Here is a 72089-nt window from a genome sequence, read left to right as displayed (position 1 = left end):
AACATTAATTGCACGTCAAATCACGCGTGTGAGGTATGTTCCTTCAAGTTTGGCAACGCAGCTGTCCCAGCTGAGCTCACCAAACTGGAGGGACTTAATGATACGCATAATGATCCATCTCAAAAAGACACTATTAAAACAGCACTCCGGCTAGAATGCCCTCGGCATGAATCATCGCGGGCAAGTAACATCTTCCCGGCTCTACTTTAGTAACCCGATAAGAAGGTTGCTTGCGTATGTGTCCGGAAATAAGGGTATCGGACAAAGGCCAGCCGAGACACTACATAAAGCTTATCTTACCTAGACAAGTGCGCAGACTACCGGCACCACTTAGCCGGGTACAAAAACATTAAGAAGCCGGGGACCATGTCATCACATAAAAAGGACTGCTGAACCATAGACGTCGGATACCCGACAACCCTTATAAGGTTACCCATAAACCGGATACAATCTTGCCCAGTCATAACACTACCGTGAAGAAACACTTAGGAGTAAACATTAGGCAAAACCTTCTTGACTGAACAAGGTGTTCATTCGTCATGACCAGGACGGATCCACCACACTCCCGGAACCACCACGTCTTCCCGGTTTAGATATCCTGGCCCGGCACAAGGATACCATCCCGGACCAAACACGTTGTCCCGGAACAGGCACTTTTTCCCGAAATAAGTGCAATGTCCCAGAACTAGTACTTGATCCCAGAACAAACATACAAACGAGCTGCACGCCACGTCAGCCCACAAATCTAGGAAAGTTTGTTGGGATCTGATCGTTATTCCCATGAAAAGGACAGGTGCCACGTCAATCCTTGAGATCAGCAAAGTTTGTTACAACCATGAAAGGGACATGTACCACGTCACCATTCCCTCATAACACCTATAAATACATGATCAATGATCATTCATGAGCCCACTAGATGCATTTAACGTTACTCTGCCCAAATTAATTACAGTAACATCTCTCCAGTCGACAACACAATTCTGATAAAGTTTCCGGTCGATATCAGAATTGATCCCTACTCTAAGATATTAACTTGTTCAATTCCGATCGAACAAGGTTAAACCCATCAATTGTTTTACGCCCTTGAAATTCAGATTTTAAATCAGGGTTCGCACAATTATTGGAGTTAAAACATTCGATTCACTCTTTTTTCCAAATCAAGTGCTCAAACCCGAAATCTATTCACGCCAAATGATATTGGTTTGATCATCTACATTATGTGGAGCATCACGATGCACTTCCTCATCGGAAGGTACATCACCTTCCACATTGGGTCATTCTCCTCTTCTCGTTAAAGTAGACATAATTCTTCAATGAACTACAAAACAAAAATTCTCTATCATGAACCACAATTCATGCTAATCCGTACAATAGCATATAACACAAAGTCTTGAAAACTATGCCCCTACCTCCGCCTATCTCGGTTCCTTGGAAAATTCTGTAAGGTTTATCGTGATGCAATTACTTTGGCAAGGCGTAGTTACATCATCATAATCCTTGCTTTCATTTCAAAGACAACACCTGAGACCAAAATACCTACACATAACAAATATGGTCAAAATTACGTCAACTACTGCAAATAACCTTTAACTAATCCTTTATACAAAAGGTTTAAGCCAAGATAATCCTAGAGCGGATTATCTAAGTCCCTTAAACCACTGCTCTGATACCAACTTGAAACGCCCTGGACTCAATTTTTTTTATACTGCAGGGCGCACCACTATCTGCGCGGCGCGCACCAAGATTGAACAACTACTGCTCCCGAATTCATCTTTAGTATGCGACGTCCCAACTTCTACGTGGCGTGCACTAAAGCTGTTCGGCCCAGTAGCTACATTTTTACAACATTTGACCCTATTCAACACTTTAACCAATTTCAATAAGTTAAATTTTGACCTGCACCAAAGACCCATACATTTATATCACCAAAATACACGACTTTAGTCTGAAACCCATCCAAGTGCATTTATACACTTAGAATTAGTTTTCAACACTCCAAACAAAGTTTACATGTTAAGCGAAAGACCATACATATCCAAAACAGCATGTTATATGACATACACATATTTGCATAAGATACATCTGCCAAAGAGTTAAAGTGACGTTTTTCCTAAAAAGTTGTCATCAACTCCGCGTGGTCGGGATAGGAACATCTACTTACCAAAAGTGCTTCGTCTAGCCAGCAACTCTACTCTTTCTCTTTCCTTTTGTACTAACTCCACAAGATCCTAGAAAATGGTAAACACTACACAAGTAAGCTTACGCTTAGTGAGCACGATTTAAGTAAACAAGCAACAACTACCACAATTAATACATACAACAAATATAAATCTACCGCATAACTAATTTATCCATAGTCAAACTAAAAGTGTGGCATTTGAACTAGACAAATAACCACCTCCACACTACCACATTTCCTTGACTAATCATATTAGTCTCGGCCAAATCTACCGCAATGGGGACTTATCCCCGAAGTCATATGTCATTTGTTGCATGAATGAAACCTATGGCATACGACCCATTTACCTATAAAGTACTCACTTCTGAAAAATTCTTCCAAGCTTGAATACCCAGAACACAATTATAATTCTAGCAACCTACAAGCACATAGCAATTATTTTTAACACAAAACTCTACTAATCTATCATATATATATATATATATATATATATATATATATATATATATATATATATATATATATATATATATATATATATATATATATATATATATATATATATATATATATATATATATATATATATATATATATAAGTATGGTATATTAAATATGGTTAACTCAATTAAATTTACCCATGTAATTTAATATACGGGTAATAAAAGTTTAAAAAAATATAGACCATATTAAATAAAAAAGTCATAAATAAATTTAAAATAATTAATGATCAATAAATATATAAACCTTTCATCTTTTAAGTAACGTAAGTTTTGTTTCCTATAAATATGTCCTATCCATTCCATTTTTTCATATCAATCATACAAAAGAGCACACGATATTACTATTGTTGTATTCTCGATTTTGTTTTAAGATGGGAAGAAGAAGAAATGATATATATCTGAATATATATATATATATATATATATATATATATATATATATATATATATATATACATACACACACACATACACACACACACACACACACACACACACATATATATATATATATATATATATATATATATATATATTGTAAACATAATATATGTTTGTTTTTGTAGGTATCGAAGAAACACCAATTTCAAAATATTGTAAACTGCGGACAAGGCAAGAAGAAACTTGGTAGACTCTATGTTGGATCGATTCGTCCAAAGATCCCTTTTTAATGTTACTATTATGATATTATGATTATTAAATTGTATATATGTATAACTTATATAATTAATAATTAAGATTATGATTACTATTATGATTATAATTATGAATATTATGAATATGATTACGATTATTATTTTTATTATTTTTACATTTTAGTTATAGTTCATATAACTATATGATTATTATAGGTGTAATGTTTTTTATATATGTAAATATATAATTAATGTTTATTTAATTAATTATGATAAGGAAAATGAAAAGATTATTATGAATGAATGTTTATAACTAAAGTCAAATTAAGGAAAATAAAAAGATAACAGTTATTGAAAAGTTTATAAGGTTTAATACTCTTGGTGCTGCTACATATCGTTATTATAATAGTTAATAAATAATTATTAATTTTAAATCAACTGTTATTCAATGTTATGAACCTTCAATTTTATTCTATTCATGAGTTTTATATTGTGTGGTGTAGTAATACGTAACGGTTCATGTTTATATTTAGAAGTTTTATTATGTACTCCAATCATTATGTATCTACTTATTGTCACATATGAATTCATAAAGAGAGACCTTCAAAAATTTAATGGTAAATTGTAAAGGTAATATATGTTTTAATATTATGAATCGTACTACACTATGCAAGTCTTATAATGTATTTTGGAATAATTTGTTAACTCATTTAACCATCTTTAGTAAACTTTTTTTTATATATAGTTTTATGGTTAGTACATATGACTCGAATGTGCAGATTTTCATAGTGGAAAACAAAATACATGCACAAAATTCTTCTTGACCACTTGCATAATGGGACCAACATCATCTTTCACTTCAAGGTGAATATGTTTTCGACCAACTCCTGTCATGACTCTAACCATTCGTAACATGAATTTCAAAATAGTGAAATATGAGACAAGTCGTGCAACGCACGGGCATTGCATCCTAGTATATCTAAATATTGACTCCTAGATTATTAAATGTGAATTATTAAATATGTATATGCATTTATGAATAATTCATACTCCGTATAACTCTAGATATTTTACTTATAGAAAATTAAAAGACAAGCTATTTATTAATAAAGTTCTAAATAATAAATGTGAATTATTGAATAAGTATACATTTATGAACACGACTCTTGATTTTTCACTTACATGAAATAAAAAGTCGGGATCTTTATTATTGAATTAATGCGTATAAAGTTTATACATACATAAATATAATTTGCTTCATAATAATTCACCATTTCCACTTCATAAATCATTTATCTCTTCGCTTAGTTATTCAGCTCCTCGTGTAAATATCATCCCTTTTTTGTATTTCTATATATCTATATCTATCTATGTATCTATCTTCTATATATCTATATAAAATTAAGTACTAGGTCATTAAGTATGGTGTAATAAATAGATTTTCACATTTTCTTGAATTTATTATTGTTAAAAAGAAGTTTTAAAAGTTACAACAAAATATATACTTAATAATAGTAGAAAAGTAAATTGAATTTCTATACACTTAATAAATAGAAAACTCAAGAATCTTCTATTAATAAAGTATTAGATAAAAACTATTACACTTAATAAATAGAAAACTCAAGAATCTTCTATTATAATTACTATCTTTTCATTTGCTTACATTGATTAAAATACATTTATTACAACAAATTATAATAATTAATTATAAAGTAATAAGACATTGGATAGTCGCAAACGTTTTTTTAAACCAAGTATATATACATATTATTCACACATCATATTGTTTTTAACAAACATCATATGTAAAATGTAAGTTCTTCAAATTTTTTTCTTTTGATATACATATTATTATCGTGTTTAGATTTGTATTCATCATTATCATCATCACATGCAAAACGTAAGCTCTTTAGGTCTCATACTTTCACTCAATTTTATTTGTTCATTTCGATTTTCATATTATTAATGTCTTTTCGTACCTTAAGAATTTAAATTTTATTTGTTCATTGTTGTTTTTTCACTTTCGATTTACATATTATTATTGTGTTTTAGATTTGTATTCATCATCATCGACATCATATACAACATGTAAGCTCTTCAATCCTCATAAGTGGCCGAAATTTATTTTTAAATAAATCAATTGTAAGCTTCAAATTAACTATTTAGCAATAATTTTTGTATAAGAAATATTATTATCATACAAAATTTCGGTCAAGATGTGCAACGTACGAGCTCTGCTTTTTATTATTATATCTAAAAATTGAGTTCATGTGCAGCAAATATAATGTAATAAATTTGTTTTATTATATAGGTTTTATTACTATTTTCTATTACAATATATCTATCTATAATATATTAATATTAATCTTCTATATTCTACATAATATGGTGTAATATGTATATATTAATATTATGATAAGTTAATAGTTATAAAATTCTACTTTAATGCATCATTTATTTAAAAGTAAGAGTATAAAACTATTAGAAGCTTTTCATTACTCACGTATAAATGTACAATCAATGGTAACATTTTACATAGTTTTTATAAATATGAGTCATATAATTCTCTTTGAATGATTCTTTTGATTTTAGATTAAAAAATTAAACACCATAATAACCATGAAATGTACACTTTAGAATCTCAAATCTAAAGCAAACACTTTAACCATAATCGGTTGCAAAAGATCCACAAATATGTTTGATTTTGTTGAAGACAACTACTATTTGCTAATATATTAGTGAATTATGTAGCTAATTCATTATGTTTCCTTTTTTTCCTTTTTCTATTCCATATCTCTTACGCTTTTTGTTTATTTTGTAGGTATGATGAGCTATTTAATAAATCGAACAGTTATGAAATATCCACTAACATTTTTGATATTGTTGAAGACAACTACCATACGCTTTTTGTTTATTTTGTAGGTATGATGAGCTCCTTAATAAGTTGAACGGTTACGAAAGATCCGCAAACATGTTTAATATTGTTGAAGACAGCTAACATTTACTAATGTAAGTGATTTTTATTGTTAACACATTATGTTTTCAATTTTTTTAATTTCTTTTCTCTTACGCTTTTTGTTCATATTGTACGTATATTGAACTATTTAATAAATCGAATATTTTTTTGAACAGCGATTGGGATCACCCGAAGGGGACTAAACCACCCGTTGCTATCATCTCCCCTTTCGACTATGTCGATGCAGTGATAATAACCCCGCCTCCATTGCTGCCCAGGAGGAAACCTTGAAATCAATCCAAGGGCACGGCCAAGTAACCCCCTCCCCCCAAACGATATGGGAAAGGTGCTATGGGTGGATACTTCATGGCATGGATGAAATTGTGTTTTTAATATGTAGCCAACGGGGGTCGAACTCCTGACCTCCCCTAAAGGAGGCAGGCCACCAACCGCTGGACCACATCACAACTTCTAATAAATCGAATATTTAATTATCTTACTCTTTTAGCTTTAGATTTTTGGCATGATGCTGTTGAAAATCTTCGGAATTGTTTCTTCTTTCTATTGTAAAAGATCTTTTTGACATGCATATGAATATTGATATCTTTATGTAACATTCAATTATTTTTCTTTTAAATCATCTTAAAGTTTGTAGTTTCCTTTATATGAAAGATTTTGAATTCATTCTTTAATTCAGTCATGTGTAGATTTATCTTTAGTTTGGTTTTAATTTTATATTGTAATTATATATTAATATATTATATTTGTTATCGAATATGTTTATTTATTGTACCGTACTTTGTTAAATATATGAGTATGGTAAAAAAGATAGGATGGGATAATAATGGTACATGATGTTATATATGAAAAGATAGAATGTGATAACAACAATGGTACAAAATAAACTATTGATACAGATGATGGTAAAAGACGATATAAATTTTTGACATCAATTGATAATTGCTTACAAAGTAGATGAGAAACATGTAAAATAATGTATACTAATAACATAAGAACCTACTTAAATGCAAACACATTATATATGAGAAAGACCAACATCAAATTAAACATGAATTTTAAAATATTAAAATAAGGTTACTACTAAATTATTCTTATAACCTACCAATTAATTTATTATTCCCACTTTTCGATACTTATTATACCAATAGATCAAATTTCATTCTCTTTATTTTCAGGAGGAGTCGATATTCCTACGTTTTTGTAACAGTCATGAACAAAATAAATAGGATTACTTATGTCGAAGTATGAATTTAGTGATCTTTTTTATTACAAAAAGTTGTTGTTTATCTCTTAGCATTAATATGAAATGTAAAGAACTATGTGTTACATATGCTCCTTCTATAATATTTTATATGCAACCTATACTTTCGTTGTTTAAAGCGCATATAAAACAAATAGCTATCACGACTCTTACAAATCTTTCAACAACCTATGCCAACTACAAGCACCATATGCGAACCATGAAAATATCCCGTGCAACGCATGGGCATTGCACCTAGTTCTATTGTAATAAAGAAGTGTACATAAGCACACTTCTCTATCTAAATATCCTATGACCCATAATCAATACTCAAAGTGACACCCTTCAAGTTTGAGTTACAAATACATAATAATATACTAAAACCCTTTTCTACTCTAATCGACTTAGTCTCAACCCATATACTGAAACCCTTTTTTACTCTAATCCTCTTAGTCTTAACCCAACTAAAAATCAAAACTCAAGCTTCATTTCTTCAAGAATCCCAATTCGGTAAAAATTCATCTTTTACCTTTGGAAAACATCATCCTCTACACTTAACATCATGGCTTTTAAAAAACATGACATCTCACTTCAAAGTTAGAGTTCGAAACTACCATTTTAGTTTTTCAAGTAACAAAGCAATATAACATACATACATACATACATACATACACCCAAAACACCGCCCACTAAACCAAAAAGAATCAAAATTCAAAGAAACTAACATAAAACCCTAATTTAAACTACATAGTAAAGTTAGGGTTTTATACCACTTCAACAATAAAGATGATAATGATGAAAAGATGGTGGAACAATCCTTAATCACCAAGATGTGCTTCAATTTCGAGTTGAATAATCAAAACAGCTTCAGATTTGTAAACCCTAGCTTTAAATCAAAAGCTCGTTCTTTTCTTTTTGTTGTTAGAGAGAGGTAGAGGAGAAGAGGAGTGAAATCTCGGGAATCCTCTCTTGTCCAGATATTTCTCGCAAGTTTGACGATAACCCCCCTCAAAATGAAATATTTATAGAGAAAAACCCCTTGATATTACTCAAAATGGTCATGTTTTTACTAGTGATATCACCCATATTTTACCCTTAATATCAGTAAAATGATCTATAAACATGAAAAATCATACAAATTGTAATATTTGAGGGGTCAAAAGGCAAAATTGCCAAAATAAGGCTAAAATAAGGGTTTTAATAAGGTTTTAGCACTTTTTCTATCCAAGATGTATACTTTACCTACTTAGCCTTAAAATAGGTATACCTAGACTCATAAACATCCATGGAAAACTCTTGGAGTCTGAAATCAACAAGCTTAAACTGAAGAACAAGGCAAGGTTAAAATTATGGTTCCCAAAAACCCTAATTTCAGATTCATTGTTTATTTGAGTTGTAAGTATGTGGGGGTTCTTCAAGTCTTTAAGTCACCCTAAGGCTTGCTATTTATAGGTGGGATACTTGTAATTTCAGAATGCTTGCGGTCGATTTTGTGGTTGCCCGTCATGCAACCGCACGACTGCTTCTCTGAAAATATATATGTTGTATAGCCAATGAAGAGAGTTTGAATCTGAGTATTTTGACCTCTTTACTTATTTTTGAACTTGAAAAAGATGTGTAGTAACCTAGACATGTATTATATGTTAAAGTGTTTGAATTGTTTTAGACTTACTCCAAGATAGTGACTTGACATAACAAATTGGGCAAGTTTTTCTTTCTTTGTATTGCAATAGGTTACAAATTGAGCTAGGTGTAGATTTGGATCATATCTAATTCAAGAATTCAAACTTTATCATTTGATTATCAAGGGTTAGTCAACATGTCATTAAGTAAGCAAGCATCTTTTGCTTAATCAGCCATAAAGCACAATTAAGTAAAGGTTAATATATTTGTCTTGTGTTTAGCCATAAACACTATCCATCATCTATATCTTAAGCATGCAAGTGTTCTTAACATTTTATTATCAAAGAAAAAAAGCATATTCTCCTTTATTTTATTTCTTGACTTCCAACAAGGAGAAGTGTTGAATTAAAACACCTTTTAAGATCTTAATTCAAGCTTGCATAAATACAGTGATTAGTCATAAACATGTTTAGAAGTAGGAAGCATCTTCCTTTAGATTTAGGCACACATGTTAGTGAAGTGTAGTTCAACTAGAGGCAAGTTAAGATCCTTGATTTAAAGAAACATGTTCAATCAAGTAAGCTTATATAAAGTAAAATCATATCTTATTATGTGTAAATGTAATCTCATGTAATTTGCTTTTAAGTTAACATGTTCTTTGCAAGTGTTCTCAAAAATATAAATTTGATCCATAAAATATTCATGTAGTATTTTTTGATCGAGATTAATATAAGTACAAAAATCATATTCTCAATGTGTTAAACATATAATGCCATATGGTTTTATCATTGACTATCGTGTCTTTATTCAAGTACTTCTACTTGTGATAACTTGATTTCAATAAATCATTTAAGCACATGAGTCAAGACGATTTAAGTCGCTTCATATATATGAGGCGTAAAATAAAAGTTGTTTTATATAGTAGAATAAAAAAGACAATGTTAATCATAACTATTTAAGCACATGCATTAGGAGGGAGCATTCCCTAGTTGATACTTGTAACCATTATAAGATATTTAGGTTCTAATTATATTTATTGAAATCCCACTAATTGTGTTCATAGGGTTTATCTTAATCCCACTAATTGTGATATTTAAGTTAAAAATATAAAAGTAGTGGAACCTTGTTAATTATCAATTAAAAACTCATATAATAATCATTAGATGAAATTTCAACATTTAGAAGAATCAAACCATAGGTGATCATTAAATTTAGAAAGTGTATTTTGATAAGAGAAAATTGTGGTTGGTTCACAGCCCAACTTTGGTATTAACAGTGCACAATTGAAACCTTGTGATTTCAAATATGTGCATGCAGGTCATGTGCGACCGATTTTGCGTTCCATTCTTTGATTCGACCTCAGTCATGTTGTTTTTATAAAATGGCACTTTGATACTTTTGATTTACGTGTTATTTGTTTCGGTCGTTTGCTAGAGAGAAATGGAGGTTTATAAACTTGTGTTATTTACCGTAGTTACACATATATAGATTTAATTCCACCATCAAATCACAGGCATTTAACATTTGAATATTGAGGTGACAAATTATATACCAACATAATTTATTAAGATATATAATTAAATATATATTATTTTGTCATATAATTTTCATTAAAAAGTTCACATATTAAACTAAATATATAAATTAACTTATATAATTTTTAGTGTATCTAAAAACTTTGTACTAGTAATATGAATCATCCAAAACTATATTTGATAAAAGGAGAAGACAAGAAAATAAAAAATAAAAAGGCTAGATTTTTGTAAAAAATAATGGATGATAACATCACAATGACGTCATTATTTTATTGCCCGTTAGCTAATAATATATATGGTAATATAAAAAAAATTAAGTATATGATAGACTTTATCATAAATAGTTATAGTTAACACCGTCTTTTTTATTCTACGCCTCATATATATTAAACGATTTTAAAATATTTTTAAATGGGTGACTTTGGATGACCCTTTTAAAGAGCTTACGAGAGCTTATAAAAATTTAGGTTAAAATTTTAATAAGTTTCAAATCATAAATTTTGCTTGGTTGCTATAGAAGGTAGAGCTTATGAATATAATAAGCTTTAAAAAAAAAAAGCTCTCACAACTAGCTTAATGAAAAAAGTAGAGTTTATAAAATGTCAAATTACAAAAATCCCTTCACTATGGGTGTGTTTGGATGAACTGACAACTCTATAGAATTGAAGCTTGTAGTTGAAGCTTATTTCTTAAGCTTGAAGCCGGAGCTTTTTTTATTTTTTATTACAAGTGCTAGGTAAAGTTGCTAGAGTTGAAAGCTTATTTTTGTGAAATGACTTATATATATATATATATATATATATATATATATATATATATATATATATATATATATATATATATATATATATATATATATATAAAAGTTAATTCAAGTAGCTTATAGGAATTTAAGCATATAATATCAATATGCTACTTAAAGTGTGTTTATTTATTGTTCTATAACAAAAATAAATATATAAAAATTACAAGGGTTAAAGGGACATTATTTATTTTTAGTGAAATATTTTAATAACAACACTCGGAATTGTCATTAAGGTTTTTAGGACATGCTAATGTTATTTGTACATTTTAATAATCATCACCTCATGAAAATAACTAACTCCAAAAGTATTACTCCCCCGTCTCATAGTAATTACCTTCAGAAAAAGACACAAAGTTTAAGAAATATGCCATAAAAATACTATTTATTTTACAGTTTTACTTTAACTTTTTCTTCTCTTTTAATCTTATCCACATACATTAAAGACATAATAAAACTTTATCTTCATATTCTTTTCTATTCATGAAAGTGAATACTTTATTTAAGACATTTCAAAATTAAATAATAGACAATAAATTAGAAAGAAAAGATTAATATTTAATGCACATATTTATTTTTTAATTACAATTATAAATATAAATATTGTGATTAAAAAATTCCATTTTTAATTGCATCATCTTCACTTTCGTTTCTAATCCTTTTTCCAAGTTTTCTCCTTTTTCATTTGCTTTTCTTTTTATCACCCAACTGCTCTCCTCACAAACACCCTTTATCTTTCACACACTTTGAGTTGAGTGACTTACAAGAACCAACAAAATCATCATATTCATCTTCAAAGTTTCAACCTTTTTTCCATAATTCCCCCTATCACACAACACCCATTTCAAGATTTTGTTTCCACCATGGAAAAAGATGGGTTTTATACCAATGGAAGGAATGGAATTGGAATAACACAACCATGGAATTCAATCTTTGGAATGGAATTAGAAACCCAAGTGAGTGAATTGAATTCAGAACAAATTCCCAACTGCTTTTTCAATCGTAATTGGGAGAATTCAATGGATCAGAGCGATCCCTTTGAATCAGCATTGAGTTCCATTGTTTCATCTCCGGTTAATTCGCACCCTGGAATCACAATTCCAGGTTGCGGTGGGCCCGGAGAGAATGTAGTTATTAAAGAACTAATTGGTAGATTAGGAAGTATATGTAATTCTGGTGAAATATCACCACAATCTTGTATTCATGGAAACAATAATAATTATAATTATAATAATAGTACCAATACATCATGTTACAACACACCATTGAGTTCACCCCCAAAATTGAATCTTTCATTTATGGATCAAAACCATAATCAGATTCATGGGAATTTGTCAATTCCTAAGAATCAATATCAATTACCACTTGCCCCATTACCTACAGATCCTGGATTTGTTGAAAGAGCAGCAAGATTTTCTTATTTTGGAGGGAAAGAAGTTGAATCAGTGATTCCAATTTCAGCTTCTGATAAGAAATTTAGTAGGTTATCAATGTCATTGAATCAAGAAAACAAGGAATTAGACAATTCAACGGAGGAATCATCTTTGTCTGAACAGATCAATGGAATGGAAACTGGAATTAAAAGTCAAAATGTCAACTTTAATTGTAGAAAGAGAAAGGCAGCACTTCCTAAAGGAAAAGGAAAAGAAACTCACTTCAGTAATTTGTCTGCTAAAGTCAATAAGGTTAGTTAATTTAGTTATTTTAACTGAAACCCCATATATTTTTTTTATCTTTTTTGTATGAAAGTTTACATCTTTATTGTGTAGCAGACTCTGGGAGAAGCAGAAAAAGAGGAATCAGATGCAAAAAGAAGCAAATCAGAAGAAGATAATGGAATGGAAAAAGAAAAGGGAGAAGGGAATCAGAAAAAGACAAAAGAAAATGCAAAATTAGCTGAGCCACCAAAAGATTATATTCATGTTAGAGCAAGAAGAGGTCAAGCTACTGATAGCCATAGTCTTGCTGAAAGGGTATGTTAATTAGTTTCAGTTCCTTGCTTTTCACCAAAAATAAATAAAATAAATAAATAAAATCAGTTACATTCCCTTCCTTCCAATTCCATTCCTGTATGCATTTTCTTATATTTGTCGTTTTGGATGTTGATATTTTAGGTGAGAAGAGAAAAGATTAGTGAGAGAATGAAGTTCCTTCAAGATCTTGTCCCTGGTTGTAACAATGTAAAAAAAAAAAAAAAAACACAATTTTTGATTATATTTTTACATTATTATTATTATTCTATTAAAAGAAATTAAGAAAGTTGTAAGTTTTGGTTGTTAAGATGGGATTTATGTGATTGTATAGGTGACCGGAAAAGCTGTTATGCTCGACGAGATTATTAACTACGTACAAGCATTACAACGACAAGTTGAGGTATAAATTTATAATGAATTCATACACTAAAGAATATCAAGATTATTAATTTTCTTGATGATCCAAGTGTTTTATCGATTTTATGTTTGTGTAGTTCTTGTCAATGAAATTAGCCACAGTTAATCCTAGGACGGATTTGAACATGGAAGCGCTTTTATCTAAAGATGTAAGCTTTTTACAATCTTTCTTAATGAGCAGGTGTATTGAGTGTTAACTTTTGAATTTTCAAGTGATTTTTGTTTTTCTTTTTGTTGCCCGTTTTCAGAACCGGGCATCCATGATGAATACCATGAACCATTTGGATGCAACGGCCCATCCATTCTATGGAATGATTCATGATGAGAACACACTAATGCCGATGATGCATCGTGGTTTAAACACGAAGTCATCACAAATTGATGGTTTTAGTGAAGTAAGTCATAAGTCAATATTTGTCTCCAAAAAAGTCTTAATCTTGAAAGATAATCGTTGCTAACTCATGTCATAACCAAACATATCAGGCTTCGGCGTTTTGGGTAAATGATCTACAGAGTGTTGTACAGACGGGGTTTGGCCAAAATGAAGGACCAAGCTTTCACGGTGAGTTGACTTTTTCCATCAAGAAAGTCAACTAACATGCAGTTGAGCAATTTTAATCTGATCTTTGAGCTCCTTGATTAAATGCAGGAATTATGGGCACGGGTCAAATGAAAGTTGAGCTATGATATCGAATTCATTGACATTATTACGTAGGCCGTTACACAAGAAGAGTATATGTATAAAGAAAGGAAGAAACATATTTTCTTCAACTGATATATTTTATTTTTTTTCTATAAAAAAGTTATTTGTATAATCATAGAGCTAGCTAATTTCTACTCTATAAGTTTGTAAGGGTGGAAGACACATATCTTCTTCACCTGATATATTATTACTATAAACTATGTAAAATGTTGTAACATGATTTAACAATATCATATATTTAATCATTATTTTTGTTCATTTCAACAAGTTTCATTACGTTTCTATCAGTATTTGTGTGGGTCCAGATCTAACACACACGTATTAGGCGGATTTGTAACAACTACAACATGATCATCTTATATAAAGATGATCACGAATAGTACTCAGACCGTTAATCATGCGAAAAATCATCAACCCTTTGTGCTATTTTGTCAAGATCCCATTAAAAATTTGCCTGTTTTTCTGAATTTTTGGGCCACCCACCAAATAAAGAACAGATTTTTTTGAATTTTTGATGGTGATTTTTATTATTAGTGGTGTCATAATCAATGGCATTTTCAAAAGAGACCTAACTATATGAAAAGATAGTACCTTTAGAATGAAGATTAGAGCATAATTTTCTTATTCTTGATTGTAAACCAGCTGTTAGTGGGGACATTATTGAATCAAAAATTGACAACCCTTATTCCACTCTTTCTTTTCTACCCTGAATTACAGGAATTAGCAGTGGAACTTTCCTCCACAAAGATGCTTTAACTCCTTGTACTATCTGCAATAATACTGGTACTTTGTTCTTGAATTTGGTAATGTTATGGATGGATACAGGCTTGCCCAATCTCAAGGATAACAAATTTAATGGTACGCTTAAAGGTTTGAGTACTCTTGCACATGAAGATTATTATTATCACATAAACAATTTTATGTACTAGTTATATGTTAAATTTGTTACTCGTGACTTGTGAGGATGTATTATATGATTTCTCTGTAATGTTAGTTATAGAGATCAGTATAAAAAAGAAATTTTCAACTTTTATAACAATTTTTTGTATACAGAAATATTTGTATATTCAATTTTTTGTATGCACCTATGTACATATGAGTAAATATTACTGACATACTGTAATATGTTTGTATGTAGGCAAATTTATAAAATGTTAGAAATAGCCTCTGAGTTTAACAAGGTGGCAACTGCTCCCCTTTAGATCCACCTCTGTTTGTATGTATGTATACAGGTATATATGCAATGGTTGTTGATATTCTGTACTTTTTTAATTCTATGTGTATCTTTGACTGTATGCATATGTATACAATCAAAAATGATCAAGAAATCATTACAGTAACAGAAGGGAAAGGGTATCAAAATCCCATGTTGGACAAGATAAAGATCTTAGGCCAAGAAATCAGAGACCTTTTTTTAATTGGCACTCAGCCGCTTTAGAAACTCATGAAAAAGAAAATCTTTTTAGATAAGTATAATGTTTTAAGTAGTGGTGTTCAGATGTAGAAAGATACCCTTTGTGAGATAGACAGCCAACTTTACATGAAAGCCTGGTTCTAAATTTCAACATAAGAATCCATATCAATTCACTCCTCTGTTATTATACCTTTCGATAAAGTTGTTGCAACGGCAATATACGTTTAAAAATTTGATTTTGTTAAAATAATAATAATAGTATTACAAGATGAGGCATGTCAAGTCAAGATCATTAGACTACAAACAATCACACAATTTCCTCTCAGGACGGAATGCCGCGTTACGTCAGCATCTTCTCAAACTTTCTCTCAAGAACCACTGTCATCCATGACATACTTTCTCAAGAAAATTGGGACCCATTATATTAATTAAATAAACTACAGAAATTAAAACTAAAATTACCAACAAATATATAACGCCATAGTCCTCAAATGTGCTTAAAAGCAAGGAGTCCAGCATGGAATGGTGAGGGCCATTTCAACAAGCCTAGTTGGTCGTTCACCAATTTGCGGCATAGAAGTCTCTCGCGCGGGCGAAGGAGATGCATTTCAGGTACTAGTGGTATTAGACAAGAAAAAGGGAATAATTTCTTTCTTCTTTCTACCTTTCTTTCCCATGACGACTAGGAACGGGCAAATCAAAAATTTCACTTCGAATTTCGGACCTCAACATCCTGCGACTCATGGTGTTTCACGATCAATATTGGAAATGAACAGAGAAGTGGTGCAAAGATTATTTATTTTTATTTTTTAATAGATTTACTATTTGTACAATCAATTTCGGTTTGCTAATTATATGATCATTTATTTTGGTTGATGGGGTTTAATTAGAAAGGATGGTTATTGACTACTTTGATTTAAAATGTACCAAATGGTAGTTGTGACCAAATTTCTTGAGGAATGACATTTACACATTGACATTACATGGATTAAAGGTTGATAATCTGATAATAAGTATAAAAGAATTGCCAAACAATATCATTACAGTTAAATCCAGGAATAAAGTTCATGTAATATTGTGTTCATCTGAGTTATTATGATTGTTTAGGACATCTAAAAATTATCCGGGCACGATTTAAACAAACTCATATATGTTCAATTTTTTAGAACAGCAAACCTAGATTGTACCTCAAATAATATATATGATCACACACACACACACACACACACACACACACACACACACACACACACACACACACATATATATATATATATATATATATATATATATATATATATATATATATATATATATATATATATATATATATATATATATATATATATAAGTGTAGGATCAAGAGGGAAGTAACCAATCGGGGGGAAGCGGGGGAAGCGGGGGAAGCAAAAAGTTTTTTTTTTTTCGTTTTTTGAAAAAACTTTGTTCACGAACATTATAGATGAGATGGAAATATGAACATTTAGTAGAGACACTTTGTGATAAATGTTTTTTTTTTTTTGCGGGAAAACGCTCGAAGAAGTAATATATAACAATTATCGTGTTTTTCGAGCGTATTTTGAGGTTTTAGCTATTGGGGTTTAGATATTAGGGTTTAGATATTAGGGTTTATAGGGTTTAGATATTAGGGTTTCGAAATTTAGGGTTTAGGGTTTAGATTTAGGATTTAGATCGAGTTTTTAACACGAACGGTTTAGAGTTTAGGGTTTAGAGTTTAGGATTTGGTGTTTTGGGTTTATGGAATAAACCCAAAACACCAAACCCTAAACCCTAAACCCTAAACTCTAAATCGGGCTAAATTTTACTTCACAAAACATGGAAAAAAAATGTTCATATTCTTCACGAATAATATTATCTTGAATATTATTTTTGTCGATCGTTTTCCCTCCTAAATAATAACATTCATCACGAAGTGTCTCTTCTAAATGTTCATATTTTCGTGTGATCTTGATGCCGGAAAAAAAATTCAAAAAAAACAAAAAAAAAAAAAAATTGCTTCCCCCGCTTCCCCCGATTGTTTACTTCCCCATTGATCCTATCCCTATATATATATATATATATATATATATATATATATATATATATGCTAACGAGACTTGAACCTACAGGCTTCTCAAATACCACTAGACCTATAATTTTTACCGAGAAGTCAACATAAAAGTCCCTTTTGACTTTCTGTTATAAAAACAAAAGAAAAGCAAGGTGATTTCCTGTGGGTGGAGAATCTTTTCTCGACTCGTGGTTAAAGAAACGACTTCTCTTCTATTCTAAAGTAGAGGAATGATTGTCTACATCTTACCTACCCTATACCTCGCAGGCGCGGAATTAGGTATTGTTGTTGTTGCTGCTTTGATTAAGTGAGAACAGAACAAAGAAAACAATATGTATAAATAAAAGGGATTAGTTAGGGAAGATTGATTGAAGATGTTTCCATGTGGGGTATCATTTGTTTATAATCAAGAATCAACAATTATGATTAAGAAATGGTCCATTCACCAGCCTGTCACTAAATTATCATAACCTCATATAGGTACAAATAACTCTCTCTCTTCACTTTATGTCTCTTTCTTTCAACTTAACAAGTATCTTTTGTTTCTTTTCTTTGTGTTGGTTGTGTTTTTAGGACTTTTATAACTAAGGTTATCTTTTTTCTACATTGTTTCTCAATGACAATTATATGCTATTTTGCTTCAAGATTTTAAAAATACTGACACAAAATTATTCATTGAAGGTATTTTATACAGTAGAGTATAATAATCAAATATTTATGTACTATCATCATTTTGTTTCGCCAACAATGGCATTATGAGCATTTGAAGCATAGTTAACCATTCCACTTTCCTTAAAAGGTTATTGTCATCATTTAAGAAGCTCTACATAAAAAGCCTATACTTCAACTACACAAAATGTCTTAAATAAAGAAAGGGTTTTTTCAAAAACATTGTTTTTTTGTTGCGAGAAGATTTGAACAATATGATGATACAAAATTTAATAGAGATATGTTAATAAATTGCTTAGACAGGGTGTACAGTTCAAAACATAAACTCTTCTTTGACTAGTAAAGATACAATAATGTCTAGATTGGGATTTTCTTAGCTCAATAATGTCTTCAATGGGTTTCGGGGCCAAATGGGTCAATTGGATTTTGTCTTGTCTTAATTCTACATCTATTTCCGTTTTAATCAATGGCTCTCCTACCGATCAATTCTTCCCCAAAAGAGGTGTAAGACAAGGGGACCCATTATCCCCTTTTCTATTCATCATTGCGGGAGAAGGATTAAACCAACTTTTGAAAAGTGCTACAAAGAAAAAGTTAATAAATGGTGTCGAGATTGGAAAAGATAAAGTCGTTGTGTCACACCTCCAATATGCGGATGACACAATCATTTTTGGAAAATGGAATAAAGTCGAAGTCAGAAATATTTTGAAAATTCTTAAATGTTTCGAGGATTTATCGGGCCTAAAAATAAATCTTCACAAAAGTAATGTTTATGGTATTTGCACAACTAACTCCGAACTTGCTAGCTTAGCGTCGTGGTTTAATTGCAAAGAAGGGTCCTTTCCCTTTAATTACCTAGGACTCCCAATTGGAGCAAAATTAAGTTCGTTCAATACTTGGGCTCCTATTCTTGAAAAGTTTAAAAAACGTTTATCGGATTGGAAAGCTAAATCTATATCCTTTGGAGAACGACTCACTCTAATTAAAGCGGTCCTAACTAGTCTCCCACTCTACTATTTTTCACTTTTTAAAGCACCGGTTAGTGTAATTAAAGAACTTGAAAGGTTACGACGGGACTTTTTTTGGGGGGGATCTCATGACGATAAGAAAATGGCATGGGTTAAATGTTGAAAGCTTCGACGAGCCCAACACACCCACTATAGAGGACCTAGACTATACTAGACTCACTACACCAACACTTTGACGTTGGTAAGCCTTTAATTTTATAAATCCTTAGTGCACAATGTACTTAGGCGACAGTGTCGACCATATATCTTTAGGCGGTATAACCGACCATGTATTACTTAGGCGGCAGAGCCGACCATATAATTAGAACAACAAAAGTGCACTAAGAACTTAAACACAAACTAAGGCTTGATCGGGAAACTTAACAAAAACACTTATATTAAATTACAATTACAATATTACTTACAAGCTTTCTCTTCTCTACTTTCGCTAACTCACACTCTTCTTCTCTTCTTCACAACTCACTTCTTATTTCACTCTCACAACTTTCTTCACAACTTACTTCACACTCTACAAATGAAATCCTCACCCCTATTTATACTACTCCATGGAAGTTTCTAGAAACTAGATATTTCCATGGATATATATAAATATCTAGATATTTTTATACATATAAATATCTAGATATTTCTTACACACATAAATATCTAGATTTTTCTTTACATTTTAATATCTAGATATTTTTCATATACATATTAATATCTAGATATTTTACCCATATACATATACTAATTCCATATTATTCTAAATTTGCATTGTATTTTAACACTCCCCCTCAATACAAATTTTCTTCCAACGATGTCTTGCAGACCATTCCAAGTGCTTCTCTGAATTTTGTAAACTTCGATTTACTTAGGCTCTTGGTGAATATATCTGCAACCTGTTCATCTGTCTTTGTTGGCACCATCTTGATCTCCCCTTCAAGAACCTTTTCGCGAACATAGTGATAGTGCACTTCTATATGTTTTGTTCTCGCATGAAAGATTGGATTTTCTGCTAGACGTATAGCTGATAGGTTATCGCAGAAAAGCTTTACTTGATAATCTGTTGATTGATGAAGATCTTCCATTAGCTGCTTCAACCAAGTAATTTCTTGTGTTGCTGATGCTGCCGATCGATATTCTGCTTCGGTGCTTGATAAGGATACAGTTGGTTGTCTCTTGCTGCACCATGATATTACTCCCGATCCAAGACTAAACATGTATCCAGTTGTTGATCGTCGTGTATCATAGTCTCCAGCGTAATCGGCGTCACAATATCCAGTCACTTGACATTCTTTTGTTTTCTTGTATAAAATACCAAAGTTAATAGTGCCTTTAACATACCTTAAGATGCGTCGTACAACATCAAGGTGAGGCTTCTTCGGATTGCTCATGTATCGACTAACCACTCCAACTGCATAAGATATATCTGGCCGGCTTAGTGTGAGATAAATAAGACTTCCGACCATCTTTCGATACAAGGTAACATCTTGAAGACTTTTTCCTTCATCTGCTCGTAGTTTTGTATTCGGATCCATCGGAGTTGAGATAGGTTTGCAATTAAGCATTCCGTACTTTTGTAAAAGATCTCGCGCATATTTATGTTGTCCCAGAAATAATCCTTCTCTTTTCTGCTCTATTTCGAGTCCAAGAAAATGTTTGAGTTCTCCAAGCTCCTTCATATGAAATCTGATAGACAGATTCTCTCTTGTTCTTTGGATCTCCTCATAGTGATCTCCCGTGATGATTAAGTCATCCACATATACTAGCACTATGGCTAGTTTTCCTTGATCTTGTTTCACAAATAAACTAGAATCTGAAGGAGCAACTGTGAAACCACTTTGTACTAAGAACTCACCAATTTTCCCGTACCAAGCTCTTGGAGCCTGCTTCAAGCCGTATAGTGCTTTCTTTAATTTGCAGACATGGTCAGGATGGGACTTGTTCTCAAAGCCTCTTGGTTGCTCCATATAAATTTCTTTGTCAAGTTCTCCATGTAAGAAAGCGTTCTTGACATCCATCTGCCACAGCTTCCAAGATTTGCTAGCGGCTAAAGCTAGTAGAGCACGAATTGTTGTGATCTTCGCCACTGGACTAAACGTTTCTTCATAATCCAGCCCATATTGTTGAGAAAAACCTCTAGCAACAAGTCGAGCTTTATACCTTTCAATGGAGCCATCTGATCGAGTCTTCACCTTGTAAACCCATTTACAAGATATTGGTTTTACATCTTTTGGCTTTGGAACTAAACTCCATGTCTGTTTTTCTTTTAGTGCATTAATTTCTTCTTCCATTGCTTTCTGCCACTCTTGACTTTGTGCTGCTTCTTCATAAGTAGAAGGCTCAATAGGTATTGATTCATCCATATGAGCAGCATTGGCATACCTCGGATTAGGTTGCCTCGGCCTTGTTGATCTCCGTAATTCTTGTACATGCTCCTCGGCATCCATTTGGCTTGGACGAACCTCTTCGGATGTAGATTGATGTACCCCAGTTTTCCATGGACTCGTTTCCTTAGAGTACGATCCATATCCTTCTTTAATTGGATCCGATATGTGCTCTTTATGTTCTTCTTTTTCTTCTGGACCTTCTTCTAATCCATGAGATTCTGGAAGCTCTATCTTTTGAGGTGACCACCATGAAGACGCTTCATCAAATACCACATTTCTTGAAGTATGACACTTTCCGGTATTTGGATCACAACATCTCCATCCTTTTCTTGATTCATCATAACCGACAAAAATGCACCGAATTGCCTTCTTCTCAAATTTGCTTCGTAGATGATCTGGCACAAAGACGTAGCATACACATCCAAAAACCTTGAAATGGTTGACGGTCGGCTTGATCTTCCATAATCTTTCATATGGTGAAATATGCCCCAAATTTGTTTGTGGAAGCCTGTTAATCACGTACGATGCCGTCCTCATACATTCAGCCCAAAATTTGCCTGGTACATTCTTACCATGAAGCATACTTCGACAAGTTTCGGCAAGGTGACGATTCTTGCGTTCCGCCACTCCATTCTGCTGTGGAGTATTGGGACAAGTTAATTGTCTTCTAATCTTGTGCTTCTCAAGATAGATATTGAACTCAGTCGATAAATATTCTCCTCCATTATCTGTGCGTAAGCACCTAATCTTATTATTGAGCTCACTTTCTATCTTCTTCTTGAACTCTTTAAACTTCTGAAAAATCTCCGACTTTTCCTTCATGAAGTAAACCCACACATACCTTGAGAAGTCATCAATGAATGTCACCATATACTTCATTCCTCCAAGTGATGTTTGTTTAACTGGGCCAAAGACGTCTGAGTGTATGAGCTCTAGTGGTGTCTTGGACTGATGTTGTGACTCCTTGAATGGCAATTGGTGAGCTTTTCCAAATTGACATCCAGCACATATTGTATCTGTTCGGATATCAATTTGAGAAAGCCCATTTACTATGTGTTTTACCATCATCTCCTTTAACTTGTTGTAGCCCACATGCCCAAGACGTTCATGCCAAAGATCAGCCGTCTCATTTTTTCGAGTCTTATCCACATAAGCTGTTTCAGCAGATAATACATAGACCGATTCTATTCTTCTTCCATGCATAACTGGATTGCCAACCACCTTTACTCTCTTGAATACGGACACATCTTCTGGTCCAAAGAGCACATAGTTCCCTTCTGCTGTCAATTGTGGTACTGACAGTAAATTCTTCTTTAGGCCAGGGACAAGATACACCTTCTCGAGTTGGAGCTTATGAGAGTCGCCTTCATTTGGAATTATTGTCTTTCCAATGTGAGAAATAGACAACCTTGAATTGTCGGCTGTCAACACGACTCTCTTTCCTTTGTAATCCTCCATTTCTTGCAGCTTCGTCTCATCATTGGTCATATGATTTGAGCACCCAGAATCAATGATCCAATCATCTTTGTAGTTTATTTTTGACTTTAAGGTTGCTGCAAGAGCTTGATCATCCATATCAGCTTCAACGGAGAGTCCTGCTTCTGCATCCCATGTTTCCTCATTAATGGTTGCTTCGAATGTGACCTCTTTCTTCTCATCTCTTGCGGCGGCCACATTTCCTTCGAAAGTTTTCCTTCTGGGGAATCTACATTCTCGAGCAAAATGACCCTTCTTGCCACAATTGAAGCATTCACCATTCTTTCTCTTATCATTTTCCCCGTATTGTTGGCGATGATCTCTTCTTCCTTGTTGAGCTCCCCCTGAAGCGTTGCCTTTTGATTTTGGGTGACCCTTCCACCCATATGTCTTACTTTCTTTCATCGCCTCTTGTCTTCGAGATGTTGCTTTCTTTTTATTGGTGAAGAGTGCATCTTCTCCGTCTTTTACGGTTACTTCATTCATCTGCTTGGCTAATGCCTCTTGATTTGCCAATAGATTCTCCAGCTCTATTAATGATGGTTGAGTAGGCCATCCTCTCACAGCGGCTATAAATCCATTATACTCGGATCTTAAGCCGTGGATGATAATTCTCTTCATCCTTGCATCACTCACTTTCTCTTCAGGAGCAAGTTGAGATATCTCACGGCAAATTGATTTCACCTTGGTGAAGTACTGAGAAATAGACAGACTTCCTTGTGAGATACCCGCGAGCTCATTTTCCAAGAGCTGGAGGCGTGCTTCATTCTTCTTTGAAAATAATTTTTCAAAAGTTTCCCAAGCTGCCTTTGGTGTTTTCTCGTCACGGATGTGCTCCAATAGATCCTCCTCGATTGTAGTCTTCAATATAAATAAAGCCTTCCCGGCCTTGATGTTCCATTTTCTCAAGGCTTCAGCATTTTCTTTCGGTGGAGGCGTTGTGTCACTGCCAGCAACTATTTCCCATAAATCCTGTCCTTGTAGGTAGGATTCTATGCAAGTCCGCCAATAACCATAGTTGTGGTTATTGAGACTCTTGATTCCACTGCTCGTACTTGCAAGATCTGCCATCATGACGTCCAACGTCCAATAAGCTTGGTCCCCGACCGATGAGCTTTCACAGTTCCTAACTGTGCTCCGACAGAATCTTCCTTAGAGCCTTGGTGAAAACAAGCCGATGTAAACGTCCAACGTTTACCGATTTCCTCCACTAGAAATGGTCCCGAACGACCCGCTCTGATACCAATTGTTGGAAGCTTCGACGAGCCCAACACACCCACTATAGAGGACCTAGACTATACTAGACTCACTACACCAACACTTTGACGTTGGTTAGCCTTTAATTTTATAAATCCTTAGTGCACAATGTACTTAGGCGACAGTGTCGACCATATATCTTTAGGCGGTATAACCGACCATGTATTACTTAGGCGGCAGAGCCGACCATATAATAAGAACAACAAAAGTGCACTAAGAACTTAAACACAAACTAAGGCTTGATCGGGAAACTTAACAAAAACACTTATATTAAATTACAATTACAATATTACTTACAAGCTTTCTCTTCTCTACTTTCGCTAACTCACACTCTTCTTCTCTTCTTCACAACTCACTTCTTATTTCACTCTCACAACTTTCTTCACAACTTACTTCACACTCTACAAATGAAATCCTCACCCCTATTTATACTACTCCATGGAAGTTTCTAGAAACTAGATATTTCCATGGATATATATAAATATCTAGATATTTTTATACATATAAATATCTAGATATTTCTTACACACATAAATATCTAGATTTTTCTTTACATTTTAATATCTAGATATTTTTCATATACATATTAATATCTAGATATTTTACCCATATACATATACTAATTCCATATTATTCTAAATTTGCATTGTATTTTAACATTAAATGGGATCAAATACTTTTACCTTACAAATTTGGTGGTTTAAATGTATGCTCCTTAAAAACTAAAAATCTTGCACTTCTAACTAAATGGTGGTGGAGATTCCTCTCGGGCGAAAATGTTTTTTGGGTTCGAATTATCAAAAGTATTTATGGTTCGGGAGGGGGATTGGGTTGCACTACCTTGATACCCGAAAACAATTTGAATCGGCTCTCGGGTCGCCCTTGGTATAATATTATCATTATTGAAAACACCCTAACTAAGTTAGGGTGTAATCTTTCTAATGCTTTTGTAAAAGATGTAGGTAATGGTGCGGGCACGAAATTTTGGATTGACAAGTGGATAGGAGACATGCCTCTCAAAGACGCGTATCCGAGACTTTTCAAACTCGAGGCTTCTATAGATGCCTCCATTGCCGATCGTTTGGATTTTTCAGTTAGCCCGTTGGTTTTCAAAGGGAATTGGACCTTGACCCCGAGATGGCGTAATGAAGATGACCTTATTGCTCTTACCGAAGCAATCAAAGCGCACCCCTTTGCATGCTCTTCCGCTTGTCTGCCTGCTCCTGCTGCTGGCACTTCTCGGCAGCCTGCATCCCCTTGGTCTTGGAAGCTTGACCCGTCGGGTCGATTTTCCACCAACTCCTTGGTTGAGTTTCTCAGCTCACGAGCAGCTGAAAGTGCATTTACGTCTCCGCCTCAGCCTACGAACCTTAACCCTCTTATCCCGCAAAAGATAGGTATCTTCGTTTGGAGGGCGAAACAAAACAAATTGCCTGTTAGAGTCTCGTTAGATAAAAAAGGTATTGATCTTCACTCCTTGAGATGTCCGGTTTGTGAGGACGATATTGAATCTCTTCACCACACGCTCCTTACATGTAGTTTTGCAAAAGACCTTTGGGATAGAATACGAAAATGGTGGAATCTTAGCCATCTACCTATCTCAAATATTTCCGACATTGCAAAAAGTCCAAACCCGTGTTTAAATTCCCATCATGGATTAACCATTTGGCAAACCGTTGTTTGGGTTACTTCATACCATATTTGGGCTCATAGGAATGCCCGTACGTTCGGTGGAAACTGTTTTAGCTCCTCAAAGACCGTCGCAGATATTCAAAGCAAAAGTTTCGAGTGGATACACGCTCGTTGAAAAAAAGGTTCTCTAAATTGGTTATCTTGGATCACTAATCCCAAAAGTTTCGATGCATCTCTCTCAAAAGTAGGTGTTGGTTAAGGTAGGTTTTTTATGCCAGATTCTGTTGAATTGCTTCTTAGAGAGCTCTAAGTGGTTTTAGGCTCGATTGCTTTGTCGCTGCTTGATCAGCACTGTATCTCGTGTCCTATTCCGGCTTGTCTTGGCACAAGTTGACCTCTCCTAGTAGTAACCGACGGATGAAGGCTTTTTCCTATCAACTTTTAACTATACACACTGTTTTATATATACATGATCTTTGTTTAGTTTGTATCTTCCTTTTCGTGTTTAGATGTTTTTTCGTGCGTAGGTGTTTTCGCGTTTAGTTGTTTAGCTTAAGCTCTAGTTGCTATTTTTGTAATTTGGCCTAAGGCCCTCCTGGTTGTATCTTTTCCTTTTCTAATATAATTTTTGTTGGCTTTTCAAAAAAAAAAAAAAAAAAAGTAAAGATACAAAATTTTCATTTCCCCTTGTTATATTATATTCCTTACTGAAATTTTATTTTATAATATTGTTCATAAACAACTAATAGATGAATATGGTACAGTGTGAGATATAGAGATATGTAGTAGTTTTGAGGTACTCTTAACAACTCAATCATCTCATAGACCATGTCTATAACAAGCTTACATCTACAAAGACCGTTTCAACAGTAATTGTCATAACAAATGCCACAAAAATTATGTTCTAAACGAAGGATGAAATAGTTTTTGAATTCAAAACTTCCGAATGTGATGGTTTTAGTGTTTTACTCACACTGTTCGTCAACACAAACGCGTTATCATATCACTTTATGTGCAAGTATGTATGCATTTATGAGTCATGATTGAGAACATACAAGTTTCTACCAGCAAAGGTTTTAAACAAGCAACCAGTTTTCACATTGCAACACAAAACACAATGTATATTATGGTTACAAGTCATCATGGCAAGTGACCATCTACTACCCGTAACACTACACAAGATACAAGGCACACCTATTTTATGTATATATGACTAAACTTTATGTATAACTGAATTATTGGAAATAATTTGTTTCTCAAAATAATAATAATACTAATACGGTTTTTCCTCTATAGGCTACACGGAGGAGGATACATATTTATACACAGATACTGGATTATCCCGTGATCGTTTCTGACCCTTTCCCGACACATCAAGATATGTTGTTAGTGATATTTGAACATGAGACCTCTTTTAAGTATTTGTTTCATGTTTTAACCCTTTCGTCAGATTTCAGATGTCATTTTCATGGTCCATTTTCTGTCTCGTATACTTGCAGTGGCGATTTCTTAACACCATTCGATGTTCAATAGAGATGATATTATCTACATTTAATATTGAATGGTTAGGATTCCTACCTACTTTGACTGTACATGTCTATATTCTGGACCAGGGATTAATAATATATATACTTTAGTTGGTCCCAAATTAGGAGAGAGATGCTTGTCAAGGTAGACAATGTCACAAGCTATTTGTTTTTATGGGCTCTATTATCATGAATTGACTAACCTTAATACAAGATTCAGGAGGGCTCCAAATTGTATGTGAACTCTCTGTCCTGGCCCTCTTTGGTGCACAATCCCATCAACTTAAGGCTACCACTATCCACTTGTATCCCAATTCCAAAATAAAAATCAAATATTTTAGGTTGCATTCTTGATTATAAATATCTTGGTTTATTTATCTATGGTCAATAAAAATCGAACCATCCAAACCATAACCGTATCAACTGTCAAAACCGAACATGTAACGGAAGGTTTGGTTACCATTTGTTGATTAACCAAAATAAGTAGTTCAGATATGAAAATAAAAAATATCTACATCGATTAACCTCACCGCCCATTATTATAAATAAATAGTTACTTATATGTATCGGTATATTGCCGAATATAAAAATGATTTTCAGTTAATATTTAACAAAATTATATTTGAATACGGAGAACTAGGTACGGAATAACAGTCAAACTCTAAACTTATGGGTAAAATCTTACTTGATAATTGCCCCATTGCCAACGCTAATCCTAAAAATAGTTACTGATCTTAAGTTTCATTCGTTGTAAATATCTAAGCTCATTACCTTTGAATCAGGTAACTCATAGAGGTAGCAATATTGAACCAAATTGGTCCATTTGATTTATATTTTCTTTCTGATGGGGTCATATAAGTAAAGAGTAAACTACGAGCACTTGGCCAAAATGAAGCAAGTCGAACGGGTTGATAGTAACCGAGAGTGCATTCGAATGTATGATTGTCCAATATCTATTCATTGTATGATTCCTCTGTTACAGTTTTGTGATTGTACAAAATATATCTACCACAGCAGGGTGTATATACACATTATATAGTAATTTTATAACTACAACTGCTAGGGCAAAGGCGTAAAAATTTGTGGGTCAACCCAAGCATACCAATCAATTTCCCCACCCTATGAATTCACTTGTGTTGACCAAAGACCTGTGACCCATTTATTTACCCAGCCAACCCAACCTGTCCATATTTGAAACCCAATACCAAAACTTCATATCTTCTTGCACAGAAGGTATACACAAATTGTAGTGCTTTCTACACATACAAGTAGAAATAGATTCAGATTCATGCAAAAAGTTGAAAATGATAAAAGGTAGGAGATGATAACCAATCCATTGACCCTCACAATTGGTGAGAACCACAATTTACAACAACTTTCTTTTAATACAACGTGTTGGACTACATAACGAATTTCACATTACCTAAATGTTGCACTTATCATGCCCAGAGAACCACGAAGAGGGTTCTGGTAATTTTGTCAAATCCCGTTCATCTTCAATGTCGGATTTGTCAAATTCATCTCGCCATAGTCGGTCTTTTGTGTTATTCGTCTCCCCATATTTTGGCATGTCATCAACCAGCTGCTTATGTTTCAGCTTTTCAATTTGTTTGCAAGCCTTCTCCTTTTCCTGTTCCGCATCCCTTGCACGTGCCTATAAAGTAAAAGTTTGAATAACATGGAACTTTTAATTATTCATTAGAGAAATTAGATTAGATAAACACAAATGGGTACACATGTAATGAATTAAACTAGTAGAAAGTCGCTAAACATGTAATTTAAATGTCCTAAATATTTGTATTTGGAAGAAAATGTAATATTGTTTGTATAACGTAGCTCTGTATTCATGTTCAAACCATCAATTATCAAGAAAAAGAGGTAATGAATAGACTAATTTTGACCTGTTATACAACCAGACTGACACGTTAATTTCACACCCTCTAGACATAAAACTAATACATACTGTCAAGCATTCATGTAACCCTAATGGGATTAAATAAGGTAATTTTTAAATCTTTCAACAGCTTAGTCTGACCATTTCATGAGAACAGTAAAAAGAACTACCTCAGCAGCTGCAACAGCTTCTTCTGCTTCTTTAAGTGTAACAAGAACTTCACCAGCAGCCTGTACCGCCTCCTCTGTATCCTTTAATTGGGCTTGAAGCCCATTAATCTCATCCCTGTAACGTCGTCTTTCATTCTCCTTTTCCACCTTCAAAGTTGAAATTTCTGTTGCCAGTGCATTAATAAACTTAGACTCGACATTCTTCACGCCAGCTTGTGCAGCTGCATTTTTAATATCAATGATTCCATCATCGATTCTTCTTTGAGATGCAAGAAGATTGATATGCTTCTCCTCCAAATTAGCGTATTGCTCCAGCATTCTAGCATGACCTTCCATGGCCATTTGCATGGCTTCTTTAAGCTCTTTGGAACAAACTTTTTCGGTGTGAAGTTCGTTTCTTTGTTTTTCGACAAGCAAACGGCTAGCGTTCAGTTCCCGTTCCAAATCTTCAACGAGAGATATCCATTTGCGTTCGGCTTCGTTCCAACGTTTTCTCTCCAATTCAAATCTTTGATCAGCAGATTCAGATCTTTGATCAGCGGATTCAGATGGATACGTTATTTGTAAGGGGGCACTGCTTTTTTTAGACTTATTGGAGGAAGAATTTGTATAATACTGAAGTTGGATTCTCAAGTCTTGTATTTCTTCCAACAATACGTCTCTCTCTCCCAGGTCAAAGAAGTTTTGATAACGTTCCAATTCATCTTGAATTCTCTTTACCTCGATTTCAGTCCTTAAAACTTCTGTGTGGTTCTCACACATTTCCTTCATAATCTGAGTAACAAGAAAGTGGATTAAATACTAATGATTACAACTTCAACATTTTACTTACGGGTATATTCCCTCAAATGGGTCAAGACAAAAAATTTAGCTAAAATCTGTAAATCAGGTTCAATGTTGTCTGAAATTTAATACTGTTTTCGTAATCAGATATAAGACAATACAAATTGAATATTCACTAGAACAGCGGAAAAAAATTGTTTGGGTTCAACCTGTTTTGGCTTGCTACGAGCTCATTTATAGCGAATGTAAAAACATCAAAGTTTTACAGTCAATTCGAATTAAAATACGTACCTTATTCTCAGTTTTTAAAGAAGCCAATTCATCCTCTTTAAAGTCTTCCACAGACAAGATACCATCCATCAAGCTCTCAAGACGGGCAATTTTGTCTTCTCGTATTTGTCCGATAATCAAATTGCACTCACGTTCATGTTTGTATTGCTGCAACTGATATAGTATAGAAATGATTACAAAGGTTTAAGTTCAAATTTACTTATATGTTAGCATTTAAAAAATCAAAAAAAAAAAAAAAGAAAAAAAAAAGCTTACCAAGTGATTAAGTTGCTTAATTTTTGAGTCTTGTCTAGCGCATAGCTCTTCTAGAGCCATCTCTCTCCTTATAGCTCCTGCTAACACCTTCTCTACTGCCTACAGAATGATAAAATTAACCAGTTATCAAGGGTGGCAATTTCAACCCATGTACTAAGTCAAAAATCACACAAAGCATAATTCATACAAAAAAGTTGGTTGTTACTGACATAACATACTTTTTGTAATCATATTTGACGTAATAGTTTTTTTTTCTTTTCTTTCAGATAACAAAGATAATAGTTTTTTTTTTCTTTCAGAAAATGTGTTTCGAGATAACCCAACCCGACTTGTTACAGGATCCTTACAGAATTTGCACTAAGTCAAAAATCACACAAAGCATAATTCATACAAAAAAGTTGGTTGTTACTGACATAACATACTTTTTGTAATCATATTTGACGTAATAGTTTTTTTTTCTTTTCTTTCAGATAACAAAGATAATAGTTTTTTTTTTCTTTCAGAAAATGTGTTTCGAGATAACCCAACCCGACTTGTTACAGGATCCTTACAGAATTTGCACCTTACATCTCAAATCTGTAGGATCTGTTACCCAATATACTCATCGTTTGCTAAAGAAATGAACATAGTAAAAACTTGATATTAACATAATACATACTTTGGGAACCAACTGCTTATTTTGATCAGCCAACTGACAACCATCAACGGGAATCAACTGCAAGCCCAAACCATCTCCATCTTTTACATTTGTACAGCTTACACCCTTACAATTTCTGCACAAAAACAAGTCTGTACCCTCTTCTCCTAACTCATTACCAGGAAGAAAAGCTTGCACACCAATGTCTTTTTTAACCTCCACTGGCTTAATATCCAAAGGCTTGTAAGGAAATTTGAAAGAGGATCGTCCAAAAGGATGACCTTTTTGATGTTTATTCAATACTTCAAGGCCGCAATTGAGACTGGCAGCCAAACGAGCAGACTGAGCATTCAAGCTAACGCTATTTGAAGGCTTTTGACAAGAATTTTCCAAAGCCTCGGGATTTGCTGTATGTGTGTGCGCCTTTTGAGAAGCAGTTAACATTGTTGAAGTCCTTAAACTTTTTCTGCTGTTGCTGTTAGTTATCGGTGAAACACTTAAAGTCGGTGACTTTAGTACTGGGGATACTTCAGAAGGCACCATAGGTGAATTAGGTTTGACACAATCCCCAAAATCAACCGTCAAAATATGATTACTCAATTCGTTTCTTGAAAAATCTTGATTATCACCCTTAGTTTCAAGATTTTGAGCAATTGTTTGCTCTGGATTTACAACTTGTTCGGATGTATCTTCCATAGTGACATCACTGTCACCAGAATCTTTTCGGACAAGAGATGTGATGCCAACTGTGGTTGAATTACAGTTTTCGGGGGTAGCTAAAGGAACTTGTTCACCTTCATCAACAATTTCCATTTCTTCATCTCCATCATCATCATCATGAGGTAATATCAGAGGGCGATTCAAGCTGAATTTCAAAAGGGCCATGCTTTTACGAGGAGTCCACCCTGTCACCTGTCCTGCACTTCGGTCAGCTTGATTTCCGGTTGACTTCATACGTACTAGTTCATCCTGTCATATGTTATCACAGTTCGTACTTAGTAGCTGTACCACTAAAAAAAGGTAGCAATACAGAAAGTAACTAATAATCTACAGCACTTTCGAGTGAATTTAACTGACTTGGTGCCATTTCTATATATATATGTAGGTATACAGGTTTTGCAAAAAGATTGTATATACAGAAAAGTTAAGGGTTAAAAGGTGAAAACAAAAAGGTACATATTTTACAAGCGTATGTCTAGGACTTGGATAGAGCTACAACAATTATAATATTTGCAAATTACAAGAAAAGATACCTTCAACTGACGTATCACTTCACGCAATGTTTTCACATCATTCTGCATTTGTTCATTAACAACTGCCTTGTTCTTGATAGCTTTGGCTCGGTGAGCAAATCGCAGAGTACTTAACGTCTCACTTCTACAGCTGAAAGAGAACAAAGTTTCCTTTCATGTTAAAAAAGGGAAGGAAAATAAAAAGAGAAGTTGACTGGGTAGATAGATATTGTTAAAGGGGTAACTTCAACCCATTTATATAGGGCTGTTTTTATTTAAATGGGAAAAAATATATCCAGAAGGAGGACAGATCAACTCAGCAAAATGAAGTTACAGGAACAGACCAGACAAAACCTGGTGTGTTACAACCAGTGTAAATTAAAACGTTTTGACCCATTACCCAACCAACCGACCCAACACACCCATCTTGCCTACTCCATAATGGTCATATATTTACCTCTGAGCTGGAGTAATTGCACAAACCATAACAAGTTTTGCATTTCCGCCAAGTGATTCCTGCAACAAGAATGTCAGTTTTGAATCTCTGTATGGGATGTGCCTTTGCTTTCCTGTTTGCGATACTTCAGCTAAAATGTTGATCAAGTTTCTGCAAATCCAATAGAAATCAAATCATATTATAAACACACATTTTTAAAATGAGACTGAAGTTTACAATGCAACCAAATGAAATAACATACCCGAGCTGCGAAAGAGAACGGTTGATATTACCAGCTTCTTTCAAACGATCTCCAGCTGCACCAGTCAACTTTTGTCTCTCGGACCCCGCAAGGTCAACAAGATTCATTCGACTTGTTTTGAAGCAGCTCAGACCATCTATGCTCTACATAGTTAGAAAGTTAGAATTAAGGCTTTTTGTATTCAAACAGGATATTTGCAAAACACACTATATAATAACTTTGGTTATGTAAAACACAAGAAAAACAAAATTATCACCTTGCATTGTGACTCAACAACACAGGTAAATACACTGTGTGAGCGGGAACTCTCAAGATTAATACTTGTCGCTCCTGTCCTTCGATTTGACAAACCCTGCATATGTTATGAGCAATTTTTAATATTTTCTTACAAAAGTGTATTTCATCAATTCCATGATAATAAATGTGTCTAACAGTACACGTAACACGTAATTACTATACATTATTAGTCTATCAGTCATATGTAAGAGAAACCCTTTACCCAAAAAGAAAAAGAAAAAAAATGATGATACCTTTCTGAGAAGCTGTGTCACATCATTTAAATTGCAAATAGTCTCTTCAGTCAGATTTTCAACGTACACACCATTTTTAGTATCCTCTCTTAGATGAAGATTTCTTTGAGATGGATTCAGCAAGTCAGTGATCTGTTCATTATAGATCTGAAAACAAAATGTTTTGCATTCAATACAAAAGTGAAAACAAAAATAAATGTGTTGTCGATATATGATAATGTTACCTCAAGGAAAGAACAACGGCACTGATAATTAAGTTGTTTGTCGGCATGCCTATTTTGTTCCTACAACAAATAAGTAAACCACAATTAATTAATGACAAAATTTACCTTTTCAGAATATCCTAAATTTAAGTATGAGAATATATAAGAAAAATACCTCAGTTATGCGAGAAAACAGTCGTTCAAACACACGGGGTGTAAGGCCCTGTTCTTTACAAGATAAATTCTCTTCCAACAAAGCATTCGCTGGTCCCCATATTGTGTAGGTCTTTCCACTCCCCGTCTATGCGAATCATAATTACATTACATTATTAACAAAAATAGCAACAAAAACATATAAAAAAATAGTGCGAGTATATATATTACCTGTCCATATGCGAATATAGAACTGTTAAACCCTGCAATACAGTTCTCAACAAGAGGAGCTCCAACAAGCTCAAATATATCAGCCTGTAAATCAAAGCAAAACAACAAACATTAACCAATTACGTCAACAAATCAATAAATCTGATTTTTTTTTTCATAAACCAATAACTGAATAGAAAAATAAAATTCCATTTGTGACTTGCCTGAGTAGACACTGTGTCTGCTACAGCGTCGAAAGTGAAATCTTGCCCAAGTATCGATAACGAATCACCAGCAGTCTTCTGGACTATCACTTCTGCTCCTTCACTTTTACTAGGAGGTCTCATTCTCACTATAACCTAATAAATGAAAAACATTCAGTTCAGCTAATAATAACTACAACATAAAAGTATAAAGAAAAAGTATGTATAAATTAGGGCTAAATATCAAGTATACCTTGACTCCTGTATCTGAAGATCCAGAGACGCCATTAACACTATTACAATCGTTACTGAGCTTTCGCTTGAGTGGATTCGAAAACGGAGGTCTAGGAGGGAGATGCGATTTCAATTTATTCGCAACAGATGGCGAGGGTTTACCGGTGAAAGAGGGAGAATCTGGAATGATGTTAATATTAGAAGGCGGAGGAGTATTCTCGTTGTTTGCCTTTTGCTTTCGATTTCGATTGTGCTTCATAGAATTAGGGTTTAATGGTGGCTTATCTGATGAATTTTCTCTCAAAATCGTGCTTTTTGGTTGCTTCTTCATTTCTTCGAACTATAATTCAAGTGTGAAAAACAGCGAATGAAAGATTTGCAGTAAGATACAGAGAGAAACAGGCTCTGTGTGTGTGTGTGAAAATGTAGCCGTTAGGGTTTGAAAAATGAGTTTGAAATTGAATTTTGGGGATGAATTTGAATCGGATGATCACTTGTGATTGTTCATATTGTACCCCTTTAAAAATAAGGTTATGTATTTTTAACCCTGATAGTTTATGACGTTGCGATGCTCATAACATTTTGAGTTTATTTTTCGTCGAGTGTAACGCTGTAACGATCTAAATTTCTAAGTAAGATGATTACAAAACTTCGGTAGTTTTTTTTTTTTTGGTAGTTTCAATAAGAGAAATAAAAAAAATCGATGTTTCCAATCGAAACCCTAAAAATTATGTTTAAGATTTATCAAAAATATACTACATATAGAATTGTACTCCTATCATATCATATCATATCATATCATTATAATTTATAACTTGCTAACATATTAATAACCATCTAATCCATCTTAGTCTATCACTATTAATTACTTCATTAATTATTTATGTATTTTATTTTTTGACAAAAAAACAAGAATTTAAATAGATGACAATTTTTCACAAATAGTGAAAATTGTAAATTACAACACAAAAGTAAGATAGACTACAAAGGCCTTGTACACTTACACAACTCCATTCGGCTTATAAGTCTACTAACTAAACTACATAACAATAACATCCATTAATTAGAAAATAAAACTAAGTCTATAAATTCCACATCTACTCATCGTTTACAGTAACGAAGGCTATGAGAGCCATATATAGGGTTGAAGAATGTCACAAGCTTTTGAGTTACCTAACCATAAAAAAACCTTGATCTATATGTGTTCAACAACCTCGGCCATGTTTTTTAAACACAGGTTTATAGTTTGCAGTTAGAAAATTCACAAAAAGTTGTGCTAGCAAGGATATTGCAAAGCCTGTGTCCGAACAGGTTCCAATATCTATAAGTGCCAAAAAAATATATCTTAATATTATATATTTAGGTCTGATTTACATACATAAATCCATTTGTAATTACTAATTTATTAAAATTTAAAAAACATAATCAATGTTGAATACTCCATAATTCAATACTCCGCTTCAATACTCCTCGTTTGGCTCCAATACTCGGCATCGATTCCACCAATTTATAGGTAATAATTAAAAAATTGCAGTTACATATATATAATAGGATCCACTTTTATTTTCCGAACAGGGCTCATATAATTGAATAACTAAAACAATTAAATTAAATTTATTCACTAAATATAATACCAAGTAAAAATTTAGTTATAGAGTTCTTAAAAAAATAGTAAAAGAAACTTGTCCCAAGTTCTAATTTAAATCCACACAAAAGAATTAAATTAAAATGTTGTAGTAAAAGAAAAGAAAGAATAAAAGAAGTAGAAAACAAAATAAAAACAAAACAGAAGCTGAGTTGCGCGGGCGATGAAACTTCAACGATGCGTTAGCAACACAGGGTGGCGACAAGGTAATGTATTTATTTAAACTGGGACTGATCATAAGGCCAATATTTTATAAGATACATAACATGCTATAACATTTATTTTGACTATATTAACAAAGATAATTTAACATGTATATATAGCATACATACGATATACGACATGATATAATTAGAGTGTTTCTAATGTGTGGTATGTAATTATACCTTATATCTAATCGAGATAGTCCAAATGAATAGTACTATTTGGACTATCTCAATCTCACACCAAGGCCCCCAAACTTTTATTTGGACTATCTCAATCTCACACCAAGGCCCCCAAACTTTATCCAACGTACGAATCGGCCCCCTCCCCAATACTACTATTTTGAACTATCTCAATCTCACACTAAGGACCCCAAACTTTATCCAAAGTACGAATCGGCTCCTCCCCAATTTTCCTAAAAAAACTCCACCCCCTCGAGAAAATACAAAACACCCCGAACCCTACCCCCTTACCCCGTCCCGACCCGACCCGACCCGACTCGCCTCCCCGTTATTATAACTATAATAATATTATATAATATATTTCGTCCTTCACCTTTTTTTTATTTTTTTTATTTTTTTTTGTTTTCACTTTTTTCCTTTTTCCAAAAAAACCCCCCAAACTTTGTTTAAAAATAAAACCGCCCCAAAAGGGGAGTAAAGTGTCAAATAACCATTTTCATAAAAAAATCTTAACTAAACTCCACCCAAATATTCAACGGGTCATATCTTCTCGCTCGCAACGAGTTAAATTTTTCCGACACCATCGTTAAACTCGAAATAATTTTAGGAACACAATGTCACTAACTATACGCAAAACGGAATCTTTTTAAAAAACGCTAAATATTTGAGGTATTTTTCATACACGTTGATTTTGCGTTAAATTTTTAAAAGTCGACAATTCCATAGCGAAACGCGGAGATGCACATAGCACATATATTGTTAATTTAAAATAACATTTAAATCTTTCACGAATTATACCTTTTAGTTCGACTCGCGTTACGCTTCAACGACATCATCGTTAGCCACGTAATAATTTTACAAACTAAACGCACTAAAATACATTGAAAACCGAACCCCGGCGCGAAGCGAGGGTTCGTAAACTAGTTAACATTAATGAAAATGTAATTTCTCAAATATCAAAAATCATGCTAAATACATATATATAATACTAGATTCATCTAATCTAATGAATATCAAATGTAAATGTTTATATTAAAGAAATTTATTTGATTTAACTATATATGCATTGTGTTCTATTCTAAAATGTATTATAATACTAGGCTTTACTTTTTAGAAATACGATATTTATTACACCAATCACAATTGTATCATAACTTTTTAAAAAGATTGAACTCCACATCAACGTAACATCAGTGTACTTTAAAATGAGTAAAAAAGAACTACCAACTATTACATATTAGTACTTTTTACTTTATAATAATAATAATAATAATAATAATAATAATAATTATTATTATTATTATTATTATTATTATTATTATTATTATTATTATTATTATTATTATAAATCTTTCAAAAAAAATTAATAATTATTATAATAATAAAACAAATTAAGTGTGCCACCTATGTTCAAACAATTAATTTTATGTACTAGCGGTCAGACCATGAAGCATCTTTCAATTTCTTTTCTAAGATCATTAGCTACGGTTAACCAACGGAAGTACCGTTGTATGAGGTGGCACCCCTACAACACCATAACGGGCTCTGTGGGGCTGTTGTGGTGGTGATTGTTGAGATGTTTTAAGGGCAAACCACGGAGTTCACAACGATAGAGAAATCGATCAGGTATTTGTTTTTTCTTTTTTGAAAGGACACGTCCTAATCCATCCAGACGAAGTCCATATCGATTATAAACGATTCACAACAGGTGATTACATCGCGAGATACTTGACCTCTATATGATACATTTTACAAACATTGCATTCGTTTTTGAAAAGTCAATCTTTCATTACATCGAAAGTTGACGGCATGCATACCATTTCATAATATATCTAACTATAATTGACTTAACAATAATCTTGATGGATTCAACGACTCGAATGCAACGTCTTTTGAAATATGTCATGAATGACTCCAAATAATATCTTTAAAATGAGCAATTGCACAGCGGAAGATTTCTTTCGTACCTGAGAATAAACATGCTTTAAAGTGTCAACCAAAAGGTTGGTGAGTTCATTAGTTTAACATAAATAATCATTTCCATCATTTTAATAGACCACAAGATTTTCAGTTTTCAGTTCTCATAAATGTACGTCCCATGCATAAAGACAAAATGTCATTCATATGGATTGAACACCTGGTAACCGACATTCACAATTTGTATACAAGAATATCCCCATCATTCCGGGATCCTCCTTCGGACATGATATAAATTTCGAAGTACTAAAGCATCCGGTACTTTGGATGGGGCTTGTTGGGCCCGATAGATCTATCTTTAGGATTCGCGTCAATTAGGGTGTCTGTTCCCTAATTCTTAGATTACCAGACTTAATAAAAAGGGGCATATTCGATTTCGATCATTCAACCATATAACGTAGTTTCGATTACTTGTGTCTATTTCGTAAAACATTTATAAAAATTGCGCATGTATTCTCAGCCCAAAAATATAAAGGGTAAAAAGGTAAATGAAACTCACAGCACTGTATTTTGTAGTAAAAATACATATGACGACATTGAACAACTGAACAAAGCAGGGATTGCTTCGGATTCACGAACCTATATCATTTGTATATTCATTAATACATATATTCATAATCAAACAATTTCATATATTATAACATTTACATATACTAGATATTTGATTTGTATATATATTTAAAAATGGTTATTGTTTATATAGTTAAAAATACATAAATTGTTATATATGGATATCTATATAAAGATTGTTAATATCATTAATTCATACTTATATGTAATGTTACTTTTAAGTATATTTTATATACATGATAATATATAGTACTAATAATAGTGAATAAAAATTGTATTTGATTATAGTTATAACTATTTTTAATGTTAATAATTCTAATATTGATAATCTTTACTAATAGTACTTATGTTAATGATAATATCTTTAACACTTATAAAATGATAATAATATTAATAGAAATATTGATGATAATAATAATAATAATTTTGATGATAATAATACTTATAATAGTAATGAAAACGATAATTTTAATAAAATACCTTCATTAAAAATAATAACTTTGAGAAATGATAATACAATTAAAAAATGAATAAGAATGTTACATGTTAATAATCATAATGATATTAATAACTCTTGTAATTTCAATAATATTAACAATAATAATAATATAAATGCTTATATTAGTAATTATAATTATAATGATAATACTAATAATAATACTTGTTAATAATAATCACAATGATAATAGTAGTAATTCCAATAATAATAATAATTGTAATAACAATAACAACAACAACCACCACAATAATAATAATAATAATAATAATAATAATAATAATAATAATAATAATAATAATAATAATAATAATAATAATAATAATAATAGTAATAGTAATAGTAATAATAATAATAATAATAATAATAATAATAATAATAATAATAATAATAATAATAATAATAATAATAATAATAATAATACAAATTTGATATAGAAACTACCTCAAAAGAGGTCTTAAAAAGAAACTGCCACGAACAAGATTCGAACCCCCGACCTCACGTACACCCGCTAACACTCAAGACCATTGGGTTGTTGCCCATTTTCTGAATATATTTGCAACCCATATATATATGTATCGATTATTTTTCTGAAAACATCCATCTTCTTCATCAAAATCCAATAACCAAAATTTCACTTAATCTTAATTATCAAATCAAATAACATTTTTAGGATTTACTAACCATCAGATAAACAATTATAAATGATTAGTTTGATTGGCAAAGAAAAAAAAATAAATAAAAAATAAATAAAAAAAACCTACAGCTTCGTCGCTGTTATCAACAAGAAAAAAATAATAATTTTGATTTAGAGAATGTTTTAGCTAAAGGTTATAACATAAAATCTGTTTCAATTCACTCATAAAAACTTCTTCAAACGTTAATTGAACCTGAAACATCGTATTGAGTTCGAATTTCGCGATTAATAAAAGTTTGACTTTAAAAAAAAAAATTGACTTCGAAATTCGAATTCGATAGAAAGAGGTTGGATTTGATATTTTACAGATAGGTTGAGTAGAGGATTATTAACACTTTGGCATTAATAGATTTTGAAGTAAAGCTTGAATTGAAAATTTGGCGAAAATTAATGAAGAGCAGGGACGACTGGGTTTTCTAACCTTTCTGTTTTCTTTTACAATTAACAAGGATTGACAATTTGTATCATGATGTGGAGTACCTGATACAGCAATCAGAATTGATTGAATTGGATTTTAGTTAAAATTGATCGACAGGATATTCTAATCGGGTACAAATAAATAAATAAATAAGTTTAAAGTTCTGCTATTTTCTTCAACAATCTGTATGCTTGATTTAGATATCTAACAGAATTGAAATTTTGTGTTTGGAATCAACTTTAGTAATATAAAAGACAACAAGGAAAAGCTGGGTACTGATCTCACACAAATCGTACAAGCTCTGGATTTATTAATTTATATAATTAGACTAATATTAATAATTAATAAATATATTAATAATAATTATAATAATAATTTTATTAATAATAATTAATAATAATGTTACTAATAATCACAAAATGGTTATATTATTATTGATAATAATAATAGATTGTATATATATATATATATATATATATATATATATTATATATAATACAACTATAATAATACTATGATATTAATAACATTAATAAAGTTAATAATAATAAATAATCATAATAACTTAAATTTATAATTTTACTACTAATTGTAATGATATAATAAATTAGATGTATCAGTTCTATTTAATATTTTAAATGATAATATGCTAATATTAATAATGAAAGTAAATATAATAATATTAATATAACATTTATGTTTTAACTTGTAATTCAATATTAATGTTACAATTTACTAATCATGTAATATTTAATGATTATGTAACACATATATGTATATATCTATATTGAATGTTTAGTATTATATTTTACAATATAAAATTATATATATATATAGATTTATAACAAAATCATATATATGTATTTATATATATTCAAATGATAGTAACTTAATTATTTTATTTATTATTTTACATTTTAATTCAAATGATTAAATTATATTTTATTAATTCTAAATATTATATATACCCTTACATTTATACATACATATATATTTACAAACAATTGTTCGTGAATCCTCGGGAACAGTCGAAGGTCAATTGAATATATGAAACAGTTCTAAATTATTGAGACTCAACCTAAAATACTTTGCTTATCGTATTGAAATCATATAAAGATTAAGTTTAAATTTGGTCGGAAATTCCCGGGTCATCACAGTACCTACCCGTTAAAGAAATTTCGTCCCGAAATTTGAGTGAGGTGGTCATGGCTAATAATAAAAATGTTTTCATGGCAAATATGAGTTGATAAATAGAATTTTATCACAGGGTGTAACTTGAATAAAAATAATTCGATTATTCGAAGCGTACGAGTGAAGCTATCACCAAAGAGTGATATAGAAAAGTAAAGATTCATCTTAATTTTTGACGTAGGGGCTGAATTTAGAAAAATAAGAAGCGTCTTAGCTTTTGACGTTGTTTTGCTAGAATTCCGGAATTCAAGGAATTTGAAGAAAATCTTCGAAATCTAAAAGATTTGATTCTTCGGCGAGTAAGGAAATTAAGATCTCTATAATTAATGCGAAAATCTGCCTTGATTTCTTTGTCTGGTATTTTCACTATAAATGAACTTCTTTCGTTCCATTACTTTCACCATTCCTATACTTTCTTTCTTAGTTCATGCATCCAAAAGATTGTGAAAATGCTTAATCTAGTTCTAATCCTTGATATTTTCCTAATTATCATTTATATCATCCTTCTTTTCAATCTTCCATCAGAAAAATCTGTTTCCTTCTATTATTACTTTGGGGTGATACAATTCTTAATTCTACTGTGTCTTTATATTGCTATTCGTATTAATATCTACGGTTTGTAACCTCCGTGTTGTTATTGGACTTTATATCTTCCCTTACATTTCAATGTCCCTGCTTCTGTCTCTTATAATTATTGTCATCCACAGTTAATGCACTCTCTTATTTGCTGCAATTTATACCCCCTTCCTATTTTGGAGCTTCATGCTTTTGTTTACTTTTCACAAGTAACGGTCCAGAATTCATAGGTATGGAGTTTCGAATTATCATAATATACAAGATAGAAAGGAAAGGTAGTAGCACGATTTGTTTTGTCAAATTACCAGAAGTTACGGAAAAAGACAGAACCATCAAGAAGATATTTTCTTGATATATTTAGAGGTTAAGTAGAATGAAAGAATCGTGTAAATGGCACATAATGATGGTACCGTGAATCATCACATTCCATTAAAAACTCAGCATGACTTACTGTAATATAATCACGTTGATCAAGTGTCATTATATTATCCTAACTCATGCATCAGTTTCCAACATTACTTCAATAACATTCATATTTTAAGCTCGAAAGTTTACAGAATATAGAAACTAACAGTTTTTATATGATGTAATACTGATAGCACGAAGAGATTAATGGTTTCAGATAAGAATAGTTATAAAAATATCTCCAGAAATATGGAGGATATTTATAATGAAAGATACGATAATATCTCGGAATATCTAAGATCAGCGGATGATAGAAACTATTGTCTGCAAGGGTTTAGAGTAAGGAGCAAGATATTCACTAAAGACTTTAGCAGACATTGAATCATTTGAATTCTTTGAAGTCAAACTTATTCTTTGTGATTTGTCCACGGCTTTCTTCCTAGTTTCGCATAATCTGCTTTTTGGTACTAAATTTTCTATTGAATGTTTCCAATATAATGATACACAGGAAGCACGAGGAGGTATATAATTTCGGACAAGAATATTTATGAAAATATCCTCAGAAATATCGAAGATATTGATGATGATATTTTGGAATTTCTAAGTTCGATGGTTGCTGGAGAAAGATTTTCCGCAAGATTTTAACATGACTCCGGAGCAAGCTCTAAAGATTTCAACGGATCCAGAATTACCTGAATCCTTTGAATATAGGGTTTGGTCCTTGTATTTGTCCTTGGTCTCCTTCATGGGTAGCTCAATCTGTTTTTCAATACCCAATCTTCTATCGAGCGTTCCTAACACTCCTTTCTTTATCATCAAACTTTTGGTCGTTTAGACCATCTACCATTTTTCTATTTCCTCTGCATTTAATGCTATGATATCTGAATCATCGGTTATTAACCCGAGGTGGTTTCAGGAAAATTGTGTTTTTAGATGATTAAACGCTGATGGTAATATGGTGGAATATGAAAGGTTCCCTGGTAACACTAAAAGAGCACGCGTATATATCAACGTTATAATAAGGTTGTTTCGTACGAAAAGTCGAAGTTGTCTTGCTGGAGCTGTGACAAAACTGGCTATCTCGAACAGCAGATGTAAAGTTATTTTCGGTAATAATAACGCTAAAGGAATTAGCACAGCTACGTGTTAAATGTTTACTCAGGTTCCGAGTGTTTTCAGGTGCATAATTATATGCATCAATCTTTTCTCCCGTAAATGAAGTGCGATTGGTTCATCCTTTCAATTGAGGTGTTTTTAAGAATCATGAAAGGTTTGAACGCAGATTGGAATCGTCAAGATACAAATGAGGTTTAAGATGAAATCAAGTGGCAAACTTGAAGAATTGTTTAGTTTCATATGTTATAATCAGTATTTTAATTCATTTTAATTGTCCAATGTTGGCAGTCCACAGTCGATAGTTCACAGTTAACAGTCCAATAATTCATACATAGTTTAATATATAATATTCGAATTAATTAATTCATATCGTGACCCATGTACATGTCTCAGACTCGATCACAACTCAAAGTATATATATTATTTGAGAATCAACCTCAACCCTGTATAGAGAAATCGATCATTACTGCATATAGAGTGTTGATGTCGAACGAGGTGTATATAAAATAGTTTATATTTTAGCAGGAAAATACTATTAAATACGATACAATTTTACACAAGATATTTATTTATTTATAGAATGGATATACTTAAACCTTGCTACAACACTTATAGGCAGTGTACCTAATCGTACAGTAGTGTAGTTTTTAGTAAGTCCGGTTCGTTCCACAGGGAAATCTTTAAACAAAGCTCAACGCTATATTAGTTTATTTTTATAAAAATACAAATATATATATAGGTAATATTATTATTATAAAGGGGGGTTTTTACCGTTTAATGACCGGTTTGTCGATTTTAAAACTTTAGTCGCAGTTAAAACCTAATGTAAAATATAAAATAAATACAAGACTTAAATTAAAGCGTAAAGTAAATAACGATAATGAAATTGCGAATAAAAATGCGATAAAATAAAATTGCGATAATTAAAAAGTACGATAATTAAAAGTGCGATTAAATAACAATAAATAAAAGTGCGATAATTAGAAGTGCAATTAAATATAAAATAAAGGAAATTAAATATGAAATAAAAGAATTATGCTTATTTAAACTTCCGTAATCATGATGTTTGACGTGTTGATTTTAGTTTTATGCCCATGGGTTAATTGTCCTTTGTCCTGGATTATTCAATATGTCCGTCTGGTTTTTGTCCATAACAGTCCATCAGTCATAAATATAAATTGCAAGTGTCCTTGTCAAATTATTATTATACCCGAAGATAAATATTCCAACTAATTGGGGATTCGAATTGTAACAAGGTTTTAATACTTTGTTTAATGAATACACCAGGTTATCGACTGCGTGTAAACCAAGGTTTTACTACTTTGTTAACAATTACACCAATTACCCTTGAATGTAATTTCACCCCTGTTTCAATTATTCTAGTGGCTATTAATCCATTCCCGTGTCCGGTTAAATGAACGATTATTCGTACATATAAATACCCCACCCATCGTGTCCGATCGAGTGTATATGGTAATTTATAGGGACGCCCAATTGTAAATCTTTATATTAACATTAACAAACTTTCATTTAGTTAAACAAATATAAAGCCCATTAATAGCCCATAGTCTAGTTTCCACAAGTGTCGTTCTTTTATCCAAACCCCAATTATGGTACAAAGCCCAATTACCCAATTTTAGTAATTAGCCCAACATCATGATTACTTCGTTTTAAACAAGCATAATAATAACTTAGCTACGAGACATTAATGTAAAAAGGTTGAACATAACTTACAATGATTAAAAATAGCGTAGCGTTACACGGACAGAATTTCGACTTACACCCTTACAACATTCGCTAACATACCCTTATTATTAGAATTATAATTAAAATTAAAATATAAATTATAAATATAAATATATATTACGTATATATTGAGAGAGATTGAGAAAAAAAGATGTAAAATTCGATCAGAATTCGGTTGGCTTTATAGCCAGAAGTGAATTTTGGGGCTCCGCGACTCGCGGCAAAATACCCTTAAAACTCCGCGAGTCGCGGAGAGGTATTTACAGTTTACACCCTTGGAGTTTCCTGCTGCCGACGGTTTTAAATATATATATATAATATATATATAATTAATATAATTAATTATATATTATATTATATTTATATATATAGTTAACTTGTAATTTTTAGTCCGTTGCGTCGAGCGTTAAGAATTGACTCTGGTCCCGGTTCCGGATTTTCGAACGTCCTCGCGTACAATTTAATATCTTGTACTTTGCGTTTTGAATCTTGTACTCTTGTGATTTTGAGACGTTTCTTATCAATAATTGGAACCTTTTTTATTGTCTTTTGTTCTTTTGAGCTTTTTGGTCGTTTGCGTCTTCAATTCGTCGAATCTGTCTTTTGTCTTCACCTTTTATTATTTAAACGAATATCACTTGTAAATAGAACAATTGCAACTAAAAGCTTGTCTTTCTTGAGGAATAATGCTATGAAATATATGTTCGTTTTTAGCATTATCAAATATTCCCACACTTGAGCGTTGCTTGTCCTCAAGCAATATTGTCTTGAAATACTAGAATCACTTCTTTATTCTTCACACTTTGTACATCAGTGATTTCTATATGGCGGTATAAACAATGGTAGTAACGATATGGTTTACAGTCCCACATGACTATAAAAATTTAGATCCATTAAGGAAATTGGATCTTTATGAAAACATTTGATCTTTTGAAATCTAGTTTTTACCCTAGATAAGTTTTTTCGGGATAACCCTTTACCGGTGTTTGCAAAATATTTTTGTGGGTTTTGTGGGTTTCAGATTTGAAAATTTTAGCTCAAAACTTGCGGTTTTGTGTCACCCACTTGCTAACCTTGTATTTGGAAAGCAACACGTCCAGTTTACTTGTTCCGTATATTACCTTTCGGCAAACTACCGTCCGGTTGTAAAGGAAAGCGTTGAACAAGCAACTGTTTAAGGCAATGTCCCGTGACATGCTTTTGATTATGGTCTATAACGTGTCGGACGCAATTACTATCCTTGGTAGGAGCAATAGTAAAGCTCATCCTATGATTTTTCGGTCTGGCACAAGGTTCTGTCTTTGACCATGTTATGCAACCACCGTTCTTACGGTTGACACCCGATTTAGTTCAGGTGACCTAATGAATTCCAGGTGAATTCCTAGGATTTTACGTTCAATGGTAATGAACGTATTGAAAATAGGGTTTTTAGAAAACAAATCGGTTTGTATTTTTGATCAAAATATTTTCTCGTTCAAGCTCGAGTTTAGATATCATTGAATTCCATGAGTTTGAATTCTCAATCTTTAAGGTCAATCTCTAGGATTGAGTATTATCAGTCTTAAAAGCTGATTTTTAATCTTTAAGGAGATTATCCTTTTCTGGGGATCTGATTCATTAGTCTTATCAAGCTAATTTGCACGGTGCCTCCCCATTGTACGAGATAAATCCTTCTCATGGTTAGGATAAATCTGACCACTTGGCGACCCTGTTTGATGCTGAGGTCCGTGGATTTCCTGCTGATTTTAGAGATGACTTTTCTAGATTTTTCGTCAACCTACAGCTGGTCTGGACGACAACTTCATGACCTAAATCAAGAAGCGCGTGTCTTTTTCGGAAGACTTTACTTCCTTCAAATGATGGAATTGATTCATCGTGTAGATCCATCTCTTCTTTTCTTTCATCGGATAAAACAGTTGATTATCGTTCAAAACAAAAGTATTTTCAATTGTTTGTACAAAAATATGTGATAGATAGTTTTTAATTGAATAACTTGGTACATTCTCCCCACACTTAGTTTCTTTCTTTGCCTTTTTATTCTCCTTTATTCCATTTTAAATGAATTCAAGCGTTTTAAGTTGTTTCTCAATTTATGTCCTTTTCGAGGTAACGATAATTTCGGTATTAACACCTAGTTTTCATCGTTCATAAATATGTATAAACATGATTTTGAGTTCATTTAGTTGAAAATTTTTCAAATTTTTACAAAATTTGGCAAATAAACCAAGTGTAAACCCGAGAGAATTTATAACCCTTCCCCACACTTGAGATCATGCAATGCCCTCATTTGCATGAAATCAGACTATAATTTAAATTCATGAGGGTGATTAGCGTAGAAAAGTGATTAAAAATACCGAGTTTGCAAACATATTGTTGTTATTTCACATTTGATATTTTGCGTCTTATCGTCAAAATTAGTACCTTTTGCTGAACTTAATGTTAGTCTTTGAAAGTGCGTTGTTCTACCCTGTTTTGTACATAACATAAAATACAAACATATATACATATTTTTGAAGTTTGGTATATAACCCCACGTTCAAAAATTTATAAAACATAGTATTTTTTTTTTTTTGGCATACTTTAAATCAATAAAATTAAAAATAATGATAACAAAATTTTTCGTCCCGCCCTCGGGTAAAGCAATTTCGGCTTAATGACCTAGTCTTCAACTCACGACGAATTTTAGAAATCATTTTTTTAACTTAATGAATTAAAGTAAATTTTGTTTTTAAATATCACACAAAACTTAAAAGCATATTAATTTCATATAAAACCTAAAAAAAAAAAAAACAAAAATTCAGAATGGGGGGAGAAAACTAGTTCTTTAGTGTCTGCTAGCGGAAAAGACCAATCGGATTCCATTCTCGGAACTACACAAGAACAGAACAACTAACTCTAGATAACATTTTCTTAGAACATTTGAATCTCCCCACACTTAGGTAGCTGTGGTGTCGAAATTGTGATTAACTTCATCGTCAATTTCTTTTGGTCCATAATCAACTTGCCTATCTGTGACTTTTTCTTTAAGCCAGTGCCCGGCTTCTTCCGTAATATCCCAAAATTCAACTAGTTTCGCCTTTTCTTTAGGCGACAGATTGGATACTAACCGGTTACATAACTTAAAGTTCCCCTTACTTCTAGCATCGATAGCCCGTTTAAAAAGTTTCTTCATTGAACTGTTAATAACGGGGTCATTTAATTTCGTATCAACAACGGGGTTCTTTGTTATCAGGTCATCATTAGGTGTTACTTCATTTTCCCCACACTTAGGCGTTTTATTATTATTAAGCACTACCGTTGGAGTTGGTAAAACAACATGGTTATTACCAATCGTTTTTATTGGTTCAACGGTTTTGGTTGGTGGAGGTTTAGATTTTCGAATCATAAAGGTGATCGATTTGTCACCACTTTTAAGTGTCATTCTTCCATTTCCTACATCAAATAACGCCCCGGTGGACGCAAAGAATGGTCGACCTAAAATTAGAGGAACGTTTGGGTCCTCTTCTATGTCAATGACAATGAATTCGACTAGAAAGGTTAAATTGCCTACTTGAATGGGTAGGTTGTCAGCAATTCCAACTGGGTGCTTAATGGTTTGATCAAAGAGTCGAACACTCATATCCGTTGGAGTTAACTCACCTACACCTAATTTCTTATATAAGGAAAGAGGCATAACACTTACACTCGCACCTAAATCTGCTAGTGCATCATACATGACACAATCACTAAGTAGACAAGGAACAATAATTTCACCCGGATCACCTACCCTAGGTGGAGGTTTTGGTGGAACTGTATTCACCGGGTTTATCTTTACGGTTTTTGTTTCTTGTACTTTCTTATTCTTTTTCTTCTTCTTCTTTCCAGAGGTATCACAATCTTTATTACTTGTTACTTGCTCATACTCAACTCCTTTTCTTGGAAACGGGATGGGTGGTTTGTATGGTGCCACCACTGGCTTTACATACTCGGGTGGTGGTGGTGTAACTTCTTCATTGTTACTCTCATCTAAAACCTTCCCATCTTCTGATGCTGGTTTTTCAGAATTCGTTGAAACCATATTAACATTCTCATTCCGAGGATTTACTTCAGTATTACTCGGTAGCTTTCCTTGTTCCCTCTCACTCATCATGCTAGCAAGAGTACCTACGTGTTTTTCTAGATTCAAAATGGAAGCTTGTTGAGTTCTTAATGACTGATTAAACCTCTCGTTCGTTTGGGTTTGAGTTTCAATAAATTGTGTTTGAGATTCAACTAGCTTAAATACCACTTCTTCCAGATTTGACTTTTTCTCTTCGGTTTGTTGTGGTGGTTTATACAAGCCAGGTCTTTGTTGATTGAAAGTGTTGTTTTGAGTTGGTTGGTTATTCGGACCTTGTTGGTTATACGAGTTATTGTCGGGTCCTTTTGGATTGTAAAGAATGTTTTGATTTCGATTGAAGTTTGGCCTTGGCGGTTGATAATTATTTTGATAATTATTTCCCGGCCTTTGGTTCATATAGGAAACATTCTCTCGTTGTTCCATCGTTGGTTCAATGTGACAATCTTTCAATAAGTGTGGTCCACCGCATTGCTCACAACTGATTCGTATTGCGTGAATATCTTTATTCATCTTTTCCATTCGTCTTTCGAAAGCATCTATTTTTGTGGAAACGGAATCAAAGTCAGGGCTAGAATCGGCTCTAGCTGCTTTAGATGATCTAATGATGTCTTTTTCTTGGTGCCACTCATGTGAGTGGGAAGCAGTGTTATCAATAATTTTGTAAGCATCAGTTTCGGTTTTCTTCATAATAGAACCACCAGCTGCTATATCTATGTCTTTTCTTGTAGTGATGTCGCATCCTTGGTAGAATATTTGTACTATTTGACAGGTGTCTAAACCATGTTGCGGACATCCTCTTAGTAACTTTCCATATCTTGTCCATGCCTCATATAGAGTTTCATTCGGCTTTTGTGTGAACGTAACAATTTCTGCTTGAAGTCTTACGGCTTTAGATGCAGGAAAGAATTGTTTAAGAAATTTGTCAATTAAAACATCCCATGTATCAATCGCCCCTTCAGGTAACGATTCCAACCAATCTTTGGCTTCTCCCTTTAAAGTCCAGGGAAATAACATGAGATATATCTGTTCATCTTCCACTTCTCGGATTTTAAATAGTGTGCAGATCCTATTAAAGGTACGTAGATGTTCATTTGGATCTTCCTTCGGCGCACCACTAAATTGGCATTGATTAGTTACCATGTGTAGAATTTGTCCTTTGATTTCATAATCTGGCGCATTAATGTCTGGATGAGTAATTGCGTGACCTTGGCCAGTGCGTTTAGCTCTCATTCGGTCTTCCATACTTAAAGGTTCCAGATTCTCCATAATTGAATTTGTTGACTCGGTATCACTAGATGGTTCTGATTTAATAGTTCGTTCCTCAACAATCTCTGTTTGAATGATTGGTGGTTCCGGAGGAAAGTTTAATGGTTCAGGATCTATGAACCGTTCCTGAATATTTTCTGGATTCTCAATTGTTAGGTTGGTTTCAAAAACTGGATTATCGGTATTTTGAACTGAAGTACTTGGTCGACTGGATGACGATTCTAAAGAAAAATCAACGGCGGTTATATTTGTTAAACGATGTCTTGATCGAGTTACAGGTGGTGAACGTACAAAAGGTGATGAACGTCTTGCTCGGTGCATTCACTGAATATCCTATTAGTTTTAAAAAGGAAAGAAAAATTATAATAAGTTATCCAATCAATAGACTTTTCTGATTTTGCCCACGTTTCGAATAGCCAAAAGATGCAGCAGAGGGGCAGGATTCGTTTGGTCTCAATATAATTGAGGACTGTTTGGCTCCAATAACCCGGTCCACGTACAAATCCAACTATTACTACGAACCAGAAAATTTTGATGTCTATTAATTTAACCACTCAAAATAAATTTTCGTAATTTTAAGAAATTTAGATAAGAAGTAGAAAAAAAAAAAAAAAAATTCTATGTCCTAAAACTAGAATAGCGAGAAATAAGAAAGAAAAAGATTGCGTCGAAAAAGGTCGAAAAAGAAAAAAAATGGTTGAAAAATAAAAGGTGACGGAAAAATAAAAGAAACTTATAAAAACTTAAAAATACTTAACTAATTTAACCTTATTACTACAACTAACTTAAAATTATAATCGCAAATTGAAATTACTAATTGGAATGATAATTGATACATAGTAAAAGGTCTAAAAATATTAAAGCTTACAGGAAAAACTAAATCCCAAATGGAAATAACTTAAAAAGAAACTAAAACTTAAAAAGGCGTCGCAAAATTCTAAAGCACCTAAATCTTAGTCTAAAGAAAAAGCACTTAAGGAATTCTACGGCAAAGCCTAAAAATCTAGGAGTAAAAATAACTATAGCAAAAACTAATTTTAAAATTAAATATGAGCTAAAAAAAATACAAATATTACGCTACAACGATTAAAAAGTACAAAATATCAAAATATATAAAAAGTTGTAAAAAAATACAATTTTTATAAAAATATTATTTTTATGTTATTTATTTAATAAAACTATTAATTTTATAATTTAAATAAAACTAATTAAACAAAATACATAAATATAAAGTAAAAAAGTAAAAAAACTAAAATTAATAATAATAATAATAATAATTAAGTTAAATAATAATAATAATAATTAAAACCCCGTAATCAATGCGAAATTAGGGTTTTGTCCGTGTGTCAGAGGGCTTCCGCGAGTCGCGGCAAATAAAGAGGAAAACCCCGCGAGTCGCGGGGTTCAGGAATTCAGTTGACAGGTTTTGTTTTTACGCGTTTTTTTTTCTTTTTATTTTTTTTTTTTTTTATTTTGTTTTCTGTTTTTTAATTAAATAAAAGATATTAAAATTAAAACTTATATTTTTATAAATTAAAATAGAGATAAAGAAACTTATAAAACTTAAATATTTAACAAAATCTTAAAAATGCTTATTTTTTTGTTTTACTTTTTATATTTTTCAATAATTAAAACGTATTTTTACAAAAGCGAATTTTAATAAAAGTAGATAAAATTTTTTTTTTTTTTTTTTTTTTCTTAGGGTTGCGCTTCCGGCTTTTAAGATAGTTCCCCGGCAGCGGCGCCAAAAATACTTGATGTCGAACGAGGTGTATATAAAATAGTTTATATTTTAGCAGGAAAATACTATTAAATACGATACAATTTTACACAAGATATTTATTTATTTATAGAATGGATATACTTAAACCTTGCTACAACACTTATAGGCAGTGTACCTAATCGTACAGTAGTGTAGTTTTTAGTAAGTCCGGTTCGTTCCACAGGGAAATCTTTAAACAAAGCTCAACGCTATATTAGTTTATTTTTATAAAAATACAAATATATATATAGGTAATATTATTATTATAAAGGGGGGTTTTTACCGTTTAATGACCGGTTTGTCGATTTTAAAACTTTAGTCGCAGTTAAAACCTAATGTAAAATATAAAATAAATACAAGACTTAAATTAAAGCGTAAAGTAAATAACGATAATGAAATTGCGAATAAAAATGCGATAAAATAAAATTGCGATAATTAAAAAGTACGATAATTAAAAGTGCGATTAAATAACAATAAATAAAAGTGCGATAATTAGAAGTGCAATTAAATATAAAATAAAGGAAATTAAATATGAAATAAAAGAATTATGCTTATTTAAACTTCCGTAATCATGATGTTTGACGTGTTGATTTTAGTTTTATGCCCATGGGTTAATTGTCCTTTGTCCTGGATTATTCAATATGTCCGTCTGGTTTTTGTCCATAACAGTCCATCAGTCATAAATATAAATTGCAAGTGTCCTTGTCAAATTATTATTATACCCGAAGATAAATATTCCAACTAATTGGGGATTCGAATTGTAACAAGGTTTTAATACTTTGTTTAATGAATACACCAGGTTATCGACTGCGTGTAAACCAAGGTTTTACTACTTTGTTAACAATTACACCAATTACCCTTGAATGTAATTTCACCCCTGTTTCAATTATTCTAGTGGCTATTAATCCATTCCCGTGTCCGGTTAAATGAACGATTATTCGTACATATAAATACCCCGCCCATCGTGTCCGATCGAGTGTATATGGTAATTTATAGGGACGCCCAATTGTAAATCTTTATATTAACATTAACAAACTTTCATTTAGTTAAACAAATATAAAGCCCATTAATAGCCCATAGTCTAGTTTCCACAAGTGTCGTTCTTTTATCCAAACCCCAATTATGGTACAAAGCCCAATTACCCAATTTTAGTAATTAGCCCAACATCATGATTACTTCGTTTTAAACAAGCATAATAATAACTTAGCTACGAGACATTAATGTAAAAAGGTTGAACATAACTTACAATGATTAAAAATAGCGTAGCGTTACACGGACAGAATTTCGACTTACACCCTTACAACATTCGCTAACATACCCTTATTATTAGAATTATAATTAAAATTAAAATATAAATTATAAATATAAATATATATTACGTATATATTGAGAGAGATTGAGAAAAAAAGATGTAAAATTCGATCAGAATTCGGTTGGCTTTATAGCCAGAAGTGAATTTTGGGGCTCCGCGACTCGCGGCAAAATACCCTTAAAACTCCGCGAGTCGCGGAGAGGTATTTACAGTTTACACCCTTGGAGTTTCCTGCTGCCGACGGTTTTAAATATATATATATAATATATATATAATTAATATAATTAATTATATATTATATTATATTTATATATATAGTTAACTTGTAATTTTTAGTCCGTTGCGTCGAGCGTTAAGAATTGACTCTGGTCCCGGTTCCGGATTTTCGAACGTCCTCGCGTACAATTTAATATCTTGTACTTTGCGTTTTGAATCTTGTACTCTTGTGATTTTGAGACGTTTCTTATCAATAATTGGAACCTTTTTGATTGTCTTTTGTTCTTTTGAGCTTTTTGGTCGTTTGCGTCTTCAATTCGTCGAATCTGTCTTTTGTCTTCACCTTTTATTATTTAAACGAATATCACTTGTAAATAGAACAATTGCAACTAAAAGCTTGTCTTTCTTGAGGAATAATGCTATGAAATATATGTTCGTTTTTAGCATTATCAAGTGTCTATGGTTATTCCAAATAATATATATATATGCGTCGATATGATATGTCAAAACCTTGTATACGTGTCCCGATATTTAAAGTGCGTAAAAATAAATAACAGAAATTAAATGACGATAAATAAAATTGCGAGAATATAAATTGCGATAATTAAATTGCGATAAATAAATTGCGATAATTAAATTGTAATACGGTATTAACAGTTAGCTAGGAACAGTTAGCGTGGATTCTTAACAAAATTTCTCATAGTTAATTTGTTTGTTTCTAACAAATTTTATTTTGTCAAATGTTTTCTTCATTATGCCACTTATTGGATTCTAATATGTCAAAATCTAAATATGAAATTGGATGAAAAGGGTTATTCTGCGGTGAATGGATACATATATCGGTGGTTGTAAGTAGGATAGTAAATGACTGTTGAATCAGCTTCGAAGAATGTACAGTGTAACTTATTATGGTGAAATCTAAATATTCCTCGGGTATTACCTACCCGTTAAAATATTTTCACCATTATCCGTTTGTACAAAAGAATTTTTAATTACAATCTTTATGAAAACATATATACATATATATTTTCTTCAGATGTAATCATGGATTTAATGAGTCAATATGATATTAAACTCATTTGATTTACCGTTAGAACAAGAATATATAATCTCTAAAACATTAGAGATTACATAATCGTCATATAGAACGAAAATAAATGATATAGAACGTTATGTAAAACGATGATTATGCTCGAGATATAGGATGAGATGTTGAGGCATGGATTGTTGATGGTACTGGTGCTGTTACTGGCGGTACTGTTGGTGCCGGTGATGTTGTTGAAGCTGGTACATTTTGCACCATATTCTACATAGCCACTACTCGAGCGCAAAGCTCATTGACTTCTTCTATTACGCCGGGATGATTGTCGGTTCGGATGAGCGGATGAATGAGGTTTAGAATTTTAGATAGAATATAATCATGGTGAGATATTCAGGAAATGAGAGAGAAAATAGTATTACGAACAGTTTCGCCGGTAAGTGCTTCAGGTTCATCGCCAAGAGGTAAATTCGGTTGGTGGAAGGGATCGCCTTCTTCGCGTCTCTATTGATTAAGTCGACTACGAACCCATCAGATGAATTGGGGATGACTGATTGGTTGAGTCATTCTGGTGACGCTGATAGGTGAAACTCCATATCGGAATAGCTGTCGGAATCCGAAGAATTCGAACTGGTTGAGGGATTCATCTAGTACGATCAGATGAAGGACTTTTCGATAAGAAATAGATTATAGGATGTAGATTAGTACCCTGCAATACATAAGTTACATATGCATATATAATATTAAAATCCCATAAGTTTCGAAGGAATCTACGGGAGCTGTCAGGCAAAGGTAACAATAGCATATACGCTAAGATATGAATTTATCTATACACTGTCTATGCAATAGAGGCAGTAAGACGTGTCTAGACTTTAAGGATGATAAGCAAATAATTTTTGACACTAAATGATAAGCAAAACTTTTGACATGCAGACACGGTCGAAGCCCAGACTCACTAATGCATCCTAACGACTACTAGTTAGACACACTAATGCAAGACCTGGTTCGCTAAGACCATCGCTCTGATACCAACTGAAAGGACCCGTCCTAATCCATCCGGACGAAGTCCATATCAATTATAAACGATTCACAATAGTTGATTACATCGCGAGATACTTGACCTCTATATGATACATTTTACAAATATTGCATTCGTTTTTGAAAAGTCAATCTTTCATTACATCGAAAGTTGACGGCATGCATACCATTTCATAATATATCTAACTATAATTGACTTAACAATAATCTTGATGGATTCAATGACTCGAATGCCACGTCTTTTGAAATATGTCATGAATGACTCCAAATAATATCTTTAAAATGAGCAATTGCACAGCGGAAGATTTCTTTCGTACCTGAGAATAAACATGCTTTAAAGTGTCAACCAAAAGGTTGGTGAGTTCATTAGTTTAACATAAATAATCATTTCCATCATTTTAATAGACCACAAGATTTTCAGTTTTCAGTTCTCATAAATGTACGTCCCATGCATAGAGACAAAATGTCATTCATATGGATTGAACACCTGGTAACCGACATTCACAATTTGTATATAAGAATATCCCCATCATTCCGGGATCCTCCTTCGGACATGATATAAATTTCGAAGTACTAAAGCATCCGGTACTTTGGATGGGGCTTGTTGGGCCCGATTGATCTATCTTTAGGATTCGCGTCAATTAGGGTGTCTGTTCCCTAATTCTTAGATTACCAGACTTAATAAAAAGGGGCATATTCGATTTCGATCATTCAACCATATAATGTAGTTTCGATTACTTGTGTCTATTTCGTAAAACATTTATAAAAATTGCGCATGTATTCTCAGCCCAAAAATATAAAGGGTAAAAAGGTAAATGAAACTCACAGCACTGTATTTTGTAGTAAAAATACATATGACGACATTGAACAACTGAACAAAGCAGGGATTGCCTCGGATTCACGAACCTATATCATTTGTATATTCATTAATACATATATTCGTAATCGAACAATTTCATATATTATAACATTTACATATACTAGATATTTGATTTGTATATATATTTAAAAATGGTTATTGTTTATATAGTTAAAAATACATAAATTGTTATATATGGATATCTATATAAAGATTGTTAATATCATTAATTCATACTTATATGTAATGTTACTTTTAAGTATATTTTATATACATGATAATATATAGTACTAATAATAGTGAATAAAAATTGTATTTGATTATAGTTATAACTATTTTTAATGTTAATAATTCTAATATTGATAATCTTTACTAATAGTACTTATGTTAATGATAATATCTTTAACACTTATAAAATGATAATAATATTAATAGAAATATTGATGATAATAATAATAACAATTTTGATGATAATAATACTTATAATAGTAATGAAAACGATAATTTTAATAAAATACCTTCATTAAAAATAATAACTTTGAGAAATGATAATACTAATAATAATGATAATACAATTAAAAAATGAATAAGAATGTTACATGTTAATAATCATAATGATATTAATAACTCTTGTAATTTCAATAATATTAACAATAATAATAATATAAATGCTTATATTAGTAATTATAATTATAATAATAATAATAATAATATTACTTGTTAATAATAATCACAATGATAATAGTAGTAATTCTAATAATAATAATAATAATAATAATAATAGTAATAACAATAACAACAACAACCACCACAATAATAATAATAATAATAATAATAGTAAATGTAATAATAATAATAATAATAATAATAATAATAATAATAATAATAATAATAATAATAATAATAATAATAATAATAATAATAATAATAATAATATAATAATAATAAGAATACAAATTTGATATAGAAACTACCTCAAAAGAGGTCTTAAAAAGAAACTGCCACGAACAAGATTCGAACCCCCGACCTCACGTACACCCGCTAACACTCAAGACCATTGGGCTGTTGCCCATTTTCTGAATATATTTGCAACCCATATATATATGTATCGATTATTTTTCTGAAAACATCCATCTTCTTCATCAAAATCCAATAACCAAAATTTCACTTAATCTTAATTATCAAATCAAATAACATTTTTAGGATTTACTAACCATCAGATAAACAATTATAAATGATTAGTTTGATTGGCAAAGAAGAAAAAAAAAAGCCTACAGCTTCGTCGCTGTTATCAACAAGAAAAAAAAATTAACTTTGATTTAGAGAATGTTTTAGCTAAAGGTTATAACATAAAATCTGTTTCAATTCACTCATAAAACCTTCTTCAAACGTTAATTGAACCTGAAACATCGTATTGAGTTCAAATTTCGCGATTAATAAAAGTTTGACTTTAAAAAAAAAATTTGACTTCGAAATTCGAATTCGATAGAAAGAGGTTGGATTTGATATTTTACAGATAGGTTGAGTAGAGGATTATTAACGCTTTGGCATTAATAGATTTTGAAGTAAAGCTTGAATTGAAAATTTGGCAAAAATTAATGAAGAGCAGGGACGACTGGGTTTTCTAACCTTTCTATTTTCTTTTACAATTAACAAGGATTGACAATTTGTATCATGATGTGGAGTACCTGATACAGCAATCAGAATTGATTGAAATGGATTTTAGTTAAAATTGATCGACAGGATATTCTAATCGGGTACAAATAAATAAATACATAAGTTTAAAGTTCTGCTATTTTCTTCAACAATCTGTATGCTTGATTTAGATATCTAACAGAATTGGAATTTTGTGTTTGGAATCAATTTTAGTAATATAAAAGACAACAAGGAAAAGCTGGGTACTGATCTCACACAAATCGTACAAGCTCTGGATTTATTAATTTATATAATTAGACTAATATTAATAATTAATAAATATATTAATAATAATTATAATAATAATTTTATTAATAATAATTAATAATAATGTTACTAATAATCACAAAATGGTTATATTATTATTGATAATAATAATAGATTGTATATATATATATATATATATATATATATATATATATATTTTATATATAATAAAACTATAATAATACTATGATATTAATAACATTAATAAAGTTAATAATAATAAATAATCATAATAACTTAAATTTATAATTTTACTACTAATTGTAATGATATAATTGTAGAGACCCGTCCTAATCCATCCGGACGAAGTCCATATCGATTACAAACGATTCACAACAGTTGATTACATCGCGAGGTAATTGACCTCTATATGATAAATTTTACAAACATTGCATTCGTTTTTAAAAGACAAACTTTCGTTACATCGACAGTTGACAGGCATGTAAAGCATTTCATAATATATCCAAATATAATTGACTTAATAATAATCTTGATGAACTCAACGACTCGAATGCAACATCTTTTGAAATATGTCATGAATGATTCCAAGTAATATCTCTAATATGAGCAAATGCACAGCGGAAGATTTCTTTCGTACCTGAGAATAAACATACTTTAAAGTGTCAACCAAAAGGTTGGTGAGTTCATTAGTTTATCATAAAGAATCATTTCATAATTTTAATAGACCACAAGATTTCATACTTCCATTTCTCATAATCATACGTCCCATGCATAGAGACAAAAATATCATTCATATGGATTGAACACCTGGTAACCGACATTCACAATATGCATATAAGAATGATAGTGTTCCAAATGAACATATATTTAGTAGCAATATCGTTCCAATATGTAAAGTTTTTAAATGTAATTTCCTTATTTTTAGTTGTAATAGTTAAATAAATAAGTGCGAAGACGAAAGACGCAAATCGCTTGAAAATGAAGATTTAAAGACAAAAACGAAGATTTGAAAGACCAAAACGTCCAAAAAGCTCAAATGTACAAGATACAATTCAAAAGGTTCAATTTATTGATGAAGAACGTCTAAAAATGACAAGAGTACAAGTTACAAAACGCAAAGTACACGATATAAAATAGTACGCAAGGACGTTCGAAAATCCGGAACTGAGGCATGAACCAACTTTCAGCGCTCGACGCAACGGTGTAAAAATTACGAGTCAACTATGCACAAGAATAAAATATAATATTTAAATAATTCATAATAAGAATAATATTAAATAATAAAAAGTTGTTAATTGAGCATAGTTCAGGGGTCGTAAATGAAAATTCAATTTCTAATTTGCCTATAAAAGCGATCTATGTAACGATGAAAAGAGAAAGAATTTTTTCCGATCTTTTTTTTTTATCAATCAAATATCTATATCAATTATCAATATCTATATTCTATATCTCTATCATAATGTTAACTTAATAAGATATAACAATAATCTTAATTTTAATTTTAAATTATGATAATAATAAGATTTATGATAGAGATCGTTTGAGTGTGTAAGTCGAAATTCTGTCCGTGTAACGCTACGCTATTTTTAATCATTGTAAGTTATGTTCAACCTTTTTACATTAATGTCTCGTAGCTAAGTCGTTATTATGCTTATTTAAAATGAAGTACTCATGATGTTGGGCTAATTACTAAAATTGGGTTATTGAACTTTGGACCATAATTAAGGTTTGGGCAAAAGACCGACACTTGTGGAAATTGGATTATTGACTATTAATAGATGGGGGGTATTGTCTAATTGAGTGACAACTCATTGGAGTCTGTCGAACCTATCTTCAAATTAATTAACCTAATAATTAATAATGATTATGGTTGTCCTATTTAGTGACGTTCATATGGAATCTGTTATAATCATTTAATTAATCAATTGGGTTGGGTAATTGATTATTCATTCTGATCAAGTGGATGAATTAATATTCATAAACTAATTAAAACAGGGGTGGATTACATACAGTGATAACTGGTGTAATTGTTGACAGAAGTGATAACTGCGTCACAGTTTAAATCCTTAATCAGTTGGAATATTTGACTTCGGGTATAAGGGTAATTTGACGAGGATACTCGCACTTTATATTTATGACCGATGGACTATTATGGACAAAAACCAGATAGATGTATCAAATAAACCAGGACAAAGGACAATTAACCCATGGTAATAAATTAAAATCAACACGTCAAACATCATGATTACGGAAGTTTAAATAAGCATAATTCTTTTATTGTATTTCTCCTCGTATCTTTATTTACTGTCATTTTATTACTCGCAATTTTATTTACTGTCATTTTATTTATTGTCATTATTTTACGCACTTTAATTATCGTCATTTATCTTTGCGCTTAAAATATAGAATCGACAAACCGGTCATTAAACGGTAAAACCCCCCTTTTATAATAATACTACTACTAGTACATATATATTTTTTTTGTATTTTTTTTTTTTTTTACAAATATTGTGTGTAAAAATATAGCGTTAAACTTCACTAGCTCCCTGTGGAACGAACCGGACTTACTAAAAACTACACTACTCTACGATTAGGTACACTGCCTATAGTGTTGTAGCAAGGTTTAGGTATATCCCATCCGTAAATTAATAAAACTTGTGTCATATTTTGTAGTATTTTGTATCAAAAATAATACTATTTCGTACCCTCACGCTACATCATCAAGTTTTTGGCGCCGCTGCCGGGGAGCGCTAAAACGCTATATTTTTAATTATAATAATATTGAAATAAAATATAATAATATAATAATATTGAAATAGAATATAATAATATAATAATATTGAAATAGAATATAATAATATAATAATATTTAAGAATCAAATAAATTTTAAAAAAAAGTCGTATTTATTAAATACTTCAGGGGTATATTATGTAACTTATAATTAATAATTGCTATCATGTCGCTTTCATGTGAATAGTAAATTAATTAATTTATTTTCATTTACTATTCATGAATAGTAAATGAATAAAAAAAAAAAAAAAATCGTTTTTTTAAAATAAAAAAAAAATCGTTTTTTTTTTTAAAAAAAAAAAAAAAAAAATTTCGTTTTTTAAAAAAAAAAAAAAAAAAAATTTGTGTAAAAAAAATCGTTTTTTTTTAAAAGAAAAAAAAAATTCGTTTTAAAAAAAAAATTTGTAAAAAAAAAAAAAAAAAAAAAACGTAAAAAAAAAAAATATATATTTTTAAAATTTTGTCTCTAAAAAAAAAAAAAAATGTTTTTTTTAGTTTTATTACCTTTAGATTTTTAGACTATAGTCGCAACTTTTAGTATTAAGTTTAGTTTTGCCATAGTTATTTTTACTTCTAGAATTTTTAGGCTTTGCCGTAAAATCCCTTAAGTGCTTATTCCTTAGACTAAGTTTTAGGTGCTTTAGAATTTTACGACGCCGTATTTCGCACTACTTTCTTATTTTTATTTTTCGACGCCTATTTTTCGACCTTTTATTTTTCGATCTTTTTCGACGAACTCTTTTTCTTTCTTATTTCTCGCTATTCTAGTTTTAGGACATAGATTTTTATTCTACTTCTTATCTAAATTTCTTAAAATTACGAAAATTTATTTTAAGTGGTTAAATTAATAGACATCAAAATTTTCTGGTTCGTAGTAATAGTTGGATTTGTACGTGGACCGGGTTATTGGAGCCAAACAGTACTCAATTATATTGAGACCAAACGAATCCTGCCCCTCTGCTGCATCTTTTGGCTATTCGAAACGTGGGCAAAATCAGAAAAGTCTATTAATTGGATAACTTATATAATTTTTCTTTCCTTTTAAAAACTAATAGGATATTCAGTGAATGCACCGAGTAAAACGTTCACCACCTTTCATACGTTCACCACCTGTAACTCGATCAAGACATTTAGCAAATATTGTCGCCGTTGATTTTTCTTTAGAATCGTCATCTAGTCGAACAAGAACTCCAACTCAAATTTCCGATAATCCATCTTTTGAACCCGACTTCACAATTAAGAACCCGGAGCATATTCAAGGACAATTCCAAGATCCTGAACCACAAACCGTTAAATCAGAGTCCTCTAGTGATTCGTATTCAACGAATTCAATTATGGAAGTAACGGAACCTCTAAGTATGGAAGATCGAATGAGAGCCACACGCACGGGCCAAGGTCACGCCATTATTAAACCAGAAGTTAATGCTCCAGATTATGAAATTAAAGGACAAATCCTACACATGGTAACTAACCAATGCCAATTCAGTGGTGCACCGAATGAAGATCCTAACGAACACCTTCGTACGTTTAAAAGAATTTGTACACTATTCAAAATCCGAGAAGTGGAAGATGAGCAGATCTATCTCATGTTGTTTCCCTGGACTTTAAAGGGAGAAGCCAAAGATTGGTTAGAATCGTTACCTGAAGGGGCGATTGACACATGGGATGTTTTAGTTGAAAAATTTCTTAAACAATTCTTTCCGGCATCTAAAGCCGTGAGACTTCAAGGAGAAATTGTTACGTTCGCGCAAAAGCCAAATGAAACATTATATGAGGCGTGGACAAGATTCGGAAGGATGTTGAGAGGATGTCCTCAACACGGTTTAGACACTTACCAAATAGTACAAATATTCTACCAAGGTGTCAACGTTGCTACACGAAAAGACATCGACATAACAGCTGGTGGTTCCATTATGAAGAAAACCGCAACTGAAGCTTACAAAATTATTGATAACACAGCCTCCCACTCGCATGAGTGGCACCAAGAAAAAGATATTTTTCGTTCATCTAAAGTGGCTAGAGCCGATTCTAGCCATGACTTTGATTCCGTTTCCGCAAAAATAGATGCTTTCAAAAGACGAATGGAAAAGATGAATAAAGATATTCACGCAATACGAATCAGTTGTGAGCTATGCGGTGGACCACACTTATTGAAAGATTGTCACATTGAACCAACATTGGAACAACGAGAGAATGTTTCCTATATGAACCAAAGGCCTGGAAATAATTATCAAAATAATTATCAACCGCCAAAGCTAAACTTCAATCGAAATCAAAACATTCTTTACAATCCAAAAGGACCCGAAAATAACTGGTATAACCAACAAGGTCCGAATAACCAACCAACTCAAAACAACACTTTCAATCAACAAAAACCTGGCTTATATAAACCACAACAACAAACCGAAGAGAAAAAGTCAAATATGGAAGACGTGGTATTCAAGCTAGTTGAATCTCAAACACAATTTATTGAAACACAAACCCAAACGAACGAGAGATTTGATCAGTCATTAAGAACTCAACAAGCTTCCATTTTGAATCTAGAAAAACACGTAGGTACTCTTGCTAGCATGATGAGTGAGAGGGAACAAGGAAAGCTACCGAGTAATACTGAAGTAAATCCTCGGAATGAGAATGTTAATATGGTTTCAACGAATTCTGAAAAACCAGCACCAGAAGATGGGAAGGTTTTAGATGAGAGTAACAATGAAGAAGTTACACCACCACCACCCGAGTATGTAAAGCCAGTGGTGGCACCATACAAACCACCCATCCCGTTTCCAAGAAAAGGAGTTGAGTATGAGCAAGTGATAGGTAATAAAGATTGTGATACCTCTGGAAAGAAGAAGAAGAAAAAGAATAAGAAAGTGCAAGAAACAAAAGCCGTAAATATAAACCCGGTGAAGACAGTTCCACCAAAACCTCCACCTAGGGTAGGTGATCCGGGTGAATTTATTGTTCCTTGTCTACTTAGTGATTGTGTCATGTATGATGCACTAGCAGATTTAGGTGCAAGTGTAAGTGTTATGCCTCTTTCCTTATATAAGAGATTAGGTGTAGGTAAGTTAAGTCCAACGGACATGAGTGTTCGATTCTTTGATCAAACCATTAAGCACCCAGTTGGAATTGCTGACAACCTACCCGTTCAAGTAGGCAATTTAACCTTTCTAGTCGAATTTATTGTCATTGACATAGAAGAGGACCCAAACGTTCCTCTAATTTTAGGTCGACCATTCTTTGCGTCCACCGGGGCGTTATTTGATGTAGGAAATGGAAGAATGACACTTAAAAGTGGTAACAAATCAATCACCTTTATGATTCGAAAGTCTAAATCTCCACCAACTAAAACCGTTGAACCAGTAAAAACGATTGGTAATAACCATGTTGTTTTACCAACTCCAACGGTAGTGCTTAGCAATAATAAAACGCCTAAGTGTGGGGAAAATGAAGTAACACCTAATGATGACATGATAACAAAGAACCCCGTTGTTGATACGAAATTAAATGATCCCATTATTAATAGTTCAATGAAGAAACTTATTAAACGGATTCGCGATGCTAGAACCAAGGGGAACTTTAAGTTATGTAACCGGTTAGTATCCAATCTATCACCTAAAGAAAAGGCGAAGCTAGTTGAATTTGTGGATATTACGGAAAAAGCTGGTCACTGGCTTAAAGCAAAAGTCACAGATATGCAAGTTGATTATGGTCCAAGAGAAATTGACGATGAAGTTAATCACAATTTCGACACCACTTTGACCTAAGTGTGAGGAGATTCAAATATTCTAAAAAGAAAATGCTGTTTGGAGTTAGTTGTTCTGTTCTCGTGTAGTTCCGAAAATGGAATTCGATTGGTCTTTTCCGCTAGCAGACACTAAAGAACTAGTTTTCTCCCCCCATTCTGAATTTTTTTTGTTTTTTAGGTTTTATATGAAATTAATATGTTTTCTTTTTAAGTTTTGTGTGAATTTAAAAACAAAAATTTACTTTATTTCATTAAGTTGAAAAAAAATGATTTCTAAAATTCGTCGTGAGTTGAAGACTAGGCCGTTGAGCCGAAATTACTTTACCCGAGGGCGGGGCGAAAAATTTTTTCATCATTATTTTTAATTTTATTGATTTAAAGTATGCAAAAAAAAAAAAAAAATATATTTGATTTTAGAAATTTTTGAACGTGGGGTAATATACCCAACTTTAAAAATATGTATATATGTTCGTATTTTATCATTTAAACAACAGGGTAAAACAACGCACTTTCAAAGACTAACATTAAGTTCAGCAAAAGGTACTGATTTTGACGACAAGATGCAAAACAACAAATGTGATATAATAAATGAAGGAATGAACGATGAGGCGCGCCATCTATCATTCGACGAGCTTTGTAATTACAAACTGGGTATTTTTAATCACTTTTCTACACTAATCACCCTCATGAATTAATAATTATAGTCTGATTTCATGCAAATGAGGGCATTGCATGATCTCAAGTGTGGGGAAGGGTTATAAATTCTCTCGGGTTTATACTTGGCTTATTTTCTAAATATTATGAAAATTTTAAAATTTTTTAACTAAATGAATTCAAAATCATGTTTATACATATTTATGAACGATAAAACTAGGTGTGAATGCCGAAATTATCGTTACCTCGGAAAGGACATAAATTGAGAAACAACCTAAAATGCTTGAATTCATTTAAAATGAAATAAAGGAGAATAAAAAGGCAAAGAAAGAAACTAAGTGTGGGGAGAATGTACCAAGTTATTCAATTAAAAATTATCTATCACATATCTTTGTACAAGATTATTGCAGGTACTTTTGTTTTGGATGATACTAATCAGTTTTACCCGGTTTACTGTAATATATTTGAAAGAAAGATGGATCTACATGATGAATCAATTCCATCATTAAAAGGAAGTAAAGTCTTCCGAAAAAGACACGCGCTTCTTGATTTAGGTCAAGAAGTTGTCGTCCAGACCAGCTGTAGGTTGACGAAAAATCTAGAAAAGTCATCTCTAAAATCAGCAGAAAATCCACGGACCTCAGCATCAAACAGGGTCGCCATGTGGTCAGATTTATCCTAACCATGAAAAGGATTTATCTCGTACAATGGGGAGGCACCGTGCAAATTAGCTTGATAAGACTAATGAATCAGATCCCCAGAAAAGGATAATCTCCTTAAAGATTAAAAATCAGCTTTTAAGACTGATAATACTCAATCCTAGAGATTGACCTTAAAGATTGAGAATTCAAACTCATGGAATTCAATGATATCTAAACTCGAGCTTGAACGAGAAAATATTTTGATCAAAAATACAAACCGATTTGTTTTCTGAAAAACCATTTTCAATGCGTTCATTACCATTGAACGTAAAATCCTAAGAAATTCACCTGGAATTCATTAGGTCACCTGAACTAAATCGGGTGTCAACCGTAAGAACGGTGGTTGCATAGCATGGTCGGAGACAGGACCTTGTGCCAGACCGAAAAATCATAGGATGATCTTTACTATCGCTCCTACCAAGGATAGTTCTAGCATCTGACACGTTAAAAGACCATAATCATCTGCATGTCACGGGACATTGCCTTAACAGTTTCTTGTTCATCGCTTTCCTTTACAACCGGACGGTAGTTTGCCGAAAGGTAATATACGGAACAAGTAAACTGGATGTGTGCTTTCCGATACCGGGATAGCAGTGGATTACACGAACCTAAATGTTTTTAGCCAAAATATTGATCCACAAATATATTTTGCAACACCAATGGTGGATCAAATCAGAAAACTTATCTAGGGTAAAAGCTAGATTGAATTTTCAAAAGATCAAATGTTTTCATAAAGATCCTATTTCCTAAAGGATCTAAATTTTTATAGTCATGTGGGACTGTAAACCGCCTTTCAAATGTGCACTTTGCTTTGGAAACCGAAAGTAAATCGGCTATTTGATTGCAAGTGTCGTTGACCTAAACCCAAGGCAACTGTGGATGACACACCCACCTTTAACCATCATTACTGTCATTGTTTATACCGCTATATCAAAATCACTGATGTACAAAATGTGATGAATAAAAAAGTGATTCATGTATGTTTTTATTTCAAGTTCTGTATTGCTTGAGGACAAGCAACGCTCAAGTGTGGGGATATTTGATAGTGTTCCAAATGAACATATATTTAGTAGCAATATCGTTCCAATATGTAAAGTTTTTAAATGTAATTTCCTTATTTTTAGTTGTAATAGTTAAATAAATAAGTGCGAAGACGAAAGACGCAAATCGCTTGAAAATGAAGATTTAAAGACAAAAACGAAGATTTGAAAGACCAAAACGTCCAAAAAGCTCAAATGTACAAGATACAATTCAAAAGGTTCAATTTATTGATGAAGAACGTCTAAAAATGACAAGAGTACAAGTTACAAAACGCAAAGTACACGATATAAAATAGTACGCAAGGACGTTCGAAAATCCGGAACTGAGGCATGAACCAACTTTCAGCGCTCGACGCAACGGTGTAAAAATTACGAGTCAACTATGCACAAGAATAAAATATAATATTTAAATAATTCATAATAAGAATAATATTAAATAATAAAAAGTTGTTAATTGAGCATAGTTCAGGGGTCGTAAATGAAAATTCAATTTCTAATTTGCCTATAAAAGCGATCTATGTAACGATGAAAAGAGAAAGAATTTTTTCCGATCTTTTTTTTTTTATCAATCAAATATCTATATCAATTATCAATATCTATATTCTATATCTCTATCATAATGTTAACTTAATAAGATATAACAATAATCTTAATTTTAATTTTAAATTATGATAATAATAAGATTTATGATAGAGATCGTTTGAGTGTGTAAGTCGAAATTCTGTCCGTGTAACGCTACGCTATTTTTAATCATTGTAAGTTATGTTCAACCTTTTTACATTAATGTCTCGTAGCTAAGTCGTTATTATGCTTATTTAAAATGAAGTACTCATGATGTTGGGCTAATTACTAAAATTGGGTTATTGAACTTTGGACCATAATTAAGGTTTGGGCAAAAGACCGACACTTGTGGAAATTGGATTATTGACTATTAATAGATGGGGGGTATTGTCTAATTGAGTGACAACTCATTGGAGTCTGTCGAACCTATCTTCAAATTAATTAACCTAATAATTAATAATGATTATGGTTGTCCTATTTAGTGACGTTCATATGGAATCTGTTATAATCATTTAATTAATCAATTGGGTTGGGTAATTGATTATTCATTCTGATCAAGTGGATGAATTAATATTCATAAACTAATTAAAACAGGGGTGGATTACATACAGTGATAACTGGTGTAATTGTTGACAGAAGTGATAACTGCGTCACAGTTTAAATCCTTAATCAGTTGGAATATTTGACTTCGGGTATAAGGGTAATTTGACGAGGATACTCGCACTTTATATTTATGACCGATGGACTATTATGGACAAAAACCAGATAGATGTATCAAATAAACCAGGACAAAGGACAATTAACCCATGGTAATAAATTAAAATCAACACGTCAAACATCATGATTACGGAAGTTTAAATAAGCATAATTCTTTTATTGTATTTCTCCTCGTATCTTTATTTACTGTCATTTTATTACTCGCAATTTTATTTACTGTCATTTTATTTATTGTCATTATTTTACGCACTTTAATTATCGTCATTTATCTTTGCGCTTAAAATATAGAATCGACAAACCGGTCATTAAACGGTAAAACCCCCCTTTTATAATAATACTACTACTAGTACATATATATTTTTTTTGTATTTTTTTTTTTTTACAAATATTGTGTGTAAAAATATAGCGTTAAACTTCACTAGCTCCCTGTGGAACGAACCGGACTTACTAAAAACTACACTACTCTACGATTAGGTACACTGCCTATAGTGTTGTAGCAAGGTTTAGGTATATCCCATCCGTAAATTAATAAAACTTGTGTCATATTTTGTAGTATTTTGTATCAAAAATAATACTATTTCGTACCCTCACGCTACATCATCAAAGAATATCCCCATCATTCCGGGATCCTCCTTCGGACATGATATAAATTTCGAAGTACTAAAGCATCCGGTACTTTGGATGGGGCTTGTTGGGCCCGATAGATCTATCTTTAGGATTCGCGTCAATTAGAGTGTCCGTTCCCTAATTCTTAGATTACCAGACTTAATAAAAAGGGGCATATTCGACTTCGATAATTCAACCATAGAATGTAGTTTCGATTACTTGTGTCTATATCGTAAAATATTTATAAAAGCAGCGCATGTATTCCCAGTCCCAAAAATGTAAAGAGTAAAAAGGGCAAATGAAACTCACGCATATAAATATTGTAAAACAGTTAATAAAGCATTTGCATGTATTCTCAGCCCAAAAATGTAAAGAGTAAAAGGGAATCAAATGAACTCACCTAACTGTATTTCGTAGTAAAAATACATATAACATCATTGAACAAGTGTAAGGTTGGCCTCGGATTCACGAACCTATATTATTTATATATATATATATTAACACATGTGATTGTAATTGAACGAATTTATATTATTAGTAATATACTTGTTATTTTAATAAATAATATGTTATATGTTTTAAATATAGTGTTATGTACTAATTGTTATTTGGTAAAATACTACTAATACTAATAATTAAAAAGTTACAGTTTCTTTATAATGATAATAATAATGATATCAATAATGTCAATTCAAATAAAAATAATAATGATAGTTATAATAATAAAAATGATAATTTTTATAAAAAATGATATGATAATTATAATAATGATAATAATAATAATAATAATAATAATAATAATAATAATAAATAACAATAACAATAATAATAATAACAATAAGAGTAATATTAATAGCTACCTCACTAGAGAAAGCTCCAAAAAGAATAACTGCCCATGTCCGGGCTCGAACCCGCGATCTCCCACTTAACCCACTACACCCTTAACCACTCCACTCCTCATTCGCTTTTGATTTATTTCCCACGTTTAATTATTAAACCCCTTAAGTACTTATTG

General features: G+C 32.0%; 2 protein-coding genes across 4 annotated transcripts; one reads left to right on the top strand and one right to left on the bottom strand.

Moving 5' to 3' along the window:
- Nucleotides 1–12154: 12154 nt before the first annotated feature.
- Nucleotides 12155–14801, top strand: LOC139843943 (transcription factor bHLH62-like). Of its 2 annotated transcripts, none has more exons than XM_071834131.1 (8): nucleotides 12155–13179; nucleotides 13267–13467; nucleotides 13609–13674; nucleotides 13799–13867; nucleotides 13962–14033; nucleotides 14133–14279; nucleotides 14368–14446; nucleotides 14534–14801. In XM_071834131.1, exons 1-8 carry the CDS (start codon nucleotides 12358–12360, stop codon nucleotides 14569–14571), a joined length of 1494 nt encoding a protein of 497 aa, XP_071690232.1. In that variant the 5' UTR covers nucleotides 12155–12357; the 3' UTR covers nucleotides 14572–14801. The 2 variants fall into 2 exon arrangements, with proteins under 2 accessions (XP_071690232.1, XP_071690231.1); XM_071834130.1 differs by having other exon boundaries at nucleotides 13264–13467.
- Nucleotides 14802–29452: 14651 nt separating this feature from the next.
- LOC139843942 (kinesin-like protein KIN-12B) lies at nucleotides 29453–35853 on the bottom strand. 2 transcript variants are annotated; one of them, XM_071834128.1, is made up of 16 exons: nucleotides 35542–35853; nucleotides 35310–35444; nucleotides 35107–35190; nucleotides 34898–35023; nucleotides 34744–34803; nucleotides 34520–34666; nucleotides 34246–34341; nucleotides 33990–34132; nucleotides 33749–33898; nucleotides 33313–33442; nucleotides 32704–33028; nucleotides 32081–32613; nucleotides 31423–31521; nucleotides 31168–31320; nucleotides 30094–30867; nucleotides 29453–29683 (listed from the first exon to the last, which is right to left on the bottom strand). In XM_071834128.1, exons 1-16 carry the CDS (start codon nucleotides 35851–35853, stop codon nucleotides 29453–29455), a joined length of 3498 nt encoding a protein of 1165 aa, XP_071690229.1. The 2 variants fall into 2 exon arrangements, with proteins under 2 accessions (XP_071690229.1, XP_071690230.1); XM_071834129.1 differs by having other exon boundaries at nucleotides 32081–32604; nucleotides 32764–33028.
- Between the last annotated feature and the right edge of the window lie 36236 nt (nucleotides 35854–72089).

The sequence above is a fragment of the Rutidosis leptorrhynchoides genome, chromosome 4 (assembly GCF_046630445.1).
Source record: "Rutidosis leptorrhynchoides isolate AG116_Rl617_1_P2 chromosome 4, CSIRO_AGI_Rlap_v1, whole genome shotgun sequence".
NCBI lineage: Eukaryota > Viridiplantae > Streptophyta > Magnoliopsida > Asterales > Asteraceae > Rutidosis > Rutidosis leptorrhynchoides.
Note: the sequence above shows the minus strand (reverse complement) of the source record. Positions and strands in the feature narration are given on the sequence as shown.

Excerpts from the sequence above, each read along its gene's own strand:
- LOC139843943 (XM_071834130.1), top strand. The coding sequence starts at position 12,358 with ATGGAAAAAGATGGGTTTTATACCAATGGAAGGAATGGAATTGGAATA. Across the intron at positions 13,180-13,263 it reads TGTCTGCTAAAGTCAATAAG|CAGACTCTGGGAGAAGCAGA; the intron begins GTTAGTTAATTT and ends TTTATTGTGTAG. Across the intron at positions 14,280-14,367 it reads AAATTGATGGTTTTAGTGAA|GCTTCGGCGTTTTGGGTAAA; the intron begins GTAAGTCATAAG and ends CAAACATATCAG.
- LOC139843942 (XM_071834128.1), bottom strand. The coding sequence starts at position 35,853 with ATGAAGAAGCAACCAAAAAGCACGATTTTGAGAGAAAATTCATCAGAT. Across the intron at positions 34,804-34,897 it reads TGTTTTCTCGCATAACTGAG|GAACAAAATAGGCATGCCGA; the intron begins GTATTTTTCTTA and ends TATTTGTTGTAG. Across the intron at positions 33,443-33,748 it reads GCAATTACTCCAGCTCAGAG|CTGTAGAAGTGAGACGTTAA; the intron begins GTAAATATATGA and ends GTTCTCTTTCAG.